This window comes from Phyllobates terribilis, unplaced genomic scaffold, assembly GCF_046119375.1.
Source record: "Phyllobates terribilis strain yellow unplaced genomic scaffold, ASM4611937v1 Scaffold_1__5_contigs__length_1240528914, whole genome shotgun sequence".
Lineage (NCBI taxonomy): Eukaryota > Metazoa > Chordata > Amphibia > Anura > Dendrobatidae > Phyllobates > Phyllobates terribilis.
The window spans coordinates 86,615,937-86,688,025 of record NW_027362761.1 but is presented as its reverse complement, the minus strand read 5'-3'; positions in this window follow the sequence as shown (position 1 = coordinate 86,688,025).

Below are 72,089 nucleotides of genomic sequence, written 5' to 3'. Positions count from 1 at the left end.
GCCTACCAAAAATTTTGAAGCACTCCAAAGCCCCTTGGAAGTGACATGGTGGTCAGAGGGCCTTAACTAATCTGTTTTTTCCATTTATAGCAACTGGATCTCCTGTACACTGTTGGACTAAGCAGTGAATGGAAGGCTTTCCAAAAATTATGAGGAACTGCAATGCCCCTTGAAACAGACGTGGATTACAGCGTACTTAAAACCTTATACGCATTATTGAGGAGTGGGTCTCCCTTAGTGTTCGCCTATGCATTGAAAAGAAAAAGATGACTATAATTAGGAGGAAATGCAATGCCCGTTGGAAGAGTTGTGGAGGTTAGAGGTAATTAAAAACATTTCAGTGACCCTTGGAAGAGCTGTGGAGTTCAGAGTGGTTTAACAAGATGGTTTTAATGCCCCTTGGAAGAGACGTGGAGGTCACAGTAGCTTAACAAGACAGTTCTAATGCCCCTTGGAAGAGACATGGAGGTCGCATTAGCTTAACAAGATGGTTTTAATGCCCCTTGGAAGAGTAGTGGGGGTCGCAGAAGAATAAAAAGACAATATCAATGCCCCGTGGAAGAGACGTGGAGGCCACAGTAGCTTAACAAGACGGTTTTAATGCCCTTTGGAAGAGACGTGGAGGTCACAGTAGCTTAACAAGATGGTTTTAATGCCCCTTGGAAGAGTGGTGGAGGTCGCAGTGGAATAAAAACACAATATCAATGCACCGCGGAAGAGACATGGTGGTCACAGTAGCTTAACAAGATGATTTTAATGCCACATACAAGAGCCATGCAGTACAACATATTAAAAACAATATTTCCATTATTGGGGAGTAGGTCTCCCATAGTCTTTGTCTATGCCTTCCAAGCAAAAGCTGCCAAAAATTAGGACTGAGGAACTTGCAATGCTGACAACACGGACCACGGTCACCCTGCTGGTATAGTGGTGGTGGAGGCTGAGGATAAGGAGAAGAGCAAAAAACAGCCGAAATGAGGAAGCGTATACCCATGTGTGGGTGTGAAGCGGTGCAAGGGAATACACCTCCCGAAACAACACAGTGGATTTGACTTTATGTTACTCTGCTGTCATTTGGTGGTGATTAGAAGTCTGGCCCAATCCAGCCCTTGATCATTTTGATAAGGGTCAGCTTTTCAGCATTGTCAGTTGACAGGCGAGTGCGCTTATCAGTTATAATTCCCCCAGCGGCACTAAAAACACGCTCCAATAACACGCTAGCGGCAGGGCAGGCCAGGACCTCCAAGGCATACAGAGAGAGTTCATTCCAAGTATCTAGTTTGGATACCCAATGATTAAAAGGCACAGAGGAATCACGGAGGACGCTGGTACGGTCGGCAAGGTACTCCCTCACCATCTTTTGAAGCTTTCCACTCCTTGTGAGAGTACCCCGCGTCTCAGGGCCTGTAAGCTGGGCGGGTCTCAGAAAACTGTCCCAGAACGTTGACAGTGTTCCCCTGCCTCTGCTGGATTGGAGTTGCGTCTCTCTTGCCTGTACGCCTTGGTTGGTCAACGAATTGTGACCTCTGTCGCTAGCGTGTTCAGATGGGAATTTTTTTAACAGTTCTGCAGCAAGGGCCTTCTGGTACTGCCCCATTTTTGTAGACCTCTCCACCTCAGGAATAAGAGAGTGAAAGTTCTCCTTGTAGCGGGGGTGTAAAAGTGTCACCAACCAGTAATGACTGTCACCCAACATTTTGACAACGTGAGGATCACAGTTAAGGCAGCGTAACATAAAGTCAGCCATGCGTGCCAGACTGGTAATGGGCAAGACTTCCGTGTCCTCATCAAGATGACGACTGACCATGCTCTCCTCCGCCTCCTCCCTGTCCTCAGGCCACCCACGCTGAACCGAAAATATGACAGTTGTACAGGTACTACCGTCTACAGCGCATGATACCAGCTCCTGTTCTTCCTCCTCCTCCTCCTCCTCCTCCTCTCCCTCATTGTCCCCCAATGCACGTTGGGATGAGATGAGGCTGGGCTGTGTGTAATTGCCCACTACAGCTTCTTGATCCATCTCATCATACTCTAGCTGAAATGCCTCCTCTTTAATTCTCTGCAGAGAGCGTTGCAAAAGACAGAAAAGTGGAATGCTGACGCTAATGACGGCGTCATCGCTACTCACCTTATTGGTGGACTCCTCAAAGTTTGTCAGGATGGTACATATGTCAGACATCCAGGTCCACTCCTGAGTTCTCATGTGTGGAGTTTGATCTGAATATCGACCGCCTTGTTGCAGCTGGTACTCCACAACTGCTCTCTTCTGCTCACAAATCCATTGCAAGATGTGGAGGGTAGAGTTCCATCGTGTGGGGACATCACACACCAGTTGGTGTTCCGGAAGCTGCAAACACTGCTGCAACACAGCAAGGGCGGCGGAAGCTGTAGCCGACTTCCAAAAATGAGCTGACAGGCGGCGTATTTTGACGAGCAGATCTGGCAACTCGGGGTACGATTTAAGAAACCGTTGAACCACGAGGTTAAGCACTTGAGCCAGGCATGGTACGCGTGTGATCTCGCCTCGCCTCAGAGCCGCCACCAGGTTACGACCATTGTCACACACGACCATGCCTGGATGTAGGTTCAGTGATCTCAGCCACAGATCTGCCTGCTCTTTCACAGCTGTCCACAACTCACGAGCAGTGTGAGGTTTATCACCTAAGCTTATGAGTTTCAGCACAGCCTGTTGCCGCTTGGCTGAGGCAGTACTGCAGTGCTTCCAGCTTGTAACTGATGTGGTGATATCTGAGATGGAGGCTGAACATGAGGAGGAGGAGGAGGATGATGCGCAGGAGCTGTACACTGTGGGGGCAACTCTAACTGACATAGGGCCCGCAATCCTCGGTGTGGGGATGATGTGTTCCGTCCCAAGGTCCGACTGGGTCCCGGCTTCCACTATGTTTACCCAGTGTGCCGTCAGCGAGATGTAACGTCCCTTGCCACAAGCACTTGTCCACGTGTCCGTTGTAGGGTGGACTCTCCCAGTAGCTGCATTGTTGAGGGCACGGCAGATGTTTTGGGACACGTGCTTGTGTAGTGCGGGGATGGCACACCGAGCAAAATAGTGTCATCTGGGGACCGAGTACCGAGGGACGGCCACAGCCATAAGGTTGCGGAAGGATTCCGTTTCCAACAGCCTAAAAGGCAGCATTTCCAACGCAAGCAGTCATGAAATGTGTGAATTTAGGACTGTGGCCTGTAGGGCGTTGGCTGCGAATTTGCACTTTCATTCAAAGGTCTGGAATATGGACAATTGAACGCTGCGGTGGGACGTGGACGTGGACCTTGATGCTGTTTCTTGAGAAACTGCCATAACAAGTGAATAGTGAGAGGAGGGGGCATCTTTGCATGCAGTACGGACAGGGGATTGCCTTGCACGCACAACATGGGGTTCTCTTTCACGCACAACAGTGGAAGAAGCAGTGGTGACACCCGCTGACACTGGTCGTGGACCCTGGGGTACGCCCCACAAAGTCGTGTGCTTTGCTGAAATGTGCCTGATCATGCTGGCGGTGGTCAGGCTGGTAGTTTTGTCACCCCTGCTGATGCTGGCCTGGCAGGTGGTGCAAATGGACTTTTTGGAGTTATCATGAGAGTCTTTAAAAAAATTCCAGACTCTGGAAGACCTACCGGTTGTATTGGCAACATCCCTCGTGTTGGTGTTACGGGGAACTGTTGCCCGCATTCTGTCTGCGGCCACCACACTGCTTCTTCCTGCCTGTTGGGGTACTCTGCCTCCCTCCCCCTTTGTGCTGCTGGCCTCGCTCTGCGTGTCCCCCTGCCACGTTGGGTCAGTTACTAGATCATCCACCACCTCCTCCTCTTCCACTTCCGCACCACGGTCCTCCTTCTCACTTCATGGCAATTGTGTCTTGTCATCGTCCATCTCTTGTGACAAATTGCCAGCGTCGCTTTCCTGTGGCCGTGGCTGTTCAAATATTTGGCCATCGCTACATGGGATCTCCTCTTCCACGACTTCAAGCGGAGCAGGCGAGGGGCGCAAATATGGAAATGGACCAGTGAACAGCTCTTCAGAGTGTCCAACTGTGGGATCAATTGCTGTCTGACGACACTCGTCATTGTGAGAGGAAGGAGCATCAGGGTGAGGAGGAGTATGCAGTCGAGACTCACGGCTGCTAACACTTGACCGTGTGGAAGACTGACCGGAGGTGGTGATGCCCAGGTGACTGGAAGTATTATCTGCTATCCAATTAATAACCTGTTCACACTGATCAGCTCGCAATAGTGGTCTTGTTGTTTTGTGCTTCCCTAGTAATTCGGTCAAGAACTGGGAGCGAGAAGATGTGGCTGTTGGTTGTGGCACATTTTCACCTTGGCCACGGCCCCGTCCTTTGCACGCACCATCACCAAAACGTCCAGTTCCACGTCCCTTGCCACGCACCTTGCCCATTTTAAATGAAGTAAAATAGCTTACACTCGCACTATCACTGGCAAAAGGGTAAAAAAAAGGAGATTAGAACCGTGTAAGAGGAAAACCACAGTTCTATTTCTCTGGCCTACTCCAGACTCTTTTAAACAGATATATAATTGTCTGAACAGTCGGCGAGACACTGAAAATGTTTTTTATTATGGAAAAAAGACAAAAAAAGTGGATAATACAGAGATTTAAACCATGGAACTGCAAAACCACAGTTATAATTTCCTGGTGTATACCAGACTTGTTAAAATAGATATATTTGTGTCTAAACAGTCAGCGACACACTAAAACTGTTTTTTTTTATGGAAAAAAGGCAAGCAGGTTGATAAAACCCAGATTTGAACCGTGGAATAGGAAAAACACAGTTCTAGTTCTCATGCCTACACCACACTCTTTTAAACACATATATTGGTGTCTGAACAGTCAGCGAGACACTGAAAATGTTTTTTTTTTATGGAAAAAACACAAAAAAATTGATAATACAGAGATTTGAACTGTGGAACTGCAAAACCACAGTTATAATTTCCTGGTGTATACCAGACTTGTTAAAATAGATATATTTGTGTCTGAACAGTCAGCGACACAGTCAAACTGTTTTATTTCATGGCAAAAAGACAAGCAGGTTGATAACACCCAGATTTCAACCGTGGAAGAGGAAAAACATAGTTCTATTTCTCTGGCCTACACCAGACTCTATTAAACACATATATTGGTGTCTGAACAGTCAGCGAGACACTGAAAATGTTTTTTTTTTATGGAAAAAAGACAAAAAAATGGATAATACAGAGATTTGTACCGTGGAACTGCAAAACCACAGTTATAATTTCCCAGTGTATACCAGACTTGTTAAAATAGATATATTTGTGTCTAAACAGTCAGCGACACACTCAAACTGTTTTTTTTTTTGGAAAAAAGGCAAACTGGTTGAAAAAACCCAGATTTCAACCGTGGAATAGGAAAAACACAGTTCTAGTTCTCATGCCTACACCAGAATCTTTTAAACAGATATATTTGTGTCTGAACACTCACAAAGTGAGGGGGGGATACCAAAAGGTTAATAAGACAGGTATTTGTACAGTCTGACTGAGGAAAAAATAAAAAACAGGATTTAGTTGAAAAAAAAAAGGATTTTTCCTGGCCCCTGAGACCTGGGGATAAGTCTAGCAATTTGACCAGCAGGAGCACACAGGACTGTATTGCAGTGTTTGTTGGTAGAACCACAGCGTCTCCTATGCAGCCTGCCTGCCTGCCTGATATCTGGAATGGATATTAGTCATGAAAACGACTGTTTGTTTGATTTGGCAGGCTTTAGAGACCCTACACTTACTATTTTGCAGTATAAATCTCTCCCTAGCTTTGCAGCACTGACCCTACACTGTCTGATCTGGAGCGACTGTGTCCAAGATGGCAGCGCCCGGTTTTAAATACTCAAGGTGATTCTGTGCGGCCAGCCAATCACTGTAATGCCCACAAACAACATAGCTGCGCCATTACAGTGACTGGCTGGCAATCCCTGTATGTTCATTGGCTCTGTAAAGAGGGCCAAACATGCAGGGCGGAGACCCGAGCTCCCACCCAAGTAACCCGAAAATGCTCAATGCTCGCCGAACATCCCGAGTAGTGAGATGCTCGGGCGAGTACCGAGCAGTGTTGAGCATGCTCGCTCAACACTACTGGACTCCATTAAAAAATTTCTTCAGTGTGTCAGCAAATTTTTTGACACTGGTTTGCTGTTCAAAACAGGTGCCTATAGGCCAGGTATTTAAAACTGTGTTTTCTCTGTCAAACGGATCACATATACGTTTTCAGAAAATTTTGCCATTTCTGGCCTCCATTAAAAAAAAATTTCATTGTGTCAGTGAAGCAATTGACACCAGATTGCTGTTCAAAATAGTTACCTACAGGCCAGGTATTTAAAACACTGTTTTCTCCGTCGCACGGATCACATATAAATTTGTTCCAAACTCAGTCATTTGTAGTGAGCGTGGAAGATACTCTCCTCCATTTAAAATGGGCAAGGCACATGGCAAGGGACGGGGAACTGGATGTGATGGTAATGGTGCATGCAGAGGCCGAGGACAAGGCTGTGGGCAAGCCGAAATTGTGCCACAACAAACACCCACATCTTCTCGCCTGACCTTCCTGTCCCAATTTCTAGAGGACCGCAGCACACCACTATTGAACCCAGAGCAGTGTCAAAAGGTTGTTGGTTGGATTTCGGATAATGCTTCCAGTCACTTAGCCACCACCACCACCCTGTCCGCCACATGGTCAAGTCTCAGAAGCCGTGAGTCTGGACCGCATATTCCTCACCCTGATCCTCCTTCCTCCCACCATGCCGAGTACCCAGAGACAACTGATCCCACACTTGGACACTCTGAAGAGCTGTTCTTGTTTCCATTAATAGATTCGGGCCTCTCGCCTGGTCCACTTGAAGCGGGTCAAGAGGAGATTGTGTGTAGCGATGCCCAAATATTTGAGCAGCCATGGTCACATGAAGGCGACGGTTGGGAAAGTGTCACAGGAGGTGGACAATGATGAGACATAATTGCCAGAAAGTCAGGAGGAGGACCAGGGTGCGTAAGTGGAAGACGAGGTGGTGGATGATCTAGTAACTGACCCAACCTGGCAGGAGGACATGCAGAGCGAGGACAGCAGCACACTGTCATGGGTGGGTCGCCACGAAGATCGTCGCGACTACACAGCCTGACTTCTCGCAGTTGAGTTTTTGGTGCTTTGTGTTTTTTGGTTGTGAGGGAGTTAATTCTCTCTCTCTGTGCTTGACGAGGCTCAGCCTCGCCCAGCTGTAGCTAATGATGCAGTATTGGGATTCCTTCAAATACCTGCTGGTCTGATAGGGAAGTTGTCAGTGAAAGCATTTCTTGCAGACCTTCAGAGTGGATCGTTGTTTGGTGGAGTTCGGAGCGAGTAGTATGCGGTGTGGTTTGTTCCCTTCCTCCCTTTATCATTTATCTCCTAACCTGTTGTTGTTCCCTCTGTATTTGTGGTGCTAGTTTTTGTATGCAAGGTGGTTTTTGGTTTTCCCCTTGTACTGTCTCGTTTGTCTAGGACTGTGTTTTGGGCATTTTCTATCCTGTTCCCCATTGTTGTGATCGGGGTTCTTCTCAGGACTAGATTACTTAGGTTCAGGGATATTCAGGAGTTTAGGGTTACGCTGGCGGCCTGGACCTCTGTACCATTAACAGTACCTCCAGGTTGAGGGATTAGTCAGGGCCCCCGTCTAGGGTCAGCTCAGGCCCCTGATCCCCCTGTACGCTGAGACAGCGTGACATTTTCACCAACCGACAAAAAAATAGAAAAAAAAAAATTTTTTTTTTCCAACCACCATGGATCCAGTAGCCAGTCTAGTTCGGCAGTTGCAGAGTTTGTCCATGGAGTTGGCGGACGTTAATTCCAAGGTTTTGTGTCCTCTGGAGCAAGACAGACCAGAACCTAAAGTTGCTCTCCCTGACAGGTTCACTGGGGGGCGGGACAAGTTTTTTGTTTTCCGGGAGGCTTGCAAGTTGTACTTTCAGCTGCGGCCTCGGTCATCGGGGAGTGAGGAGCAAAGGATGGGAATTGTCATCTCGCTCCTACAAGGGGACCCACAATCTTGGGCTTTCTCTCTTCCCCCAGGCTCCCCGGCTCTCCAGTCAGTGGATAGGTTTTTCGCTGCTCTGGGACTCGTATATGATGACCCAGATCGGATCTCCCTTGCTGAATCTAAGTTACATAGTATCCACCAGGGAGATCGTCCGGCGGAGGAATTCTGTTCGGAGTTCCGTAGGTGGGCCACGGACACACAGTGGAATGACCCGGCTCTTAGGAGCCAGTTTTGTCAAGGGTTATCTGACAAATTAAAGGATGTGTTGGCACAGTATGACCCTCCCGCCTCACTGGAAGCCACTATGGCCCTTGCTATTCGCACCGACAGACGACTTCGGGAGAGGTGCGGGATAACTCCGCCCCCTGGGATGACTCCACCTCCTACAAGGTCCCCTCATATGGAGGTTCCCCTGGTCAGTCCAGAGGAGCCTATGCAGTTAGGAGGGACCGGCGGTGCACCACAAGACTGGAAGGTGCTTCTTCTGCGGGAGAAAGGGACATTTTATTGGGGGGTGTCCATCCCGTCCTTTGCAGAGTAAAGAGTCGTCGGAAAACTATTGATCCCAGGTTGTGTGGTGGACGGCAATCTGGGAGTAGGTATTTCATCCCTAGGTTCGTCTCAGTTTCTCGTACCGGCGGAGGTGGTGGTGGGTACGAGAACTGAGAGGATATCTGTTCTTCTAGATAGTGGGGCCGGGGCTAATCTGGTGGACGCTCGGTTTGCCCGGGTTCAAGGTATGCTATTGAATATGTTGGCTAAACCCATCCCCATATTTTCGATCGACGCCAGGCCTCTCGGTCAGGGAAGTTTTTTGCAAGTGGTGCATAACGTAAATCTTCAAGTGGGGGCGATACATAAAGAACTGTTGTCTTGTTACGTGTTGGAGGGTCTTCCCACTCCTATTGTGTTGGGCCTTCCTTGGATAACTAAGCATAATCCGGTTATTAATTGGCAATCCAGGGAGATAAGCCAATGGAGTGAATTCTGTAATAAAAACTGCATGAATACGGTCAAAAGTGCTGTCACTCCTAGGGTCTTACCTCCATTTCTGGCGGACTTTGAGGATGTATTCTCAGAGAAAGGGTGTCAGGAACTACCTCCTCATCGCGTGTATGACTGTTCTGTAACATTGCTCCCTGGGGCCAAGTTACCTAAATCTAGGTTGTATAACCTATCTGGTCCAGAGAGGCAGGCCATGAAGGATTATATTTCTGAGAGCCTGGCTAAGGGGCATATTAGACCTTCATCTTCCCCGGTGGCCGCGGGGTTCTTCTTTGTGAAGAAGAAAGATGGAGGCCTACGCCCTTGCCTGGATTTCCGTGAACTTAATCGGATTACGGTCCGAGATCCGTATCCACTCCCACTTATCCCCGATCTCTTTAATCAGATCGTGGGTGCCAAATGGTTCTCTAAGTTGGATCTCAGGGGGGCGTACAATCTGTTTAGGATAAAGGAGGGGGATGAGTGGAAGACGGCGTTTAACACTCCCGAGGGGCATTATGAGAACCTTGTCATGCCATTCGGTCTGACTAATGCCCCGGCGGTGTTCCAACACTTTGTTAATGACATTTTTCGCCGCCTGGTTGGTCAGTTTGTGGTCATATATCTGGATGACATCTTAATTTACTCGCCTGATCTTCTGTCTCATCAGGAGCATGTTAGGCAGGTGTTACAGATCTTGTGGGATAATAAACTGTACGCCAAATGGGAGAAGTATGTGTTCGCCGTACAGGAACTCCAGTTTTTAGGTTTCCTGGTGTCAGCGTCCGGTTTTCGTATGGACCCAGGGAAAGTGCGGGCAGTTCTTGAGTGGGATCTGCCAGAGAATCTTAAGGCACTACAATGTTTCCTGGGGTTTGCTAATTATTACCGGAAATTCATTCGTAATTTCTCATCCATGGTTAAACCTCTCACAGACATGACAAAAAAGGGGACGGATTTTTCTAGGTGGTCTGACAAGGCTTGTCAAGCATTCTCCTCCTTGAAAAAATGTTTTGCCTCAGCACCCATACTCATTCAACCTGATGCGTCACAGCCGTTCATTGTAGAGGTAGACGCTTCTGAGGTAGGGGTGGGAGCAGTTTTGTCACAAGGTTCGTCCCCTGGTAAGTGGCGTCCGTGCGCGTTTTTCTCCAAAAAATTGTCGTCCGCTGAGAGGAATTACGATGTCGGCAATAGGGAACTCTTGGCTATTAAGTTAGCTTTTGAGGAGTGGCGCCATTTTTTGGAGGGGGCAGTCCATCCGGTCACCGTCATCACTGATCACAAGAACCTGCTTTATCTGGAGTCCGCAAAACGTCTGAATTCCAGACAAGCCAGGTGGTCGTTGTTTTTTACCAGGTTTAATTTTGTCGTTACATATCGTCCTGGGTCAAAAAATGTGAAGGTGGATGCCTTATCTCGTAGTTTCCCTGGGACCGGGAATACGGATGATCCGGTTCCTATCCTTCAAGAGGGGGTGGTGGTGTCGGCAGTATGCTCTGAGCTTGAGGAGGAGGTATTGGAGGCTCAAGGGGACGCCCCTGTTGGACCTCCAGGGAGACTGTTTGTTCCAGATCAGCTACGACAAAAGGTGATCGAGGCACACCATAACTCAGCTTTGGCAGGACACCCAGGGAGTAAAGCAACTGTGGATCTCCTCTCGCGTCGGTTTTGGTGGCCTAACTTACATAAGGAGGTGGTAACTTTTGTTGCGTCCTGTGAGGTTTGTGCGCGCTCTAAGACCCCACATACCCTTCCGTCTGGGGCCCTCTTACCTTTGAAGATCCCGGAGCATCCTTGGACTCATCTGTCTATGGACTTTATTACGGACCTCCCGCCGTCCTTGGGTAAAACGGTCATACTCGTTGTAGTAGACAGGTTCAGCAAGATGGCACATTTTATCGCTCTTCCTGCTCTTCCTAATGCTAAAACTCTTGCGCAGGTGTTCATTGGAGAGATTGTGAGGCTTCACGGGGTACCCTCCGATGTGGTGTTGGATCGGGGGTCTCAGTTTGTGTCCAAATTCTGCAAGGCTTTTTGTACTCGGCGGGGGATGCATTTTTCGTACTCATCGGCTTTTCATCCTCAGACCAATGGTCAGATGGAACGTCTGAACCAGAGTTTGGAGACATATCTCCGGTGTTTTGTGTCAGAGAACCAGGAGGACTGGGCTTCTTTCTTACCTCTGGCGGAGTTTGCTCTTAATAATAGGCGGAGCGAATCCACTGGTAAGTCCCCGTTTTTTGGGGCATATGGTTTTCACCCCCAGTTTTGTACTTTCAGTAGAGGGGGCTCTTCGGGGTTTCCTGAGGAGGAACGATTTTCGTCATCACTCGCTTCAGTATGGAGAGGGGTACTGAATAATCTGAGTACTATGGGGAACCGATACAAACGTATGGCTGATAGGAGGAGAGTGTCTGGTCCGGACCTAAGTGTGAACGATCGGGTATGGTTGTCTACCAAGAATATAAAACTCAAGGTTCCCTCCTGGAAACTGGGTCCCAGGTTCATCGGGCCGTACAGGATCAGTTCTATAATTTATCCGGTGGCATTCCGTCTTGACCTCCCCCCTACGTTTAAAATTCATAACGTGTTCCACAGATCTTTGCTTAAGAGGTATGTGGCGCCAATGATACCGTCACCTTTACCTCCTCCTCCAGTGGTGGTCAATGGAAATTTGGAGTTTCAGGTATCGAAAGTCATCGATTTACGTTTTAGTCGCCGGTCCCTTCAGTACCTGGTTCATTGGAAAGGGTATGGTCCTGAGGAAAGAATGTGGGTTCCTGCGTCGGATATTAACGCAGACCGGTTAATTCGGGCCTTCCACACGACTCACCCGGATAAACCTGGCCCTGAGGGTCCGGAGGCCCCTCGTAGAAGGGGGGGTACTGTCATGGGTGTGTCGCAACGAAGATCGTCGCGACTACACAGCCTGACTTCTCGCAGTTGAGTTTTTGGTGCTTTGTGTTTTTTGGTTGTGAGGGAGTTAATTCTCTCTCTCTGTGCTTGACGAGGCTCAGCCTCGCCCAGCTGCAGTTAATGCTGCAGTATTGGGATTCCTTCAAATACCTGCTGGTCTGATAGGGAAGTTGTCGGTGAAAGCATTTCTTGCAGACCTTCAGAGTGGATCGTTGTTTGGTGGAGTTCGGAGCGAGGAGTATGCGGTGTGGTTTGTTCCCTTCCTCCCTTTATCATTTATCTCCTAACCTGTTGTTGTTCCCTCTGTAATTGTGGTGTTAGTTTTTGTATGCAAGGTGGTTTTTGGTTTTCCCCTTGTACTGTCTCGTTTGTCTAGGACTGTGTTTTCGGCATTTTCTATCCTGTTCCCCATTGTTGTGATCGGGGTCCTTCTCAGGACTAGATTACTTAGGTTCAGGGATATTCAGGAGTTTAGGGTTACGCTGGCGGCCTGGACCTCTGTACCATTAACAGTACCTCCAGGTTGAGGGATTAGTTAGGGCCCCCGTCTAGGGTCAGCTCAGGCCCCTGACCCCCCTGTACGCTGAGACAGCGTGACACACACAGGGAGAGGTAGGCAGAGCACCCCAACAGGCCGGAAGAAGCAGTTTGGTGGCCGCAGGCAGAATGCAGGCAACCGTTCCCCGTAACACGAACATAAAGGAAGTTGCCAGTGCAACTCTTAGGTCTTCCCGAGTCTGGTTGTTTTTTTACCCCGAAAAGGCCATTTGCAACACCTGCAAGGCCAGCATCAGCAGGGGTGGCAAAACGACCAGCCTGTCCACCACCAGCATGATCAGGCACATGGCATCAAAGTACACAACTTTGTGGGCCGAACCCCAGGGTCCAGGAACAGTGTCTGCGGGTTGCACCATTGCTTCTTCCTCTTTTGTGTATGCAAACCAATCCCCTGTCCATGGTGCATGCGAAGATGCTTCCTGCCCTGCACCTGTCGTTGCACACTCTCAAGTAGCAGCATCAGGAAGCTCGTTTATCTCCTTGTCCCAGTGCAGCGTTCAGTTGTCCATACCCCAGGCCTTGGAATGCAAGTGCAAATATGCAGCCAATGCCCCACAGGCCACACTACTAAATTCTCACATTACACGACTGCTTGCGCTTGAAATGTTGCCTTTTAGGCTCGTGGAGACGGAAGCATTCCACAACCTGATGGCGGCGGCCGTCCCTCGGTACTCGGTCCCCAGCCTCCACTATTTCTCCCGGTGTGCCGTCCCCGCATTACACATGCACATATCCCAAAACATTAGCCATGCTCTCAACAACGCAGTTACCGGTAAATTTCACCTAACCACGGACACTTGGAAAAGTGTTTGTGGGCTGGGATGGTACATCTCGCTGACGGCACACTGGGTTAACATAGTGGAAGCCGGGACCCAGTCGGACATTGGGACGAAACACGCTATCCCGACACCAAGGATTGCAGGCCCTCGGTCAATCAGAGTTGCCCCCACAGTCTACAACTCCTGCACCTCATCCTCCTCAGCCTCCCCCTCCTCTTCAGCCTCCATATCCGAAATGACCACATCATTCGCAAGCTGGAAGCACTGCAGCACTGCCTCGTTCAAGCGGCAACAGGATGTACTGAAGCTAATATGCTTATGTGAATAACCACACAGTGCTGAAGAATTGTGGACAGCTCTGAAAGAGCAGGCAGATCTGTGGCTCACACAGCTGAACCTACAGCCAGGCATGGTCGTGTGACAGTGGCCAGAACCTGTTTGTGGCTCTGAGGCGAGGCAAGCTCACACACGTACCATGCCTGGCCCATGTGCTAAACCTCGTGGTTCAGTGGTTTCTCAAATCCTACTCGGAGCTGCCGGATCTGCTTGTTAAAGTACGCCGCCTGTGTGCCCATTTTAGAAAGTCAGCTACAGCTTCCGCCGCCCTTGCCGTGTTTCAGCAGCGTTTGCAGCTTCCGGCTCACAGACTGGTGTGTGATGTCCCCACGCGTTGGAACTCTATACTGCAGATGTTGGGAAGGATTTGTGAGCAGAAGAGGGCAGTTGTTGAGTACCAGCATCAACAAGGCCATCGGTATTCAGTTCAGACTCCACACATAAGACCTCAGGAGTGGACATGGATGTCAGACATAGGTACCATCCTCCAAAACTTTGAGGACTCCACCAAGATGGTGAGCGGCGATGACGACATAATTCGTGTCACCATTCCTCTTCTCTGTGTTCTGAAATGCTCTCTGCTCACAATCAAAGAGGATGCAATGCAGGCGGAGCACGATGAGATGGAGCAAGGAACTATAAAAGGTGATTACACACAGCCCAGCCTCATCTCATCCCAACGTGGATTGAGTGACAATGAGGAAAAGGAGGAGGATGGACAGGAGCTAGTTTCATGCACTATAGATGGTACTACATGCACAGCTGTCATACCGTCTGTTCAGCGTGGATGGCCAGAGGACAGAGAGGAGGAGGAGGAGAGCATGGTCAGTCATCCTCTTGGTGAGGACACAGAAGTCTTGCCTGTTAGTAGTCTGGCACGCATGGCTGAGTTTATGTTACGCTGCCTTTCCCGTGACCCTCGCGTTCTCAAAATTTTGGGTGACAGTCATTACTGGTTGGTGACACTTCTAGACCCACGCTACAAGGAGAACTTTATATCTCTTATTCCTGAGGTGGACAGATCTACAAAAATGGGGCTGTACCAGAAGGCACTTGTTGCGGAACTATTAAAAAAATTCCCATCTGAAAACGCTGGCGGCAGAGGGCACACTACGTTGGACAACCAAGGAGTACAGGTGAGATAGAGACAACTTCAATCCAGCAGAGGCAGTGGAACACTGTCAAAGTTCTGGGAGAGTTTTTTGAGACTCTCCCATCGGACAGGCCCTGAGGCGCGGGGTACTCTCACAAGGAGTGAAAAGTTTGGGAAGATGCTGAGGGAGTACTTTGCCGACCGTACCAACGTCCTCCGTGATTCCGCTGTGCCTTATAATTATTGGGTATCCAAGCTGGATACGTGGAATGAACTGGCTCTCTATACCTTGGAGGTCCTGGCCTGCCCTGCCGCCAGCGTTTTATCAGGCTGACTCTTATAAAAATGAACAAAGGCTGGATTGGGCCAGACTTCTCAACAACACCGAGTGATAGCAGAGTTATATAAACTCCAATCCAGTGTCTTTTCATGGGAGGTGTATTCCCATGCACCTTTTCACACCCACACATGGGTTTACGCTTCCTGATTAGTGTTGAGCCACCCCCGTAGTGTTCGAGTTCGGTTCGGTTCGTCGAACACCCGTGTGTTCGCCGAACTGTTCGTCGAACTGTTCGTCGAACACCTTCGAACACCTTTAAAACCAATGGCAGGCAAACAAAAACACATAGAAACACATAGAAAACACCTTCAAAGGTGTCCAAAAGCTGACAAACTGCTCAGAAGACACAACCAACACATGGAAAAGTGACAAGTACATATAGTCATGCGAAAAGAAAAGAGGTGGAGGAGTAAAAGGAGGGGGAGACACAGATATAGGCATGTCATGCCCTTCTAAAATCCAAAAAGTGAGAAGCCGACACGGCCAGTCCGTTCCTGCCTGTGCCACCTCTGTGTCACCGGATTTGTGCCAGAGCCGCGGTGGACCCTGACGGCCAGCCCCCCTATCCCAATACTGGTGCCTGTCCGCCGGTGGGTCGAGGCCCCCCACGGTGGGGGGAGGGTAACATCTGCAGAAGAAAGACCATCTTCCAGCCAAACTAAGATGTCGACTTCTTTTCGTGGACAATGTGATACGATCCCATTCTTACGGACACGCCCATCGCTACAAATTCTAGATGAGGCACAAAAACAGCAGGTGCTTCAACGGATATCAAGTGCTCCTTCAATTGGGCTCTCCATCACCTCAATTTCAACATCACAAATACTCCAGTCCTCAGAGGTGTCACCCCAATCGCACTTGCTTCCTCACAGCTCCCAAGTCTCCAGCTGCCCGTCTGAGTATGGGGTAACACAGATGGCTGAGTCTGCCCAGCTGTTTACTCATACTATAGCCTGGGAAACGGAGGTCTGCTCCAGAGCTTCTGTTAATCCAGATGAGGAAATGATCTGATCCGATGCCCAGAATCTTTATAAGTTGGATCCAGGACCAGATGAAGAAGGTTCTGAGCATAATGTAGACCCTTGTTCCCAAACTGTAACTCCTGTTGGTGGAAACAATGATGAAGACGATGATGAGACTCAAATACCTGATTGGAGCGACAACTTGACTTTTCGGTCAGGGCAGGAAGAGGTTGGCTCTGAGGGCGACGGGTGTGATAACACACAGGGTGATGATGACGAGGTTGGAGATCCCACTTACTGTCAACCCACAGTCAGACAGTCGATGAGGTCAGCAGAGGAGGTGGAGGAGGATGTGACTAGCCCTGGGGATGGGGATGACTCAGTACCCGGGCATTTGCCTGGCCTTGGGGATGTCGCGGTGGTCGGCTCCCTGGCCCGTACCCTGCGGTCTCTCTTTAAAAGGGTGGATAATTGTTAATTTTATAAGAGTTCATGACGCCACCTGTGGTATCTGGTGACAAGCACCAGCGCTGCAGCAGTCCACTGAGGCCGGTGATAAGGCAGCTCGATGGTATAGCTCCCCACAGGTGGAGCTAGGTCTCAGGGCAGCGTATGCAGGGGGAATGCAGGACAGGCGAGACCCAGCTGGGTCAGAGCAAGAACGGGAACGGACACGGTAGTCACTTCAGTACCTTTTACTGGTGGAAATTCAGGCACATCCCGGAGCACTGTAGGGTGAAGGGTGCATATCAGGATCCTCCCCAATGAGCGGGTGTAGGGCTTCCTGTTTCTTGCCTCTGCGTAGTAAGTTTCTGACCTGCCTGGAGCTAGGCCTAACTTTGTCTCTGTCCTGCGCTGGCTGACCTTGTGGTAGGGCCTTCTCTTGGAGTTCACGCTCCCAGTATGCGGGGCCTAAGCGTCTCCTGGCTCTGTTACATATCAGCACCTTAGCGATCCTGGGACTTGTAGTTCTCCAGGGATTCCGGTTATGCCTTACTGGGTCATAGAGATACCGGTAAGCTCGGATCCTGTGTCCGGTAAATGCTTCGGGGTGAGCTGGTTAAGCTCCTCTGCCCCTTATGTACTAACTCGCCACTCGCCTTCGGCCTACTCGGGCCCTCACTAGGCTATACACACTAACGGCAGCTTGCCGCGCTTCACTGATCTTACGGCACCGGCACACCTTAAGCTCTATCTGGGCTCCCTGAATCTAGCAAGCAGGAGCCTCGTGCTCCACTGCTGAACTATTAACTGCGTTCTCTAGATTAGACTGAGCTCCACTGCAGACTGACCTCTCTTAGGCTTCTCTACTGCAGGAACTCTTCAGAGGAACTGAACTGCCTAGCTCCACCTTCCCTATTTATATCCCTAACGGGCTCCCTCTGCTGGTCTGAGGTGGAAGGTGGAGATGTGTGAATGTTTATGGGGGCCTCTTGTGGAGGATTCCATCAATGCACTCTTGTAGGATCTGTGATACCAAGCGCAGCGGGGCATCACAGATGCTATTGACGACGAGGTTAGGTTGCGCCTTCCTGAACAGAGACGGAGTACTGGAAGCATGTCAACAACTGCATCCTCAACCACAACTCTGCCTCTGACCACAAGTCGTAGTGGCTCTTCAGGTCACATGGGCTCTAAGCCTTGCATAGCCTGGGCATTTATTCAGATCGATAATGATGACCCAACTCGTGTTATCTGTAATATTTGTCAGCAAAAGCTAAGTAGAGGCCAAAAAATACATAGTTTGAGTACTTCATGCATGTACCGTCAAATGGATATGAAGCATAAGTTGCAGTGGGAAGCTCACTGTGCTACAATGCGGCCTAGCCGGCTGGGCCAACCACCGTCTGCCCCATCTTGTGCATCCGCAGCCTCTTCATCCTCTGTGACTGGGGGGACAGCAGTCACACATGTTTTTGGACGCAGACCTGCCACCTCTTTACCCGCAACAGCCAGTGTGATTGGCAGGTCGTCAGTTCATTGGGAAGTGGAAACACCTGCTAGTGTTGAGCGCTCTCCGACATCGAGAGCACCACCTTTGTATCAAGGCAACCTAACATGTCCGCCTGCATCTTCCTCACAGACCGGCAGTTGCCGGGGACACCCTACTCAACACTGTCTAAGCACAACAGCCAGCCCTCGGTCCCTCAGATGTGGAAAAGTAAAAGACCATTTCCTCCTAGCCATGAGAAAGCTAAGAGGTTGAATTTCACCATCTGCAAGCTGTTGGCTACAGAAATGCTGCCTTTCCACCTGGAGGACACAGAGGATTTTCAAGACCTTATGTCCGTCACAGTGCCCCAGTACCAGATGCCCAGTCGGCACTACTTCTCAAAGAAAGGTGTGCCTGCGCTCCACTAGCATGTCGCACACAACATCACCGCTTCTTTGAGAAACTCTGTGTGTGACAGGGTGCACTTCACCACAGACACTTGGACGAGAAGGCATGGACAGGGGCGTTACATGTCGCTGACTGGGCACTGGGTAACTATGGTGACAGCAGGACAAGGGGCTGCTGTCCAAGTCTTACCGTCCCCACGAGTTGTGTGTTAATCCTCTTTATCTCGAACTTCCTCCACTGCTTCTGCCTCCTCAACCTCCTCTCGGTCCTCCACCTGCACCCAAAGCCTGTCTGGTCATGCCACCTGCTTTCTAACTGCGCAGAAGGAATCCTGCACACCTCCTTACTATGCTGGCAGCAGGGCTCAACGCATCAGTGTTTACTTTGAAATGTCTGGGAAATGTGAGTCACACAGCTGAGGAGTTTTGGTCAGCTCTGGAGACCCAGTTTCATGAAAGGTTGTCTCCACTGGACCTGCAACCAGGGAAGGCCATGTGCGACAATGCTGCAAACCTGGGTGCGGCACTTCGCCGGGGCAATGTCACACACGTGCCTTGTATGGCTCACGTGTTGAACCTGGTTGTCCAGCAATTTTTAGCCCACTATCCCGGACTAGATGGCCTTCTGCAGAGTGCACGGTCGCTGTGTGCTCACTTCTGCCATTCGCATCCCGCAGTTCAACGACTTACATCTCTACAGAAGTCGTTGGGCCTGCCAGTTCACCGGCTGAAATGCGATGTGCCGACACGGTGGAATTCAACTCTGCACATGTTGCAGCGACTGTGGCAGCACCGACAAGCCCTGGTGCAATACGTTCTGACGTATAGCCTGGGCCAACGAGATCCAGAGGTGGGGCAAATCACGCTGGAGGAGTGGTCTCAGATCAGGGACCTATGCACCCTTCTGCACAGTCTTGAAATGGCGACGAAGATGTTTAGTGCTGACGATGCCATTATCAGCATGACTATTACGGTGATTTACATGCTGGAGCACATGTTAAACAGAATTCGGAGTCAGGTGGTGGGACAAGAGGAGGTGGAGGAAGTAGAGGAGGAGTCGTATGCGGAAGGGATAACATCTCCAAGGTCCAGACGGTTGGCAGCACCAAGGCGGCAGGCATGGGTGGGTGGGGGAGAGGGATTAACCAGGGCGCATGGTAGCAGCCAAACTGTTGAGGAAGGTGCAGGAGCCGAGGAAGAAGTGGAGGACGAACTGGCAATGGGAATGGAAGACTCATCAGATGAGGGAGACCTTGATCACATTTCTGTTGTGCGAGGTTGGAGGGAGAGGGCAGAGGAACGAAGCATGATTCTTACCTCGCTACCAACACAACAAGGACTTGGTCCTTCTGGATGCGCAAGACAAATGAGTGCCTTCTTGCTGCACTACCTGCAACATGACCCCCGGATTGTCAGAATTCGAAATAATCCAGACTACTGGGTTGCCACACTCTTAGATCCCCGGTACAAAAGTATATTTGCCGAAATAATTCCTGCCATAAAAAGGTATTGACGAATGCAGGAGTATCTGTTGCAGAATCTTACATGTGCTTTTCCACAAAACACCAGTGGTGCACGTAGTGAATCTCACAGTTCTAACTTGCCAACGGTGGGACTGTCGAGTTTTCATCACTCAAACAGTAACAGTAACACAGTATCTGCTGGTAACAGCAATTTTGTGGAATCGTTTCACCACTTTTTTAGACCATCCTTTGCAAGGCCACAGGAGACAAGAAGTCTGACACATAGTCAATGCCTAGAGAAGATGGTACAGGAAAATCTCCAAGTGAACATCGAAGCCATGACTGTGTCACTGGACCCTTGCTCATTTTGGTATTCCAATCTTGAAAAATCGCCGGAGCTCGCCACTCACGCCTTGGAGATCTTGTCATGCCATGCAGCCAGCGTTCTCTCTGAACGTGTGTTCAGCGCTGCTGGTGGTGTGCTGACAGATAAGCGCACGCGGCTGTTCACTGAGAATGTGGATTCGCAAGGACATTTCTACCCCTGTGTCATCCTTGGGAGACTAAAAGCTTGGGGATTTGGTAAAATCACCTCACCAACCGTTTTAAGCAACAGTGGGGCAATTGATGCCACTTAACCCTAGAACGCATGACCATAAAAATGACCATAAAAATCTACACTTTCACATACCTGGGGCCCTTTAGGCCCGTGTGCAAATAACATGGAATAACTCAAACTCAAATGACAAGCAACTATATACATGAAGAATACCTAGAGTTTCAAAATTCTAACTAAAGCAATCTTGCAGAAAATAGAAAACAATTAACTGGGCGGGCCTGCAAGGCCACAGGTATGCTTTCTAGGGTTAAGTGGTGTCTGTGCCACAATTTTGGGAGTCCCCTTGCTGTGTCTTACGTGACGTTGGCATCGTCAATTCCAGGTGGGTTGGGTCGCACCCCCCCCTTTTAACTGTAAGAAACTACATACACTATGGCTTGGGGTAACACAGATGGTTGAGTCTGAAGAGCTGTTTACTCAGAGGTCTGCTCCAAATCTTCAGTGTCTGCTAGTCAGCGTAGAATTTTTAACTGCATCTAGCCTAGGCAATACTTTGGGCGTAGTAGCCCAGCTGCGAAGCAAGCTGCACCGCCTGTGTATCTAATAAGAATTTTTAAATTAATCTAGCCTAGGCAGACTGTGGGGACCCCCAACCAAACCCAGATGCTCAGCCCCCCTACCGCCCCCCTTTCATGGACAACCCAATAATGTAACTCTTACAACTGGATGGGTGAGGATCGGTCACAGCTTTATTAACTCTTTATACTCATTCCATTAGAAAGGCATTTTATTTCTAAAATAATTCAGCTTGTTGCAGCATGCCCTGGGTCCCCACTCCGGCAAGTTGGCCAACAAGTGTAACTCTCCAACATGTCCTTTCTATTTCCAGGCCACGGAGGACCCAGAGAACCCGTATGCAGGACTCTCACCCCCACCCATCACTCTTAACGCTTGTTCCACTCCGTCCTGGAGTCCTGACAGGAATATGTCCAGTCCAATATCTATTAAGTGAACACCGTCGGGCCGTATGAGGCCTGCTTTATCTCCTTCCAGTTGTCGGTGTCGTATCACTTCACCGCCTCTGTCTCTTCTAAATTTTGCCATCCGAATATTTATTACCCGCCTGTCCATTCGATGGCCGTGATGTCTTGCGCACCTTGTCATACCGCTATCGGCACAATCTCTGACCATACTATAGCTAATTTTGTGAAAAATTCTCTGAAGCGCTTAGTGTCTAGTTTCATTATTGCCATTAGTTATGCGCTCTTGTGATGACCTAGGTTGTTTCCCCCGGCCTGTATAACTAAGATGACCGGACCTCTTGCCTCTCTCCCTACCTTGATTACCTCCATTAGTACCTGTGGCCATAGCAGGCCTCTAATACCTCTCCAGTTGAAATATGTGTTATGAAACTCTAATTTCCTCCCGCCTGGGCGGACTTTCGCCCTTTTTTGTGCCCAATATATATACGAGTGGCCTATCACTCACACTGTTGGCTTAGCGTCACCTGTAAAAGAAACAAACCACGTTAGGATAACAAGTCCGGTCTTATGTATCTCGCCAAACACGTGGATCGCCATCTCCCTATCCTCTGAACTTCCGTTTCTGACAGTCCTGCTCTTGCTGCTTCCGTGGCCGCACCTATGCGGAATGAGTGTGTCCCATAATCTTTGGGGTGGTTCCCTGCCGATGTTATGCATTTATTAAATATAGCTTGGAACAGGTATCTTGATAATGGCGTTCCATCAATGTGTGATACGAAGAAATTACTTTGTGATCTGATGGTTAGATATGTTTTTACTATTGTTACCCGACTCAGTGTACCGTTTGTGGGTTGTAGAAGGACCCAAGTACCCCTGCCCGCTGGAGCCGTTTTCGATTGGTGTATGCGTACACGTATTGCATTATTGGCTATGACTACTTCCTGGTGTAATAAGCGTCCACTGGTGGTAATTTTGGATTGAGGGACTAATTCGCTTATACATAACGCCCCGAAGAAGGCGATCACAAATGCAGTAGACATTAGTGTTGCTTCAAATTGTGAGTGTCATGTTAATGGTGTTAGGGATAAGATGTGAGAAATCAGTTTTAGTGACACGGGACGGGACGTCTACATTCCTGACTTGGCTGACCCCTTTTCCACCCTTTTATGGATTGTCTGATGATGAATCTTTGTCACATCTCCCCAGTTCAGTAGTTGGAAGTGAAATGCTACTCCGGTCAGACACCGCTGCGCTGACGCCCCTGATATGCCCCTCATCATTAGCTGGTGGAGAAATTCTATGGTGACTTGTGATCTGGCTTGTTCACATTGGTCAACCCGTCTGCCTGCTACTAGTCATGTCCACTCTTCCCATGCCTTACCGTATGCTTGCCACATTGACGGGGCAACTGACGCTCTGATTAATGGCATCAACTATTCACCACTAGATCCCATAGGGAGGGTGGGCAACTGTTGCCCGATGGGTGGGCGTTGTGGAAGAGCTCTGTGAAAATCTGCCAATTGAATTGTTATAAAGCGTTAGCAGCAGCTTTATACCCCTCAGCATAGTGGCTAGCGCGGACCCATACATTGTGTTTTAGGCACAGGAATACTAGCCTGCGTAGTAGGCCTAGCACTGGGAGAGACGATGATGCCATCTTATTAATGCAGTGCGCTAGGCTGGTGTTTTGTGTTATGAAGCGTATATTTTTGTTAGCCAGGCGCGCGCCCCATATTTCTATTGCTACCACTATTGGGAAAAATTATTTTCAGGGCTAGATGCAGCTAAAAATTATCATTAATTTCAAAGCTGGTGGAGCTTGGTATAGATGGCCTAATACAATGAGTCCCACACACTGCTAGAAGCCCAATATTTTTTCAGAGGTAGATGCAGATAAAAATTATTTTTAATTTGCAACCTGATGGAGGTCAGTATAGATGGACTAATAGAGAAAGTCCCACACACTGCTAGAAGGCCAAATATTTTTTCAGAGCTAGATGCAGATAAAAATTATATTCAATTTGCAACCTGATGGAGGTCAGTATAGATGGACTAATAGAGAAAGTCCCACACACTGCTAGAAGGCCAAATATTTTTTCAGAGCTAGATGCAGATAAAAATTATATTCAATTTGCAACCTGATGGAGGTCAGTATAGATGGACTAATAGAACAAGTCCCACACACAGCTAGAAGCCCAAATATTTTTTCAGAGGTAGATGCAGATAAAAATTATATTCAATTTGCAACCTGATGGAGGTCAGTATAGATGGACTAATAGAACAAGTCCCACACACAGCTAGAAGCCCAAATATTTTTTCAGAGGTACTGTAGATGCAGATAAAAATTATTTTTAATTTGCAACCTGATGGAGGTCAGTATAGATGGACTAATACAACAAGTCCCACACACAGCTAGAAGCCCAATATTTTTTCAGAGGTAGATGCAGAAAAAAATATATTCAGTTTGCAACCTGATGGAGGTCTGTATAGATGGATTAATAGAACAAGTCCCACACACAGCTAGAAGCCCAATATTTTTTCAGAGGTAGATGCAGAAAAAATATATTCAGTTTGCAACCTGATGGAGGTCAGTATAGATGGACTAATACAACAAGTCCCACACACAGCTAGAAGCCCAATATTTTTTCAGAGCTAGATGCAGAAAAAAATTATATTCAATTTGCAACCTGATGGAGGTCAGTATAGATGGACTAATAGAATGATGCTATGCCCAAAAGATTTTACTTCTCTAGGTGCAGTAAAAAAATTGGTATTCTATACACAGGTGGTATATCTTGCAACACAGATAGGCTACTCCACTGACTAACACACTCTGCAATAGGCCAAAAAGGATTAGCTTTGCTAGATTCAGCCAAATGCTGTGAAAAAAACTTGCACAGCACTGGCACAGACCTGCCTGGCAAAAACTGATAGGAACTGATGTAACCTAGTCCTGAAAAGGACTCCAATTACAATTAGTCTTTACTCCCACAACCTATCTATTTAAGAGCACAGACCTGCCTGATAAAAGTCATAGGAAATGCTGTAACCTAGTCCTTAAAAGGACTGCAATCACAACTATTCCCTACTCCCAAGCTATCTGTAGATTTGTGCGAAAATTGGCTTGAAATTAACAAGGTATAGCGCACACAGCAACAGCGGTGCCGTCTAACACGCAGCTGCAGCAGTGAGAAAATGGTGGCGACGGGGAAAATGGCTTGGTCTTATAGGGCAAGGACATGTGACATACACTGCCAATGACACATGCCCTTGCTTGTGTGAAAAAAAGCACTTCGCTCCGTGTGTGCGCTGCTGATAGGCTGACAGATTGCACCTCCCCACTGTAAATGCGGGAAAGAGAAAAAAAAAATGGAGATCTTCATTGTTCCTGCAGAGATCCATCCCCTGCCCCTCCCCCCACCCCGCTGTACACTCAAACTGCGTATTAACATTAATTTTCATCATTACTGAGAAAAAATCCAGTTATGATTTTGGTGCACGAACAGTTATCGAACATAACCTCGAACAGCCGAATTTTTCTCAAATTGTTCGTGTTCGCCGAACGGCTCGAACACCGCCCAAAACAGCTCGAATTTGAGATTGGCGAACAGTTCGAGTAGAACAACGCTCATCTCTATTCCTGATTTAGGCTATTTGCCCTTGTCCTTCTCCTTCTCCTCATCCTCCACCACCATATCACCAGGGTGACCGTGGCCCATGAGGCAACACCAACCTAAATTTTTTTAAAGGGTGTTTATGATGCCGGTAAAAAAATTTTTTTATACAGTATGTTCATGTATACCCCCCAGGGGTAAATGTTTGTCAGCCCTTAGTGCATGGGCATTACAAGTATAGGAGGCACGCTCCTTTCTAATGGGAACATTTTTTTAAGAGGCCCTCCTCCACATCTCTTCCAAGGGGCATTAAAGTGCCTCCCAATTTTTGGCAGCCCTTGCATTCACTGCATAGGTCAACACTATGGGAGACTCTCTCCTTTCTAATTGGAATTTGTCATTACTGTGGCCTTGCTCTGTGTGTCTTTAAATTCTTAGTGGGGTTTTTCCAAAAATTGGTCAGCCGTTGGACTCACTGCATACCCTATAACTGTATAGCAGACCCTCTCCTTTCTAATGGGAACATGTTGCACCTTGCTACTGTGGCCCTGCTCCATGTGTCTTTAAATTCTTAGTGGTGTTTTTACTAAAATTGGTCAGCCATTGGACTCACTGCATACGCTATAACTGTATAGCAGACCCTCTCCATTCTAATGGGAACATGTTGTACCTTGTTACTGTGGCCCTGCTCTATGTGTCTTTAAATTCTTAGTGGGGTTTTTCCTAAAATTCGTCAGCCTTTGGACTCACTTCATACCCTATTACTGTATAGCAGACCCTCTTTTTTCTAATGGGAACATGTCGTACTTGTTACTGTGGCCCTGCTCCCTGTGTCTTTAAATTCTTAGTGGGGTTTTTCCTAAAATTGTCAGTCATTGGACTCAATGCATACCCTATAACTGTAAAGCAGACCCTCTCCTTTCTATTTGGAACATGTCGTACCTTGTTACTGTGGCCCTGCTCTATGTGTCTTTAAATTCTTAGTGGGGTTTTTCCCTAATTTTGTCAGCCCTTGCAGTCACAGCATAGGCATTACCACTATAGGAGACTCACTCCATTTTTTTTGCTGAGACCCTCCTCTATGTCTCTTCAAAGCGGTATTGGGTTGCGTCCAAATTTTTGGCACTCCTTGCAGTCACTGGATACGCATTAACAGTATAGGAGACCTACTTTTTAATAAAGGGAACAACAAAGCATAGCCGGCTGATGGCACTCTAACAATAGCTAGGGCCGACTGCTGGCCTTTTAAGAATAGTAAGGGCCGTCTGATGTCCCTGTAAAAATAGGCTTTATGACTTTCAGAGTCCCTCCATCATAAATTAAAAAGGATGTGTCTGATGATGTGTCACACACCACATTGCCAGATAAGATTGTAAAATGTTAAAATGACATTTCCCGGTGAATGCATTTGTCTTAAAAAATAACGTAAAAAAATCAAAACATTAGGATCTTTCTTTAGTATAAAAAACAGCGTCACCAATTTAACCTCAATGTAATCACATTGTTCCCCTCATGCAGCTCCTCCTCCATCTCTGAAATGATCACATCAGTCACAAGCTGAAGATAACATGCTTATTGCTTAATTGACAAACCGCCCAGCGCTGCAGAGTTGTTGAAAGATGTAACACAGCTGCCTGATCTGTGGCTCTCTCCGCTGAACATACAGTCAGGCATGGTCGTGTGTGACAATGGGTGGTACCTGGTGACGTAGAAATGACATCTGGGGTAGATACGGTTTCCCTCTATGCCAGTCCTTTCACCGAGCTAAAGAATATGGCTGTGGTGAAATACAACTCCCACTGAGAAGCTGTTTCAGATTGAAAAACATGGTGCCCACCAGAGGATTTGATTCTGATGGCTAACCTTTCTCACCCGCTCAAGAGCCCCATAGCAGCTGCAAAGTTGGCGTTATCATGAACTTTCCTGAGGTAGAAGCCAAGGCACACCAGAGGATTCTCTGGTGGGACCGTCCAACCCTGCCGAGAAGCAGTCCTGGCTAAGAAAAGTGTGTGGGAAGGTTCCCGGACACTCTATGGCTGCTTTTTTACAGAGGAGGAAGCACACGCAAACACGGGAAGAACATACAAAGTCCTTGCAGATGTTGTCCTTACTGGGATTTGAACCCAGGATCCCAGCGCTGAACGGCTTCAGTGCTAACCACTGATCCAATGTGCTGCCATTCATCCTCTAATATCTAACAGGCTGGAGAAACTTGCACCTACTGCCACTCTATCTTCAGCTCCTTTGTGAGAAAATGTATATGGGAAGCAACTCAGTCGGCCAAATAAAATTCCTGAGAATTAAATTGGGGATGGCTTCGCTACTGGTACTTGGGGCAGTGCTAATACCATGGCGTCGCACCATAGTTTGCTGAAAATATTCCAGGCTGGTAGGAGGCAAGCAAATTCCCACAGAAAAGTACCAGCAGTAATGTTCAGGGACCCGCACTTGTAGAAGACGGAGACAACACCGGGAGAAATAGTGACGGCTGGGGAGCTAGTATGGACATGAGGCATGAGGCATGTGGTTGTGAAAAGCTTCCACCTCCACGAGCCTAAAAGGCCACATTTCAAGTGAAAGCAGCTTTACAGGACTTTCTGTGAAAAATGACACGCAGGGTAGATAGGGTTTCCCTCTATGCCAGTCCTTTCACCGAGCTAAATACAACTGTTAGCAAAAAAAGTTGTTGACAGGCACCGTACCGTCCCTGGCCACATTCACCTGTCCACGTGTTTGTGGTTAGGCGGTCCTTCCCAGTAAGTGCACTGGAGAGGGCACGGGTAACGTTGTGGGACCCATGCTTGTGAAAGGCGGAGGCGATACCGGGAAATATAGTGGCGGCTGGGGAACGAGTATGGACACCCGGCCGCCGCCGGCATGAGGTTGTGAAAAGCTTCCGCCTCCACGAGATTAAAAGGCCATATTTCAAGTGCAAAGAGCTGCCCAGAAATCTGGCAGTTTAGTGTTGCGGCCTGTGGGTGGGTAGGTGGCTGGCTGCATACTTGCACTTGCATTCCAAGTAACAGAAAACTAAGAAGATGGTGGCCTTCCTCTATCATCATCATGGCCTCACCTCAGCACTATGAACTCTCCTGAAGGATAAGCCAGGGCCCGCCGGAGGAGTCTCTGGTTCTCTGGTGAGCCCATCCAACCCTGCCGAAAAGCAGCCCTGGCTAAGAAAAGTGTGGGGGAAGGTTCCTTGACACTCTATGGCTGCTTTTTTAATGTGGATCGGCCATGATTGTGCACGTTATTTCTCAAAACACATTACAGATCAGGCCGTTGTCCAACTCTGTATTCAAGAAATTAAATGCGCATAGAAAGATGCATGTGTGTGTCAAAGCACCACCGACAAGTGCGAGTTGATGTTGGACGGGCTGCCATTGCTACTGCTACAAGCTCAATTACAGGACTTCCTGTGAGAAATGACATGCAGGGTACATACGGTTTCCCTCTGTGCCAGTCCTTTCACTGAGCTAAATACAACTCTTAGCAAAAAGAGTTGTGAAGTGGCTCTGTACCATCCCTGGCCACATTCACCTGTCCACATGTTTGTGGTTAGGCGGTCCTTCCCAGTAAGTGCACTGGGGAGGGCACGGGTAATGTTGTGGGACCTGTGCTTGTGGAAGGTGGAGGCGATACCGAGAAATATAGTGGCGGCTGGGGACCGAGTACGGACACCCGGCTGCCGCCGGCATGAGGATGTGAAAAGCTTCCGCCTTCACGAGCTTAAAAGGACATATTTCAAGTGCAAAAAGCTGCCCAGAAATCTTGCAGTTTAGTGTTGCGGCCTGTTTGGCTGGCGGCATACTTGCACTTGCATTTCAAGTAACAGAAAACTAAGCAGATGGTGGCCTCTATCATCATCATGGCCTCACCTCAACATTATGAACTCTCCTGAAGTAGAAGCCAGGGCCAGCTGGAGGAGTCTCCGGTTCTCTGGTGGGCCCGTCAAACCCTGCCAAAAAGCAGCCCTGGCTAAGAAAAGTGTGGGGGAAGGTTCGCGGACACTCTATGGCTGCTTTTTTAATGTGGATCAGCCATGCTTATGCATGTTATTTCTCAAAACGCATTACAGATCAGGCCATTGTCCAACTCTGTATTCAAGAAATTAAATGCGCAAAGAAAGATGTGTGTGTGTCAAAGCACCACCGACAAGTGCGAGTTGATGTTAGACGGGCAGCCATTGCTTCTGCAACAAGCTCAATTACAGGACTTCCTGGAAGAAATGACACACAGGGTACTTACGGTTTCCCTCTATGCCAGTCCTTTCACCGAGTTAAATATAAATTTTACCAAAAAAGTTGTGTACTGGCTCCGTACCGTAACTGGCCACATTCACCTGTCTACGTGTTTGTTGTTAGGTGGTCCTTCCCAGTAAGTGCACTGGGGAGGGCACGGTAATGTTGTGGGACCCGTGCTTGTGGAAGGCGGAGGCGATACCGGGATATATAGTGGCGGATGGGGACTGAGTATGGACACCCGGCCGCCGCCGGCATGAGGTTGTGAAAAGCTTCCGCCTCCACGAGCTTAAAAGGCCATATTTCAAGTGCAAAAAGCTGCCCAGAAATCTTGAAATTTAGTGTTGCGGCCTGTGGGTGGGTGGCTGGCTGGCTGCATACTTGCACTTGCATTCCAAGTAACAGAAAACTAAGCAGATGGTGGTCTCTATCATTATCATGGCCTCACCTCAACATTATGAACTCTCCTGAAGGACAAGCCAGGGCCCGACGGAGGAGTCTCCGGTTCTCTGGTGGGTCCGTCCAACCTTGCCGAAAAGCAGCCCTGGCTAAGAAACGTGTGGGGGAAGGTTCGCAGACTCTCTATGGCTGATTTTTTTATGTGGATCGGCCATGCTTATGCATTTTATTTCTCAAAACGCATTACAGATCAGGCCATTGTCCAACTCTGTATTCAAGAAATTAAATGCGCAAAGAAAGATGTGTGTGTGTGTGTCAAAGCACCACCGACAAGTGCGAGTTGATGTTGGACAGGCTGCCATTGCTTCTGCAACAAGCTCATTTACAGGACTTCCTGGGAGAAATGACACGCAGTGTAAATACAGTTTCCCTTTATGACAGTCCTTTCATCGAGCTAAATACAACTCTTACCAAAAAAAGTTGTGGACTGGCTCCATACCATCCCTGGCCACATTCACCTGTCTACATGTTTGTGGTTAGGCGGTCCTTCCCAGTAAGTGCACTGGGTAGGGCACGGGTAATGTTGTGGGACCCGTGCTTGTGGAAGGCGGAGGCGTTACTGGGAAATATAGTGGCGGCTGGGGACCGAGTATGGACACCCGGCCGCCGCCGGCATGAGGTTGTGAAAAGCTTCCGCCTTCACGAGCTTAAAAGGCCATATTTCAAGTGCATAGAGCTGCCCAGAAATATTGCAGTGTTGCGGCCTGTGGGTGGCAGGCTGCATACTTGCACTTGCATTCCAAGTAACAGAAAACTAAGCAGATCATCATCATGGCCTCACCTCAACACTATGAACTCTCCTAGTATAGTACTCTCAGTATAGTATTGCAGCCTTTTGGGTGGGTGGGTGGCTGCCTGCATGCTTGCGCTTGCATTCCAAGGAATGGGGCAGGGACAACTGAACGCTGCAGTGGGACAAAGATGTGGATGGTGATTGTTGCAAGTCTGCAACCACAGGTGCATGGCAGGAGGCATCTTCGCATGTGCCAAGGATCACTTATGATGGGCACACTTTTAGGCAGTGACCTGGGAGTCAGAGATGCTTCCAAAGTTCTACCCCATGCTGTTCCCACGTCTTTTCAGCACTGTTTGCATGTTTCTGATGATATGTCACACACCACATGACTATATAAGGTTGTAAAATGTTAAAATGACATTTCCTGGTGAATACATTTGTCATGGTTGAAAGCAATTGAAAAGTGCAAAAACGCATCAAAAACGCTACGTGTGAACATAGCTCAAGTAGTGGAGGAGTATTTTTGTTTTTGGTTATTTATTTTGCCTTATATACAAATCATTACCCTGAAAAGGATGTTCCTTAACATATTTCCCAGGAAAATCCATTTTGGTTTCGTTTTTGTATGTTTTATTGTGAGTCCGTAAAAGTGGCATAATACTCTGACCACGTTGTTGACAGCAATTATCTGGGAGTCAGAGATGCTTCCAAGGGTCTTCTCCATGCTGTTCACATGTCATTTGAGAACTGTTTCCATCGATTTGGGCAATTTTTAGGCCCTCTGCAGACCGCTGGTGGGAGCCGCCTGAAAAATGCTCGAGTTTCCCATAGACTTACTTTGGGCTCGTTGCTCGGGTCGAGCACCCAAGTATTCCAATTTGCTCGACCCGAGCAATGAGTGCCCGAGCATTTTAGTTCTCGCTCATCACTATTTCTCACTACTGGTTAAGAATCAATACCTTCTTCATGTTCATAACAGTTCTATTGTTTTGTCTCCAGAACAAAAGGGGATCATTTTTGGATGACCAAATAAAAAGCTGGTGTATTTGCCTAATCATTTTGTTATTGGCAAACCTATTGCAATTCCCAAAAAAGGGATATTTTTTTTTTAACTTTTTGTTGAGAGGCTATTGTTTCTTCACATTGAAAACTGAACAGTACACCTGTTTTGTCTCCCAAATTAATGGGATAATTTTACATGGCTGATGAATAAGCTATCACTTCGTCATTTAGTAAAGTACAAAGCACTTTATTCTCCCTAAACATTGATTATTGCCTCCAACCAAGTGAAAATGCCACAGTTTTTTCCATTTGCACTGCCTATATACGGTACAAACAAAAGCAATGCATGCATCTGCCCTAATTGTTAGACCATTTATACAATTTTAGTAGCGTAAAAACTTTTATATTGCAGCTTGTTAAGTGATAAATATACTGCTGGTTACCTCTGGGTAACATCCATTTTCCCAAAGCCAAAATGGGTAAAGTCATTTATACATGAAAAAGGCTGTGTTTGCATTACAGAGCTTGAAACATGGTTCATGGACTTCAAGGGACTTCACCGTGTTCTACAACTATTTTCCAGGCCATTAGAGGCATTTTAATTATGCGATTTGTGCAAATTTATTTCCCCCCAAAATTTAGCAACTTCTGCAAATTCAAATTTCAAAAGATCTCATCTTCAGAGCTGACACTTTCTTGATCATAGCCTATCTCTTTGTTAAGCGGATATATTACTTAAAGCTAAATTTTGGATGTTGACTATGCAGGGAGCATGAGCTACTTTACCAGAATACAAGGCAGCAAGAATGTTGCGGTCATGTCACATACTTAACCCCATCCATCCTCCCATCAATACAGTGCAGTTGTCCTGTCCCCTTTGCAGAAAAGCATCCCCAAAGTATGATGTTTCTCCCCGCAAACTTCATGGTGGAATAGTGTTCTTGGGGTTGTACTCATCCTTCTCCCTCCTCCAAACACGGTGAGTGGATTGGATACAAAAAAGTTCTATTTTGGTCTCATTTGACCACATGACCTTCTCCCATGCTTCCTCTGGATCATCCAGATGGTCATTGGTGAACTTCAAACGAGCCTGGACTTGTGCTGGCGTAAGCAGGGGGACCTTGCGTGCCCTGAAGGATTTTAATCCATGATGGCCTAGTGTGTTACTAAGGTAAATATTCAGGTCATTTACCAGGTCCTCCCATGTAGTTCTGGGCTGATTCCGGACTTTTCTCAGAAACATCCTTACCCCATGAGGCGAGATCTTGCAAGAAGCCCCAGACCAAGGAAGATTGACAGTCTTCTTTTGTTTCTTCCATTTTCTAATAATTGTACCAACAGTTGCCTATTGTCCTGTAGCCCATCCTAGCCTTGTGTAATTCTTTAGTTTTTTGTGTTCAGCGTGATGGGGAGCAGGGGGTGCCAAGCATACCAAGATGGAGGGGTGCCAAGAATACCAGGAAGAGGGATGAGGGGGGCCATACATACCAGAAAGAGGGGTGCCTGGAATACCAGGATGGAGGGGTGCCAAGCATACCAGGAAGAGGGATGAGGGGGACCATACATACCAGGATGAGGGGTGTCAAGCATACCCAGAAGATGGATGAGGGGGGCCATACATACCAGGAAGAAGGATAAGGGTGCAATACACACCCGGAAGAGGAATGAGGGGTGCCATACATACCAGAGTGAGGGGTGCCATACATACCAGGAAGAGGGATGAAGGGTGCCATAAATACCAGGAAGAGGGATGATGGGGGCCATACATACCAGGATGAGGGATGAAGTATGCCATACATACCAGGATGAGGGATGAAGGGTGCCATACATACCAGGTTGGATATGAGGGGGGCCATACATACGAGGATGGGGATGGGGATGTGAGGGGTGCCATGCACAGCATGATGGGGATGATGGCCATGTATAAAAGGAAAGAGGGAGCCATATATATCAGGATTAGGGATATGAACAGAATTATGGGACATTCCCCTATAACAGTGTCAGCAGCAGATCACCTCCCCTAAGCAGGGTATCATGACCTCAGTTTTTGCTTAAATTTATTTTCTATTTTCCTCCTCTAAAACCTAGATGCGTCTTATGGTCCGGTGCGTCTTATAGTCCGAAAAATGCGGTATATATACTTGTATGTATATGTATGTAAAATACATATATATTGTAAGGGGGGTTGGTACTCAGACACTTTTAAGGTAGTCACAGGAGTCAATTTCTTTAAAAATGTCCAAGGTGGGTTTATTCGGACTTCATAAACCGCACTCTCCAGGTAAATGAAACATAGACTTGTCCGGCACAAAGCAACAAAACACAGCGTTGTCTGGCACAAAGTAACAAAAGAAAAAAAACAGTCCATACAATACTGTGGGATCGCCCACTACCAGTCAGTGTCCTCTTGCACAGACACCCTGGAGATCTCAACACCTCCAGCTACAGACACTGAATGAGACACTGGGTCTCCATTTTATACTCACACTCTGGGGTGGGGATATGTGAGCAGAAAATCCCACCCAACTCTTATGATTGCTCTTAAAAACCGGCCCTGACACATGCTAGTTACACTCTCAGCACCAAACGTGCTGGAGCATGCTTTCCCGGTTTTACATCACCAAAGCTACCAACCTGGGTGATACATAACTCCTTCCAAGGACCTGTCCGGGAACACTCAAATAAAGGGAGCACTCAAATAACACATCCTAGATCTGAATGAATGAAATATTCTCATTGAATACTTTGTTCTGTACAAAGTTGAATGTGCTGACAACAAAATCACGCAAAAATCATCAATGGAAAAGAAATGTATTAACCAATGGAGGCCTGGATTTGGAGTCACCCCCAAAACTAAAGTGGAAAAACACACTACAGGCTGTTTCAACTTTGATGTAATGTCCTTAAAACAAGTCAAAATGAGGCTCAGTATTGTGTGGGGCCTCCATGTGCCTGTATGACCTCCCTACAATGCCTGGGCATGCTGCTGATGAGGTTGCGGATGGTCTCCTGTGGGATCTCCTCCCAGACCTGGACTAAAGCATCTGCCAACTCCTGGACAGTCTGTGGTGCAACGTGACATTCGTGGATGGAGCAAGACATGATGTCCCAGATTCGCTCAATCGGATTCAGGTCTGGGAAACGGGCGGGCTAGTCCATAGCTTCAATGCCTTAATCTTGCATCAACTGCTGACACACTCCAGCCACATGGGGTCTGGCATTGTCCTGCATTAGGAGGAACCCAGGGCCAACTGCACCAGCATATGGTCTCACAAGGGGTCTGAGGATCTCATCTCGGTACCTACTGGCAGTCAGGCTACCTCTGGCGAGCACATGGAGGGCTGTGCAGCCCTCCAAAGAAATGCCACCCCCCACCATTACTGACCCACTGCCAAACCGGATGAAGGATGTTGCTGGCAGCAGATCACTCTTCACGGCGTCTCCAGACTCTGTCACGTCTGTCACATGTGCTCAGTGTAAACCTGCTTTCATCTGTGAAGAGCACAGGGCGCCAGTGGCAACTTTGCCAATCCTGGTGTTCTGTGGCAAATGCCAAGCGTCCTGCATGGTGTTGGGCTGTGAGCACAACCCCCATCTGAGAACGTCGGGCCCTCACACCACCCTCATGAAGTCGGTTTCTAACCGTTTGTGCAGATGCATGCACATTTGGGGCCTGCTGGAGGTCATTTTGCAGGGCTCTGGCAGTGATACTCCTGTTCCTCCTTGCATAAAGGCAGAGGTAGTGGTCCTGCTGCTGGGTTGTTGCCCTCATACGGCCCCCTTCACGTCTCCTGGTGTACTGGCCTGTCTCCTGCTAGCGGCTCCAGCCTCTGGACACTACACTGACAAACACAGCAAACCTTCTTGCCACAGCTCTCACTGATGTGCCATCCTGGATGAGCTGCACTACCTGAGCAACTTATGTGGGTTGTAGAGTCAGTCACATGCTACCACGAGTGTGAAAGCACAACCAACATTCAAAAGTGACCAAAACATCAGCCAGAAAGCATTGGTACTGAGATGTGGTCTGTGGTCCACACCTGCGGAACCACTCCTTTATTGAGTGTGTCTTGATAATTGCCAATAATTTCCATCTATCGTCTATTCTATTTGCACAACAGCATGTGAAATTGATTGTCAATCAGTGTTGCTTCCTAAGTGGACAGTTTGATTTCACAGAAGTTTGATTTACTTGGAGTTATATTCTGTTGTTTAAGTACTCCCTTTATTTTTTGAGCAGTGTATATATATATATATACATATATATATATATATATATATATATACAGTACAGACCAAAAGTTTGGACACACCTTCTCATTTTAAGATTTTTCTGTATTTTCATGACTAAAAAAATTTTACATTTACACTGAAGGCATCAAAACTGTGAATTAACACATGTGGATTTATATACTTAACAAAAAAGTGTGAAACAACTGAAAATATGTCTTATATTCTAGGTTCTTCAAAGTAGCCACCTTTTGCTTTGATGACTGCTTTGAACACTCTTGGCATTCTCTTGATGAGCTTCAAGAGGTAGTCACCGGAAATGGTCTTCCAACAAACTTGAAGGAGTTCCCAGAGATGCTTAGCACTTGTTGGCCCTTTTGCCTTCACTCTGCGGTCCAGCTCACCCCAAACCATCTCGATTGGGTTCAGGTCTGGAGAATGTGGAGGCCAGGTCATCTGGCGTAGCACGCCATCACTCTCCTTCTTGGTCAAATAGCCCTTACACAGCCTGGAGGTGTGTTTCGGGTCATTGTCCTGTTGAAAAATAAATGATGGTCCAACTAAACGCAAACCGGATGGAATAGCATGCTGCTGCAAAATGCTGTGGTAGCCATGCTGGTTCAGTATGCCTTCAATTTTGAATAAATCCCCAACAGTGTCACCAGCAAAGCACCCCCACACCATCACACCTCCTCCTCCATGCTTCACGGTGGGAACCAGGCATGTAGAGTCCATCCGTTCACCTATTCTGTGTTGCACAAAGACACGGTGGTTGGAACCAAAGATCTCAAATTTGGACTCATCAGATCAATGCACAGATTTCCACTGGTCTAATGTCCATTCCTTGTATTCTTTAGCCCAAACAAGTCTCTTCTGCTTGTTGCCTGTCCTTAGCAGTGGTTTCCTAGCAGCTATTTTACCATGAAGGCCTGCTGCACAAAGTCTCCTCTTAACAGTTGTTGAAGAGATGTGTCTGCTGCTAGAACTCTGTGTGGCATTGACCTGGTCTCTAATCTGAGCTGCTTTTAACCTGCGATATCTGAGGCTGGTGACTCGGATAAACGTATCCTCAGAAGCAGAGGTGACTCTTGGTCTTCCTTTCCTGGGGCGGTCCTCATGTGAGCCAGTTTCTTTTTAGCACTTGATGGTTTTTGCAACTGCACTTGGGGACACTTTCAAAGTTTTCCCAATTTTTCGGACTGACTGACCTTCATTTCTTAAAGTAATGATGGCCACTCGTTTTTCTTTACTTAGAATTTGTATTATGGCAAGAAAAAAGCAGCTAGCAGTCTATTCAGTAGGACTATCAGCTGTGCATCCACCAGACTTCTGCATAACACAACTGATGGTCCCAACCCCATTTATAAGGCAAGAAATCCCACTTATTAAACCTGACAGGGCACACCTGTGAAGTGAAAACCATTTCCGGTAACTGCCTCTTGAAGCTCATCAAGAGAATGCCAAGAGTGTGTAAAGCAGTCATCAAAGCAAAAGGTGGCTACTTTGAAGAATCTAGAATATAAGACATATTTTCAGTTGTTTCACACTTTTTTGTTAAGTGTATAATTCCACATGTGTTAATTCATAGTTTTGATGCCTTCAGTGTTAATGTACAATTTTCATAGTCATGAAAATACAGAAAAATCTTTAAATGAGAAGGTGTGTCCAAACTTTTGGTCTGTACTGTATCAAAGGCATCAAAACTATGAATTAACACATGTGGTATTATATACTTAACAAAAAAGTGTGAAACAACTGAAAATATGTCTTATATTCTAGGTTCTTCAAAGTAGCCACCTTTTGCTTTGATGACTGCTTTGCACACTCTTAGCATTCTCTCTAATTTGTGTAATTAACAGCACCTGTAACTTACCTGTGGCACCTAACAGGTGGTGGCAATAACTAAATCACACTTGCAGCCAGTTAACATGGATTAAAGTTGACTCAACCTCTGTCCTGTGTCCTTGTGTGTACCACATTGAGCATGGAGAAAAGAAAGAAGACCAAAGAACTGTCTGAGGACTTGAGAATCCAAATTGTGAGGAAGCATGAGCAATCTCAAGGCTACAAGTCAATCTGCAAAGACCTGAATGTTCCTGTGTCTTCCGTGCGCAGTGTCATCAAGAAGTTTAAAGCCCATGGCACTGTGGCTTACCTCCCTAGATGTGGACGGAAAAGAAAAATTGACGAGAGATTTCAACGCAAGATTGTGCGGATGGTGGATAAAGAACCTCGACTAACATCCAAACAAGTTCAAGCTGCCCTGCAGTCCAACGGTACAACAGTGTCAACCCGTACTATCCGTCGGCTTCAGAATGAAAAGGGACTGTATGGTAGGATACCCAGGAAGACCCCACTTCTTACCCCGAGACATAAAAAAGCCAGGCTGGAGTTTGCCAAAACTTACCTGAGAAAGCCTAAAACGTTTTGGAAGAATGTTCTCTGGTCAGATGAGACAAAAGTAGAGCTTTTTGGGAAAAAGCATCAACATAGAGTGTACAGGAAAAAAAAAGAGGCATTCAAAGAAAAGAACACAGTTCCTACAGTCAAACATGGCGTAGGTTCCCTGATGTTTTGGGGTTGCTTTGCTGCCTCTGGCACTGGATTGCTTGACCATGTGCATGGCATTTTGAAGTCTGAAGACTACCAACAAATTTTGCAGCATAATGTAAGGCCTAGTGTGAGAAAGCTGGGTCTCCCTCAGAGGTCATGGGTCTTCCAGCAGGACAGTGACCCAAAGCACACTTCCAAAAGCACTATAAAATGATTTGAGAGAAAGAACTGGAGACTTCTAAGGTGGCCAGCAATGAGTCCAGACCTGAATCCCATAGAACACCTGTTGAGAGATCTCAAAATGGCAGTTTGGAGAAGGCACCCTTCAAATATCAGGGATCTGGAGCAGTTTGTCAAAGAAGAATGGTCTACAATTCCAGCAGAGCATTGTAAGAAACTCATTGATGGTTACGGGAAGCGGTTGTTCGCAGTTATTTTGGCTAAAGGTTGTGCAACCAAGTATTAGGCTGAGGGTGCCAATACTTTTGTCCGGCCCATTTTTGGAGTTTTGTGTGAAATTGAGTATTATCTGACAGAATTGCAGGGGTGCCAATACTTTTGGCCACAACTGTATATATATATATATATATATATATATATATATATATATATATATATATATATATATATACATCCTATATATATATATATATATATATATATATATATATATATATATATATATATATATATATATATATATATATATAAATGTTCATAGTGATTTGATAATTTCTCTTGTTCTGCCCCCTTACTGTGCCTCCAATATTTATTGTGTTAGTGTTTCTCTCTATTTTTCATATATTTTAATTCTGTATTGCCAGTAATTTTTCTTATTTCTAACTTAATTTATTTGTCAAGATTGTTTATACAATTACATTGTTATCACATTAAGGGGAAATTTCCTTAATGGTTGATAGAGCTATTTATAATAAGAGAACATTTTTTTTATTCCTAACTGTGTAATTATTATTTAATGTGTCACAATGTTGCTTAAATCTCATTTAAATAACTCATTTTTTCTTCCCTATTCGGTATGGCTATATTATTGGAAAGTTAATTCTATGTCTTGTGATACGATCTAAGCTGGCTTCTATGCATATTCATATGTGATTTCCTATTTTTTTCCTTGATTTGTTTATTGATTGGCTGGCATACAGCTCATTTTTTATTTATTGTTGTGGTTCTCATGGTGCTAATATTTAGGTCATCTGAATACTTTGAAAGTCTCTGCCATGTTGTACAGATCTATAATTGGGTATGTATGTTATCCCTCCTTGTTTCTTTAATATATACTGAGTAGAGATCATCAAATCAAGCCACAGCACCATTTCACATATTGCTGAAGATTGCATCAGCCAGAGAACAGGCTCACATGACATCAGGTGTGGCCTTAAAGGCTTCTCCATAATGACCTGCAGCTAACATGGTCAAGTGCAGCCAATAAGAGGGCACAATTACAGTCACAATAAAAGATATGGGAGGGAAAGCAGCGTAATTTTATGACTTCACAGCCTAGTGACAGGAGGTCATGGCGCACAGCTCATCATTACCCATAGAAAGGCCTAAATCAGAAAATAATACACAGATTCAAACAATAGATAGGTGCTGTAACCTCGGAGTTATTTACTCATTTTTTTGAATATTGAAAAAGGATATATTTTACATTTTAAAGACCTGTTTTATGCCCTATACAAAACAGGTTAATGTTATAAATGCATGTTTTATTATTCAAATTAGGCCTCTGTACACCCCACAAATATAATGTGGTCAAAGCCATGTACCTTCTGGCATTTATTATTACATCATCCTTTTTGGGCAATGAGATTTAGTCTACTTTACCAAAAATTTGAAAATAAATTAAAACACCATACTAATACATTAAACTTTGTTGAAATTGTCAAATTGGAGACACATACACGCTACACATGGGTAGGCTGGTGTTGCCTGATCCTTTCTGGCCATCATGTTTGCCCTATCATTTCCTGTTGATTTCATATTTTTCCAGGCTGCGATAAGCATTGTAAAATAGTTTTTAATTATATTAGGCTTCAACATTTATGGTAAATAAAATATATGAGCTCTCTCTTTGACGTGGTAGTGTCAGAGAAAATAAAAACATACCACAGCCAAAAATGTGAGAGCATTTCTGACAAAAGTCATCTTGGCAGCATAAGCACAAAATGCAGGTCACACTTGCTCTCCTTTACCCCAGGCAAGCATAGTAGTGGGGAGGATGTGGAGGGCGTAATGGAATATATGGTACATCATCTCAGTAACAGTAATATGTTACCTCTCACAGTGACACTGTCAGTTTGAATCAGTGTTTTGTACAGTCCACCTCCTCCGCTGCCAAAGCATATATTTGGTTGAATCAAAGACACCTCTAACTATTCACCACCTTAGTTCTGTAGTCCGCAGCACCCATGGGACTAAGGAAGATTTTTCACAGTAACAACTTCTTCCTGTTGATTGATTGGATTATATGGAGAGTAAGCTTTTGTAATTAGATGACATGGGGCAAGAGAATATGGAAGACAGAATTCAAATGCCTGTCTTGTTGCCTCTGGAAGCTCTGGTGGTAGGAGCACTGGCAATGATATTTACATATTGAGTCAGGGCAACTCTAGAGCTAAAGGTCAGGCAAGGAGGCTAGGTGTTCACGACATTTCAATCAGTGAAACAACATTGAGCTAAGTCATGGATAATGCTGCTGATGATTGGGAATCTGATTGAGGTGATGTCATCAGAGAGGTAGGATGGTGGAGTCGGCATTAAAGGACAGAACTGATGTCTGTCCAGGAGATCCTCTGGGGGAATATTTGCTTATTCTGCTGTAAGAAGAGAAGTAGGTGATGTCATAATTGATGTTGATATAGGAGACTCAACAGTGCCTAAAAGCTCTGGTGGTGATTGTGCTGTTGTAAAGTCCTATTTGCCCTATGTGCCAGCATCTTGGCTGTGAAAATTCTTATTCATATTGCCAGGAGAACAAGCTACAGTATTGTAGTGACTGATTTGGAACAATGCTTCTCCATCACTAGATAAAATAGCATCATCTGCGCACTTGGGGAACGCAAATGTAACAGCAAAGTGATCAAGCTTCAAGCCGTCTTCCTACTCCTCATGATTCTTTTCTCCACAATTAGTGCTTTGTCATTGTCATCATCCCCATTATCATCCTCATCTCCAGTCCGATCCATGGAAATTACATTCCACTGTTGACAGCAGCAGTTATGGACAGGGACTTCACATGCTTTTTATAGACAGTCTCATTGAATCAATGTTTTACATGACAGCAATACACTGAAAGAGGACTAGTTGTTTACTAGTGATGAGGTGATACTTTCTCACCAATCAATGCTTATGCACTTCTCCCAAATCCTCCTCAATAGACAGCTGCCATGCTATTGGACAATGTAACTAGAGATGAGCGGATCAAGCTTGAGTCAAATTTCCTAATATTAACGTTTTCATGTGAATTCAAACATTTTGAGATTCGATTCTCAGTTTTCTAAAAAAAAAAATATAGACTTTCCTAGCACCATTTCCCAAACTGCAGAAATATCAAAGAGCAGGCTAATGTCATTTTTAATGGTTGCACGGGGCTCCACATAATGCCCTGAAACTATAATGTCTTATGGATAATCACATTTTGAACAGTGGTAATCAGTGGCTGGGTCATCACAAATCAATAGTTACCAGTGGAGCACAGGTTGTACAGCAGTGTAGTTTTGCATCCCCAGAGTCTCTCTCTTCTGTTCTGTGTAAGCTGTTATGCAGGGTCCTCTCTCTCTCTTTCTCTCTTTTATGGAATGTAAGCACTCTCTCTCATATAAGTTGTAGAGATGAGCAAAATTCCAATGTAACTGAATTCTGAATTGTACAAAAATCGACAAATGTTCAGCCCTGACCACCATTTTTCTGTGCAGTAAAAAGGCATCAAAATGTTAAAGAAGTGCATACTAAGGCTTTGTTGAAATTAATACCTGTACAGAGCAAAGCACAAAGGGAAAATTTGTAATTTAGCAAATAATTTTTTGGGGGTATTCTGCTAATGCAATTTCCTTGAATAAAATGCCCAATGTTTGTATAAATTATTATTTTTTTGATTGTGTTCCCCAGTAGAAACCCTCTATAGGATTGGGCCCCTCCCCAGGACTGGGAGTATAACAGGTTCTGGTAGTGTATCTTTACTTATACTCACTGCATTCACTATGAAACAAACATAAGGTAGCTTAGGAGAGAGATGTGTCCCATTCAAGGCTATTTGATATATTTTCAAGAGGCATCCTACTCTGCACAGCGATGTTCTAAAATGTCTTTGCAGAGTAGCGCAACTAGACCCTACTCACCTTACAACTCACCTCTTTGGCCCCTTCACCCCTCATCATCACTTGTCTGGTCTACGTCACACCTTTAGACTGCCGTCACTTTTGTCAGGGAGTGGATGTGCACTTCAGCCTTTCTTATGTGGCAGAGGAAGACCACTAGGATTGCAGCGTTAGAGCAGTATGACTGAGTTACCAGCTGATTTATGAAATTGAAAAGTTATGCATGTGTTGAGCATCTCTATGAGCTCCCTGAAAATGGATAATTTTTGGATGGCTTGATAAAAACGCTTTGTAATTCTTTACTCATTTTGAGAATAGCAAACCTCATATGGGTCTCAAAGAAGGGATATTTTTTTCACTACTAGTTGAAAAGCTGGTTAACCATGGATACTATCTATTTTTCTTTATACAGATCGATTGAGGTGACTTAGACATTAGTAAGGCTGTTATTGCATTAAAGAGCGCAAAATAGGTTTAATACAGTCCTAGGAGAACTCCAAGTATTATTCATGTACAGTATTTTCAAGGCAACTAAAGGCTTTGAATTATTGTGATTTATTAGAATTTAATTCTTTGATAAATTCAATTAAGCCGACAAATTCAATTATCTCTTGTTATTAGTGATTTAATTACAAGTATAAAAGCATTAAAGGGATGGTCCACAACTAACATTTAAAATGTCTATCTATATAATATAATAAACTATTTTTCTGATATACTGAATTAAGAAGTCTCTACCGTTCCCTCTCCAATTTGTCCTTTCCTTCTTTTTTTTTTTACCAACTTCTGGTTTCATTTGAGAATCATTTGATAGCGTTTCATTTGAGAATCCCTAGTGCATGCTGTGATACTGAAACGAGATGTCATGAGGAGTAGAGGCTGCAGTCACTGCCACAACCTTGGTACCACCCCGAAACAAAGCGTCAACAGTGAATTTTTTGGGGATGCCTGGATGTTGGGCTAGTCCCAGTTCTACTGAGAATGCATCGGTTGTCAATTCTAACAAATGCTTGGTACGGGTTCTCTTGTCACTGTGCGATTTCCTTTTTAATTCCCAGGAGCAGTGTGCTCCCTCTCCGGCTCTGGCGAGAAGTGACTAGCGAGCCAGAGAGAATGCGGTCAGTGCGCATTGTAAGGAGAGAACACAGAGAGCAGAGACAAAAGAGAACATCCCCTCCCCCAAAAGTGATATCTATTTCAAGGGAGGGACTGGTCTCTGCCTTTCCTGCTTGCCAGTTTCCTTCTGTACAATGTGCATTGACAGTGCTTTCTCTTGCCAGCGCCGCACTTCTTGGTGTCATATTTTATCCTTACTGATTATGCCGAACTGTGCTGGAGCAGAAATAAAGCTCAATATTTGCCAATCACAACTCCAGCAGCAGTGTGAGTACATGGAGAGCTATTTCTAATCTCTACCAACTCCTCCATGTAAAAAAAATGTGAAAATTGCAAGAATATGTAAAAAATATCAAGGCTAAATGCACCGTAGAAATGATGTACTACTCTACTCTCGATGAGAAAGAAAGAACATTTATATGTTTCATTTCATATTTAGGGTTTGTGACTGAGAAGATCTAATCAATCTTATTTTAAATTAAATATTTCAATATTATTTAACAAAAATATTAATACTTCAACCTTCAGTATGGTTTCTTAGATTTTACAAAGTGAAATTGAATGGACAAAACATTTGCAGTTGATTATTGAATATCTGTTTTATGGCTGCTCCCTGTGAAATATAAAAAAAATATTATAGTACACCTCTGTCAATATTATCATCAGATTGAATTTTATCATAAAGATATATTTATTTTACATTCTAGCAGCCAGCATCTTGCTATTAATAACATAACTCTGTAAAAATGATCATAAAACTGTCTTGCTAATGGGCACAGAAAAGCATCAAGGCTGTTTGTTATAAACCTTGCTAATGTACTCAATAAATAATGTCGTTTCCCCTTAGGAAAAGGGCTTCAACATTTCACTGCATTAGAATTCTGCACTTCAACAAGCTATCTGTAGCATGCTTTGGTTGCCATTGTAAGATGGAGTGCTTTATGAATAATACCTTCAGGTGTTTCTGTAAGATTGTCTTTGAATCTCGATGGTTATATATGCACCACTTCAATAAAGTGATTGTGCAGAAGAGAAGTCTTAAGTGAAAAAAGATTGCATCTCTGAGCCAGTCACTGATTTTAGTAGTTTTATTTTATGTATTGCAAAGGGATGTGAACTGTATGCATAGTGCTGTTAACAAGTGATTTTTGTTGTTCAAAGATTACACATGAGACTGAAGGTCAAAATGTTGTTCTTGAATCAGTTTCAACCAAGAAAAGTTTTGAGCTTATCTGGAAAAAGGAAATTATTTTGTAGACTTTTATGATAAAAGAGTAAACACAATTTCTATTCACTTTTTGACCATTCAAAGAAATCTTCAATCTTTTTTTATGTGAAAATCTCATTTCTAGAGCTGACCTACAGCGATCAACATAAAAGAGTTGTAAAATGTGGGCAAAGTTCATAAAATAAAATTGCTTTAAGAATTCTGATTGCCTGATTGCTAGGGTCTTACCAGTGGGACCATTAAGATCACAAAATTATGGATCCTGAAAGCAGAGCACAGGTGATTCCATTACCCCTTTAAACATTTGGGTAAACATATACCGTATTTTCCAGCGTATAAGATGACTTTTTAACCCCTGAAAATCTTCTCAAAAGTCAGGAGTCTTCTTATACGCCGGGTGTCATCTTATAGGGCGTATACCATTATAGTCCGAATGTTGGGGGGAGGGGGCATATATATATGATGCGTGGGGTGTGGGGGGAGCGGTAGCCACGGTGGAGCGGGGCACAGGAGGTAGCAGCCGCCTGCTGCAGCCTACAGTGTCCCCGCTACTAAAGAAAATGAATATTCAGTGCTCCCCAAGCCCATGCTCCTTAATAGAGGCACACAGTGTAGCAGCAGCGAGGCTCCTGCTGCTGCCGGAATCACCTGTGCCAGCTGTTAAAGGGCATGAATATTCAACCTCTCTCCTCGCCCATGGGCGTGGGGAAGGGTGAATATTCATGCCCTTTAATAGTGGGCACACGCGATCGCCAAGCAGCAGCTCACATGGCGAGATCAGTTCGGGCAGACAGGACACAGCGCTGGAGGATAGAAGAAAGGTGATTAGTAGTGTTTATTTTTTTTTATGTGCAGCATGATGGGGATTAGGGAGACCATGCATACCAAAATAAGAATGAGGGTGCATACATAACAGGATAAAGGTGAGGGGGCCATACATACCAGGATAAGACTGAGGGGGGCATACATAACAGGATAAATATAAGGGGCCCATATATACCAGGATAAGGATGAGGGGCCATACATACCAGGATAAGGATGAGGGGTGCTTTGCGTACCCGGACAGGGATTAGGGGTGCCATGCATACCAGGAAAGGGATGAGGGGTGCCATGCATACCAGGACAGGGATGAGGGGTGCCATGCATACCAGGACAGGGATGAAGGGTGCCATGCATACCAGGATGGAGTGGTTCCATGCATACCAGGATGAAGGGATGCCAGGCATACCAGGATGGGAATGGGGGCAGCGTATAAAAGGAAGGGGGGGATATATATGTCAGAATTGGGGGACATTACCCCTATACCAGTGTAAGCAGAAGACACCCTCCCCCTTAAAAGTGCATCGTGAACACATTTTTTGCTTAAATTTTTTTATATCTTCCTCCTCTAAAACCTTTGTGCGCCTTATAGTCCGATGCGTCTTATAGTCCAAAAAATACGGTATTTATGGTAATCTATAGGCCCTCCCTGTCTCCAAGACTATCAGAGCGGTAGCACATCCCTCTGGCCCGCCCGGTATCCTATTACTTGTACCTCCTTCTCTGCCTCTCTGATCTCGCTCCTGAGGACTGCAGTGACGAGGCGAGGGGGCGCCTCACAGGGAAAGTGTAAGTGAAGCAAGCTGCAGGCGTCCGGGACAGCCGAGGTATGGAAAAAAAGAGAAAGAGAGGTGCTGTGCCCATAAAAACACGCCTCTTTCACTCGTCTGGCTTGCCCTTGTATTAGCTCCTTCTCTGCCTCTCAGATCTCGCTCCTGAGGACTGCAGTGAAGCGGCGCAGGCGCGCATGTGCAAGATCTGAGAGGCAGCTTGCTTTACTTACAGCTTCTCGGTGAGGCGCCCCCTCAACTCATCACTGCTGTCCTCAGGAGCGAGATCAGAGAGGCAGAGAAGGAGGTACCAGTAAAAGGATACAAAGGCGGGCAAGAGGGATGTGATACAGCTCTGATATACAACAACCAGCCAATCGCCGGTAAGGTCCATCACTTTAAAATTATAATATTGAAATCAAATCTGATTTTTTTTTTAATTTTTACCATATGTGCGTTACAAGAGGGGTAGTCTTATATGGCGAGTATATCCCAAACTCTATATTTTAACTGGAAAAGTTGGGGGTTGTCTTATACACCCAGTCGTCTTATACTCCGGAAATATGGTAAGTCCAAATAACCTTATGTACAGTGGGGAAAAAAAGTATTTAGTCAGCCACCAATTGTGCAAATTCTCCCACTTAAAAAGATGAGAGAGGCCTGTAATTGACATCATAGGTAGACCTCAACTATTGGAGACAAAATGAGAAAACAAATCCTGAAAATCACATTGTCTGATTTGGAAAGAATTTTTTTTAAAATTTTAGTGGAAAATAAGTATTTGGTCAATTACAAAAGTTTATCTCAATACTTTGTTATATATCCTTTGTTGGCAATAACAGAGGTCAAACATTTTCTGTAAGTCTTCACAAGTTTGGCATACACTGTTGCTGGTATGTTGGCCCATTCTTCCATGCAGATCTCCTCTAGAGCAGTGATGTTTTGGGGCTGTCACTTGGCAACACGGACTTTTAACTCCCTCCAAAGGTTTTCAATAGGGTTTAGATCTGGAGACTGGCTAGGCCACTCCAGGACCATGAAATGCTTCTTACGAAACCACTCCTTCATTGCCCTGGCGGTGTGCTTGGGATCCTTGTCATGCTGAAAGATCTAGCCATGTTTCATCTTCAATGCCCTTGCTGATGGAAGGAGGTTTGCACTCAAAATTTCACAATACATGGCCCCATTCATTCTTTCATGTACACGGATCAGTCGTCCTAGTGCCTTGACAGAGAAACAGCCCCAAAGCATGATGTTGCCACCCTCAAGCTTTACAGTAGGTATGGTGTTCTTTGGATGCTACTCAGCATTCTTTCTCCTCCAAACACAACGAGTTGTGTTTCTACCAAACAGTTCTACTTTGGTTTCATCTGACCATATGACCTCAATCATAAGTAGTCACATGGTCACATAGTCAAATTTTTGCTATGTTAACAGAGCTGTATGTGCCTTTTGGAGGGCTTATTGGTTCCTAGCTACCATATACTCAATGTTGGAGAACTTGACCTATGACCTTGTTTGCGTGCAGGAGATATTTGCAGCGCATCCGGTCAAGACATCACCGCCTGCAAAGCGATTTCCTATCACAGACTGTGGTGGTAAGCATGGGTTCAGCCATGCCCAAAGTGGCAACAGGCTAAGAGCAGTGGCTTCCGCTTCCGCCCACTTTTGGTGTGGCTGAACCCGTGCATTCCACCACAGCCAGGCGGTGATATCATGACTAGATGGGCTGCAAACTTTGCAAATGTAATAAATTAAAAAAAATGTTTTGTTCTGTTTTCTATTTTGGACACATAAAAACTGAATTTAAATGGTAGTATGAATAAACTAGTCAGATTATTATTTAGGATGGGACATTAAGAACACAATTGTTATTTGAGCTAAGGCTGGTGCTATTGTGCACCGAGACTTTTTAATGAAACTTTATTATTAAATTGGTTAATATAGACAAAAATAATATTGCCAAATAGATAGCAGATAATTACGTAAATATAAGGAGAGAAAGCAGAAAACAGATTAATACTTATGGGGACATATAGCTGAGCCACAAAAGAAGCAAATAAAACATCGAAGCTGGGTCTAGAAAATCCAGTCATGCAGGTCTTCAATTATTTAACAATAAATAGTATAAGATTCCATTATTGTCATATTATACACAAATTCCAGCGTTCAAATATCAGCTGTACACAATATGAGCATCAATTGTTTGTTAAACAAGACATAAAGGACTTGTTGAACATCCACTAGCAGCAGCACCAACACTGTACAACCAAATGCAGGTGATAATTAGCTTCCTTTCAATACAGCAAGTGTCCTGGTTGGGAAGAAGCAGAGGACATTATGGAAAATATCACTCAAATCAGTCACAGTATGATGATGTTACCTCTGACAGTGACACAGTCAGAGTCAGTATTCTACAAAGTACTCTTTCTGATGACTAAGAGGGATAGTTAGTCTTAAATAGTTTGGTAGTGATCTGTGTTAATACATGTGCTATTGGTTACTACCTGTTGCCAAAGCCATCCACTTCTTTAATGAGATCATTTTGGCATTATTAAGGCTTTGTTTGTGTTAAAGAGCTTAAAAGGGGTTTGATAAAGTACTAGGAGACCAGACTTTACATGTGTCTTTTTATTGCAATGTGCAATCTTACAGTATTGTGATGCGGCAAATTAAATTAGTTCTTTTTAAAGATTCAATGAAACTTGCAAATTTGAATTTCCAAAGATTCGATCATCTCTAGTTCAGACACTTATGGACTTTTAGTGACAATTTTAAAGCAGTTTTTACTAACTTAACTACAGAGCATTGACATGGATAGATATATGCTCACTGGTCTACAAAACCAGAGCTATGTATATGCTTTCACATTGACCAAGAACCAAACAGGGCCAAGTGTGTGTTTATTTTTCTACACCCACTTACTGTATTCTTCACATTATTTGGATACCTTTGATCCAATATAACCAGGATGACTGCACTTACTATAATTAAATGACATTGCCTTTATGACATCTTTATTCCCTGGCTCAGGTTGTACACTTGCTTGACAAGTCCTTCATGACATGCTACATTAACATTGTTAATCTATCCTTCCATCATAACATTAATAGTAGAATAACTATATAATAGGGCACCATATGGACCATTTTATTGGCCCATGGAGTGCATATGTTTTTTCAATATTTCTTTTACATCTGTTCAGCAGTAAACATGAGTTTAGCGACATCTCAAAAATATTCCATGTCAATGAAGTGTGAATGTGAAATGACAAATGTATCATTTTGAAACCTAAATAAATCATATTGTGATCTTGCTGAGCTATTGATGGCTAATAAAAAAACAGTATAAAAAACTCTTTTACTTGAAACCTTGAAAATATGTTGTATATAGTATGAAAAAAAATGTCAAGCTCAGGGAATTGAGGTTAAAACAACAAGCTTCTTCCTGAGCTGGACAAATATTTGTTTTGTATCATCTGAGACCTTGCATTTTATTTATTCCTGTTCCTATTATTGGAAACAAATTGATTTCTTATCAGAAAAAATACCGCTGAGATAAAGAACACAATGACTCTGCAAAGAAGTCAACATATTCAATTCTTTCTAATAATTAAATTTTTAGAGTCTTCCGATGTAAAGATTATCATTGTTCTAATAACAATGTATTCTAAGAGTTGAATTTCTTTCATAGCCTGAAACATGCCTTTTTTAAATCAAAAATTGACTCTATTGCGACGCAAAAATAAAACAAAACAACAAATGAATCTTTTTGTAACAGTTAGCAATTGAGAGTAAATCCATATCGGACATAAATTGACCTGAGAAAAATCTGTGTCAAAGACACATCAAATCCACATAGTTACATATGGATTTGTCACGATATTCTTTTTTCGGTGGATTTCACATTATGTATTTCCAAAGATGAAATCTGCATTAACAATTTAAAGCCTAAACTGACATGTTCAGATTTGAACATTCATGATACTGGTCAGTTTCCATGCAGGATCTACACAGACATTCACTTTATTGGTACTGGAATATACTACTTATATTCCAATAGGAAATTCTGTATTGAAAATCTACACTGTATCTGACACATGTCATCGTATCTTAAAGATTCCGACACTATTCCCTTGAAACCAAAAAAAGTAAGAGAAAATGAGAGTATGTTTAAACAGAGTTTTACTATTATTTCATTTTTTAGCATAGTGTGAATTTCATATCATTGTTGTAAAAACAATTTCTTATTGAAGTGGATTCTTCAGGATGCTGTGGGAGGTAGCCTTTGAACGTTTTCTCTGCTCCTTACTGGTTGCGTACAAGGCATTTAACTGAGTGCATTGGGGATATTAGTTTGAAGGCCTTATCAAATTGGAGTTTAATGATGAGATTCAATCTATTATGGCTCTACACAGCCATCACTTGGTACATGTATACTCTGTGGGTACACTATCGAAAGTTCTCAATATAGAACACACTATCCACTATCTCCCATCATAACAACTATTGTTATGGAACCCCTTGCACATAACATATGAAACTGCCTGCACATAAAAGATTTTACTATTGAGCCCATTAAAAACACCACATAGACCCACTCATTAACGATGTCGCATTATCCATATCTTCATATGACTTTTCACTTCATCATGTAGCGAGCATTATTATTGAATTTATCAGGGTAAACTGTTGTAAAATTACTGCCTCTTAACCGGTTCCCGACCGCCCACTGTACATAAATGTCGGCGCTGCCTGGGCTCTGTGCAGCGCCGACGTTTAAAAACGGTGGGTGGTCCCGCAGCGCTCAGGACCGCCAGGGTCCTGCTAGCGCTGCGGTACCAGTTCAGAGTGATAGCTCTGACATGTGGCATCATGGGGACCTGATTGGATCAGGTCCCCATAATGTTAACCTTTTCCTATCTTCTAGATGCCGCGATCCATAGCGATCGCGGCATTTAAAAGATAGTGACAGCCGGTGGTCGGCGATCGGGACCCCCTACATACCTGCCAGCGGCGGGGATCCCGGTGCTGTGACCTCTGACATCATCGAGACCTGATTGGCTCAGGTCTCGATGATGTCAGCGTCACACCAGCCAATCAGAGAGATCACCAGGGAAGTTTGTTTTAGCAACAAACTTTCCCGGGCGATCTGCCTGATAAATACACTGTTTCTCCTCCGATCTCAGTGAGAGAGCAGAGGAGAAACACTGTGACAAGAGCTGTCAGCCTTGCCACAGTAAAAGTGAAAAAAATAAAATAAAAAAGAAAGTAAGAGTTAGGGTTAGTCAGTCCTGTCAGATCAGTCAGTCAGTCCTGTCAGATCAGTCAGTCAGTCCAGTCAGTCAGTCCTGTCAGATCAGTCAGTCAGTCAGTCCTGTCAGATCTGTCAGTCAGTCAGTCCTGTCAGATCTGTCAGTCAGTCAGTCCTGTCAGATCAGTCAGTCAGTCCTGTCAGATCTGTCAGTCAGCCAGTCCTGTCAGATCTGTCAGTCCAGTCAGTCAGTCAGTCCTGTCAGATCAGTCAGTCCAGTCAGTCAGTCAGTCCTGTCAGATCAGTCCAGTCAGTCAGTCCTGTCAGATCTGTCAGTCAGTCAGTCCTGTCAGATCAGTCAGTCCTGTCAGTCAGTCAGTCCTGTCAGATCAGTCCAGTCAGTCCTGTCAGATCAGTCAGTCCTGTCAGGTCAGTCAGTCCTGTCAGTCCAGTCCGGTCAGTCCAGTCCGGTCAGTCCAGTTCGGTTCCGTCCTTTCAGTCCGGTCCGTTTAGTCCGGTCCGTTCAGTCCGGTCAAAAAATATAAAAATAAAATGGCCCGTCAGACTTATACCGCAGAAGAGGTGTATGCCCTGCTATGTTCTGACACTGATGACAGTGCAATCTCAGATGGAGATGTGGATTTTGAGGGCTTTAGTAGCGGCGACACTGAGAGCTCAGAAATGAGCAGTGATTCTGTTCCATCCTCAAGCCCAAGGACCAGTACAGCAATAGGGGCAAATAGCACTACTGGAGAAACGTCTCCAAATCAGGGAACACTGCCCAGTACAAGCGCTGTCCCTGCTACTAGTGAATTGGCGCACGCCAGTGTACAAGGAGCGGTGCCACATGATCTAGCATTTCCCAGATGGGAGGCTTCGGATTCGGCTGCTCCATTCAGCCCTGATTTCAACGCCATTCCTGGTATAAATGTGGAGGTGGAAGATTTTGGACCAATTCATTTTTTAATTTTTTTTTTTACAGACAGCTTGCTAGAGCATATTGTCGTGCAAACAAATTTATATGCATCCCAATTCATAAGCCAGGATCCCCGATCTTACTATGCTAGGGCAAATTTATGGACACCAACTAATGTCCCGGAAATTAAAAAATTTTTAGGACTTACATTTGCCATGGGGCTTGTTAAAAAACCGAGCATTCGATCCTACTGGTCCAACCACCCTGTTCAAGCCACCCCTATGTTTTCAGTCGTTCTGCCTAGGACCCGTTATGAAATGCTCATGCGGTTTTGGCATTTTAACGACAATAGCCAATGCCTGCCCAGAAATGCCCCAGAACATGACAGGTTATATAAAATTAGACCCATCATTGAAAATTTGTCAGAAAAATTCTTAAGCCTCTACACCCCAACACAAAATATTTCTATAGATGAGTCCCTTGTAAAATTCAAAGGAAGACTGCACCTCAAGCAATTTATCCCATCTAAAAGGGCAAGGTTTGGAATAAAGATCTATAAAATGTGCGAAAGTTCAACCGGATACACATCCGCTTTCCGCATATATGAGGGGAAAGATAGCCAGCTAAACCCACCAGGATGCCCTACTTATCTGGGGACATCTGGAAAAATTGTTTGGGAGCTGATAAGTCCATTTTTTCAAAAAGGCTACAATCTATATGTGGACAATTATTACACCAGCATACCCCTATTTAAAAGTCTGGTTGAATACAACATCGGGGCTTGTGGGACCATCCATAAAAACCGTCAGGGGTTTCCACAACCATTGGTCAACCAAAAGTTGCAAAAGGGGCAGTCAGGGGCTGTACGCAACGGAGAGCTGCTTGCCCTGAAATATAGGGATAAGCGGGATATTTTTGTCCTCAGCTCGATCCACACAGATGCCACAAGGGCCACTGTAGAACTAGGATCCACCACTCCGAAGCAAAAACCTGTGTCAGTCATTGACTACAACAAACACATGGGGGGTGTGGACCTTGCAGACCAGGTTCTACAGCCATACCAGGTATCAAGAAAGTCCTATACCTGGTATAAAAAGTTGGTTATTTATTTGTTTCAGGTGGCCACATACAATTCTTTTGTGTTGTACAAAAAAGCAGGAAATTCAGATCCTTTTCTTGATTATCAAGAAAAGGTAATTGAAAATCTTGTCTTTCAAAGTGTTAGCCCCGCTCATCCATTAGAATCTGAGGATGTGAAAAGACTCACTGAGCGACATTTTATTGCACTTATTCCAGCAACGGAAACAAGAAGGAACCCCCAGAAAAGATGTCGTGTATGTACTAAGAGAGGAATGAGGCGTGATACCCGCTACTATTGCCCACAATGCCCATCATTGCCAGCCTTATGCGTCACTGACTGCTTTAAAATCTTCCACACAGAACCACGTTTTTAAACTGTAAAAATGTATCCCAATTTGTCATTCAAACATTTGGTTCATTTAGTGAATGACACATTCGAGTAGAGCTCACTTAATTTCCATGGGGGGGTTCTCCAGAATCTAAACCTTCCATTGCGTGCTTGTTTCTGGAAATCATCCATTAAGTTAAAATGGTCACTAAACCCATAGATGAATTCCCAGAGGGGTGTCATTTCCAAAATGGGGTCACTTCAGGGGGGATTCTTTAGCTCTGGTACTCTGAAAAGAGCCAGAACAGCATAATCCCCCCCTGAAGTGACCCCATTATGGAAATGACACCTCTGTGGGAATTCATCTATGGGTTTAGTGACCATTTACCTACCTATTATCCCACCACTAGATTAATTTATACAGAGGAGTAGATTGAAAAATTCGGTCACTTGTTGTTGGTTTCCTCTGTTTAGGCACCTCAGGGGCTCTCCAAATGCAACATTGCGTCCGCTATCCATTCCAGTCAAATTTCCATTCCAAAAGACAAATGGCGCTCCTTACCTTCTGAGCCATGCCGTGCGCCCAAACAGTGGCTTTGCACCACATATGGGGTATCAGCGTGCTCAGGAGAAATTGCACAACACATTTTGGCATCCATTTTTTCTGGCTGCCCTTGTGAAAAATAAAAAATTGAGGCTAAAGTAGCAGTTTTGTGTTAAAAATGTGTTTTTTTATTTTCACACTTCAACATTATAAAATTCTGTGAAGCCCCTGGGGGTTCAAGGTGCTCACCACACATCTAGATAAGTTCCTTGAGGGGTCTAGTTTCCAAAATGGGGTCACTTGTTGGGGGTTTCCTCTGTTTAGGCACCTCAGGGGCTCTCCAAATGCAACATGGCATCCGCTATCGATTCCAGTCAAATTTCCATTCCAAAAGTCAAATGGCGCTCCTTACCTTCCAAGCCATGCCGTGCGCCCAAACAGTGGCTTTGCACCACATATGGGGTATCAGTGTGCTCAGGAGAAATTGCACAACACATTTTAGGGTCCATTTTTTCTGGCTGCCCTTGTGAAAATTAAAAATTTGAGGCTAAAGTAGCAGTTTTGTGTAAAAATGTGTTTTTTTATTTTCACACTTCAACATTATAAAATTCTGTGAAGCCCCTGGGGGTTCAAGGTGCTCACCACACATCTAGATAAGTTCCTTGAGGGGTCTAGTTTCCAAAATGGGGTCACTTGTTGGGGGTTTCCTCTTTTTAGGCACCTCAGGGGCTCTCCAAATGCAACATGGCATCCGCTATCGATTCCAGTCAAATTTCCATTCCAAAAGTCAAATGGCGCTCCGTACCTTCCAAGCCATGCCGTGCGCCCAAACAGTGGCTTTGCACCACATATGGGGTATCAGCGTGCTCAGGAGAAATTGCACAACACAGTTTGGGGTCCATTTTTTCTGGCTGCCCTTGTGAAAATTAAAAATTTGAGGCTAAAGTAGCAGTTTTGTGTTAAAAATGTGTTTTTTTATTTTCACACTTCAACGTTATAAAATTCTGTGAAGCCCCTGGGGGTTCAAGGTGCTCACCACAGATCTAGATAAGTTCCTTGAGGGGTCTAGTTTCCAAAATGGGGTCACTTGTTGGGGGTTTCCTCTGTTTAGGCACCTCAGGGGCTCTCCAAATGCAACATGGCATCCACAATCGATTCCAGTCAAATTTCCATTCCAAAAGTCAAATGGCGCTCCTTACCTTCCAAGCCATGCCGTGCGCCCAAACAGTGGCTTTGCACCACATATGGGGTATCAGCGTGCTCAGGAGAAATTGCACAACACATTTTGGGGTCCATTTTTTCTGGCTGCTCTTGTGAAAATTTTAAATTTGAGGCTAAAGTAGCAGTTTTGTGTTAAAAATGTGTTTTTTTATTTTCACACTTCAACATTATAAAATTCTGTGAAGCCCCTGGGGGTTCAAGGTGCTCACCACACATCTAGATAAGTTCCTTGAGGGGTCTAGTTTCCAAAATGGGGTCACTTGCTGGGGGTTTCCTCTGTTTAGGCACCTCAGGGGCTCTCCAAATGCAACATGGCGTCCGCTATCGATTACAGTCAAATTTCCATTCCAAAAGTCAAATGGCGCTCCTTACCTTCCAAGCCATGCCGTGCGTCTAAACAGTGGCTTTGCTCCACATATGGGGTATCAGCGTGCTCAGGAGAAATTGCACAACACATTTTAGGGTCCATTTTTTCTGGCTGCCCTTGTGAAAATTAAAAATTTGAGGCTAAAGCAGCAGTTTTGTGAAAAAAAGTTAAATGTTCATTGTTTTCTTCCACATTCCAAAAATTCCTGTGAAGCACCTGAAGGGATAATAAGCTTCTTGAATGTGGTTTTGAGCACCTTGAGGGGTGCAGTTTTTAGAATGGTATCACTTTTGGGTATTTTCTGTCATAAAGGCTCCTCAAATTCACTTCAAATAAGATGTGGTCCCTAAAAAAATGTTTTTGTAAATTTTGTTGTAAAAATGAGAAATCGCTGGTCAACTTTTAACCCTTATAGCTTCCTAACAAAAAAAAATGTTGGTTCCAAAATTGTGCTGATGTGAAGTAGACATGTGGGAAATGTTATTTATTAACTATTTTGTGTGACATATCTCTCTGATTAAAGGGCATGAAAATTCAAAGTTTGAAAATTGCAAAATTTTCAAAATTTTCGCCAAATTTCTGATTTTTTCACAAATAAACGCAAGTGATATCGAAGAAATTTTACCAGTATCATGAAGTACAATATGTCACAAAAAAACAATCTCAGAATCAGGGGGATCCGTTGAAGCGTTCCAGAGTAATTACCTCATAAAGTGACAGTGGTCAGAATTGAAAAAATTGGCCCGGTCACGAAGGCAAAAACAGGTTCTGGCGCGAAGTGGTTAATGCTTAATCCTCAACAAGCGAATACTACTAGATTAAAAGGCCAAATTTTAATCCACCTTCTCATTTACGTGGTTCAATGGAGAAATTGCTTATTTGGGCATATATTTTGTATTTCCATTACTTAACATATGTAATTCTAAATTCAGTGCCCTCATACAAATACTGCAAAAAGATGTCCACAATTTTGTAATCTTCGAATAATATGGATTGTACATATAGTAGAATCAACATCCCCATCGCCATTCTTAGCTTTATAATTACTAGTGTTTAAATATAATTATTGGCTTTCAATGGAAATAACAAATGGCTAGATTATCAGCTAAAGGTGGTTTGGAATGTCTTCATATCCTTCAATCTCTGATCAATCCCTTTAGCCAACTTCTCTGCCATCTGCGTATGGTGAACATTCTAATTTCTTACAACAGCAAAGCTTTCAGCCTCACCCAGCAGAATAAACAGTTCTCCACACTCACCACCTACCGTATTTTTCAGACCATAAGATGCACCCCAAATTTTCCAGAGAAAAATAAGGAAAAAATATTATGCATCAAATGGGGGTTCCTCTTACAGTCCAAATTCAGCTTACTGGTGAGGGGTGGCGGCGGTGGTGGAGCACAGCAGATGTTTGGAGGTGCTATGCTGCGGCGTGATGCTGGGAGTCCCATCCTAGGCTGGAAGAAGGGGCTGCTCAGCGGACCTCGGTGGCAGGAGTTGGGTGATTCTGCGGGTCCTGCACTTAGAGGAGGGGCTGTCTGGAGGTGCAATGCTGAGTGTTTCAGTGTGGTAATAGGGAGTTTTTGATGGTCCTCAGTGGTGAGGGAGCGTCGCCAACATTTTGTGAAAGTCGGGAGCCCCTGCACTTCCATGTTCTCTACGCGGTGGATTCTGGGAAAATGGCCGCCGGAGGCAGTGACTGCGAAGATTGTGATCTCGGCACTGAGATCTCGTCTCCCGAGATCTCAGTGTCGAGATCTCAACCTGCACAGGTGCTGCCTCTGGCGGCCATTTTCCCACAGTCTTTAACTAGTTAAAAGCCGCTGTCAATATCTGACAGCGGCATTTAACTCATGCAAACCTGATGCACGTCTTAGCTCCGCCCATTGGCGCCCATGTCACATGACCACGAGTCGCCGATGGGTTGGCATGACAACTCGGGGTCTGCAGGAGACCCCAGTGTTTGTCATTGCTGAACTACTATGAGCGCCACCTGGTGGTCCGCGCTCATAGCAGATGAGCATTTTTTTTACACACAGCAAGGCTACATCCTGTTATGTATAACACAAGTGATAAGAAGATTGCATTTTCTAGTCTCCCATGGAGACTATTGAAAGAAGTAAAAAGTAAAAAAAATGAAAAAAAGTTTTCAAAAATATTAAAAAAATTAGAAAAATCTAAAAATTCAAATCACCCCCCTTTTGCCCCATTCAAAATAAAAGAATAAAGAATATAGAAAAATATACATATTTCATATCACTGTGTTCAGAATCGCCAGATCTATCAAAATATAAAAAGAATTAATCCTATTGGTAAATGGCGTAATGGGGAAAAAATCAAAACGCCATAATTATGGATTTTGGTCACCGCAACATTGCAATAAAATGCAATAACGGGAGATCAAAACATCACATCTACCTCAAAATGGTATGAATAAAAACATCAGCTTGGCATGCAAAAGATAAGCCCTCACTTGGACCCAGATCCTCAAAAATAAAGACGCTACGGGTCTCGGAAAATAGCGCCGTTTTTTCTTCTTTTTTGTTTTGAAAAACTTTGGATTTTTTTCCACCACTTAAATATATTGGGTGTAGAATTATTAGGCAAGTTGCATTTTAGAGGATTATTTTTAATTATTGGTCAACAACTATGTTCTCAATCAACCCAAAAGACTCATAAATATCCAAGCTTAATATTTTTGGAAGTTGGAGTGGGTTTTTTTTAGATTTGGCTATCTTAGGAGGATATCTGTTTGTGCAGGTAACTATTACTGTGCAGAATTATTACGCAACTTAATAAAAACCAGATATAATCCCATCTCACTTGTTTATTTAAACCAATATCAGTGCAAAAAAATTAGAAATAAACATGACATGCAAAAACAAAAAACAAAAAAATTAGTGATCAATATAGCCACCGTTCTTTATAATGACACTCAACAGCCTTCCATCCATAGATTCTATCAGTTGCTTGATCTGTTTTCGATCAACATTGTGTGCAGCAGCCACCACAGCCTCCCAGACACTGTTCCGAGAGGTGTACTGTTTTCCCTCCCTGAAGATCTCACATTTTATGATGGACCACAGGTTCTCTATGGGGTTCAGATCAGGTGAACAAGGGGGCCATGTCATTATTTTTTCTTCTTTTAGACCTTTACTGGCCAGACACGATGTGGAGTAGTTGGATGCATGTGATGGAGCATTGTCCTGTATGAAAATCATGTTTTTGGTGAACGATACCGACTTCTTCCTGTACCACTGCTTGAAGAAGTTGTCTTCCAGAAACTGGCAGTAGGTCTGGGAGTTGAGCTTCACCCCATCCTCAACCAGAAAAGGTCCCACAATTTAATCTTTGATGATACCAGCCCATACCAGTACCCCACCTCCACCTTGCTGGCGTCTGAGTCAGAGTGGAGCTCTCTGCCCTTTACTGATCCAGCCTCTGGCCCATCAAGAGTCACTCTCATTTCATCAGTCCATAAAACCTTTGAAAAATCAGTCTTAAGATATTTCTTGGCCCATTGTTGACGTTTTATCTTATGTTTCTTGTTCAAAGGTGGTCGTATTTCAGCCTTCCTTACCTTGGCCATGTCCCTTAGTATCGCACACCTTGTGCTTTTTAAAACTCCAGTAATGTTGCAGCTCTGAAATATGGTAAAACTGGTGGCGAATGGCATCTTGGCAGCTTCACGCTTGATTTTTCTCAATTCAAGGGCAGTTATTTTGCGCCTTTTTTGGCCAACACGCTTCTTGCGACCCTGTTGGCTATTTGCCATGAAACGCATGATTTTTCGGTGATCACGCTTCAAAAGTTTGGAAATTTCAAGACTGCTGCATCCCTCTGCAAGACATCTCACAATTTTGGACTTTTCACAGCCCGTCAAATCTCTCTTCTGACCCATTTTGCCAAAGGAAAGGAAGTTGCCTAATAATTAAGCGCACCTTATATAGGGTGTTAATGTCATTAGACAACACCCCTCCTCATTACAGAGATGCACATCACCAAATTTACTTAATTGGTAGTTGGCTCTCAAGCCTATGCAGCTTGGAGTAGGACAACATGTATAAAAAGTATCATGTGATCAAAATACTCATTTGCCTAATAATTCTGCTCACAGTGTAAAATAAAAACCTATTTATGTTTGGTATCTACAAACTTGTAATGACCTGGAGAATCATAATAGCAGGTCAGTTTTAGCATTTAGCGAACATGGTAAAAAAAACAATTGTGGAAATACATTGTTTTTTTCAATTTCACCGCACTTGGAATTTTTTTCCCGCTTTCTAGTACACAATATGCTAATAGCAATGGTGTCATTCAAAAGTACAACTCGTCTCGCAAAAAAACAAGCCCTCACATGCCCATGTTGATGGAAAAATAAAAAATTATGGCTCTGGGAAGAAGGGGAGCAAAAAACAGAAACGCAAAAACTGAAAATCCCAGGGTCATTAAGGTGTTAAAAAAAATTGTATATATTTATGTATGTATGCTGCAGAAATTGTAAGCCTTTGGGGGCATGATCCTCTCCCTCTCATTAACAGTCTGCTGATGTAAGTCCATTTACTCTACATGTATGCTGTAAATGTATTATATGTATTTAAGCCCTTTTCACGTGTACTTTACCATGGAATTAATGGTATTTTAAAAATAAATAATTATATTGTATATATTTATATAAATTGATATTACCAATCATACTGCTATATAAGGGACAAATATTACGCCACACCATGGCCACATATTATTAGCATATACCGTAGTGACTGAATAATACCACTATACTGTTACTAAACCAAACTAGAAAACTAAAGCCATTATTATTATTATTAATACTGCAATACATGTGACAAATAATACAGACAGTCTATGACCACATATTACAATCATACAGGTAATGAGTGAAAACTACTAAACTAAGTCCAATACTAAACCCATACAGAAACAATATAGTGGTAGAGATTAGTACAAGTTATAGATCAAGATTCTAAAGGTAAATTTAGTGACTCACAGGTCACATCTTTTCTGATTGTAGTAAATAATTTTCCTTTTTCTATCTAGCCCATGCCAGCATGAAGAATTCAATGTCTCATCTCTGCAGAATTTAACACACAGGCATCTTTGGTTGATTGCTTTTCTCCATAGGGTTATAACTATTCATAATGTAGTAGAAAGTAATAATTCCTCAAATGCCTTTCACAGTACTAGTACCACCCTTTCGTCTCCTCCACAGTAATATTGTATATTTTGTGCCATTACACAGTAATAATTCCTTTTTGTGTTGCTATATAATTAAAAGCTATTGAACCCGTTCTACACCCGGGTGGCAAGCATTTTTATTGGTATATGGTCTTCCATGCTGGTATGTGCTGCCACCATTCTGGTATTTGTGCTGCCCCCATCCATGAATTTGTGCTGCCCCTATCCTGGTATTTGTGCTGCTCCTATCTTGGTATTTGTGCTGCCCCCATCCTGGTATTTGTGCTCCCCAATCCTGTTCCCCCATCCTGTTATGTGCTGCCCCTATTCTATCCTGGTATGCATAGCACCCCTCACCCCCAAACCTGTATGCATGGCACCCCGCATCCCTATTCTGGTATGCATGGAACCCCTCATCCCTATTATGGTATGCATGGCAACCCTCAACCCTATCCTGGTATGCATGGCACCCCTCATCACCATCCTGGTATGCTTGGCACCCTTCACCCCCAATTCTGGTATGCATAGAACCCTTCACCCCTAATCCTGGTATGCATGGCACCCCTTACCCCCATTCCTGGTATGCATGGCTCCCCTCACTCCCAATCCTGATATGCATGGCATCCTTCACTCCCAATCCTGGTATGCATGGCACTCCTCACCCCCAATCCTGGTACGCATTGCACCCCTCATCCCCAATCCTGGTATGCATGGTACACTTCACCCCAATCCTGGCATGCATGGCGCTCCTCATCCCTCATCCTGGTATGTATAGCTCCCTCATACCCAATCCTGGTATGCATGGCCCCCTCAGCCTTATCCTGGTATGCATGGCCCCCTCACCCCAATCCTGGTATGCATGGCACTCCTTATCCCTATCCTAGTATGCATGGTACCCCATCCCTCATCCCTATCCTCGTATGTATGGTACCCCTCATCCCTATCCTGGTATACATGGTACCCCTCATCCCGATTATGGTATGCATGGCCCCTCATCCGAATCCTGGTATGCATGCCCTACCCCACATCCCTATCCTGGTATCCATGGTACCCCTCATCCCTATCCTGGTTTGCATGGCACCCCTAATCCCCTATCCTGGTACGCAAGTGTGACACCCCAGGGGTCTGGTTGTCACAGTGATAGAGATATTACGTCTGAGAGCAGGTGGGAGGTCCTTTGGTCAGGGATCCTGTGCATGCCACACCTCCTGCCCAGTCTTGGGAGGGGAAGGACTTCCCCTATATAAACCTGGGGCTGAGGCAGAGTAGAGAGTTCTGAGAGGAGAAGACAGGGAGCAGAGCTGCTCTATGGGCTCTGCTCCACAGGCAGGCCCTGTCCAGGGGCCTGAGCCTGGAGACAAGGAGAGTGGAGACAAGAAGCAGCATAGGAAACAGCAGAGTCACAAGGAGTCAGGGGCTGGCAGCTAAAGAGCTCGCCCTGACTAAGAAGATTCTTTACCGGACCCGGAGTCCGAGGCTGTGGGGACTAACTTCTTCCCAGCAGCAGAATCCGTCAGGCAGGGGATTTCAGGTCCCCTGGCCCAGAAGCCCGAAGGCCCGGTCACACGCGTGGGACCAGCACCGCCATCGTGGAGCGGAAGCCATTAGAAGGCCCCGAGTCACCGGCCATACGGGTGAGCACCACACGGTACACTCAGGGACGTGGGCTACTTACATCAGCTTCTAGCAAGGTAGCCAGAAGAGTACAGTCAGCTTGGGAGGCCTACAACTACGCCTGGCCAGGGGAGATCCCATCTGCTCAAGGACTGACCAGGCCCCGTTCGCTAGCAAGTACTCCGGGAGGGTCTATCGTTGTTACCAGTAAAGACCCTGAACGCTACCATACCGTCTCTGAGTGGTTCCTGCTACCCCCATCATCCACGTCGGCTGCCCTGAGGCCATACCCCTCCCGTTGGGGGTTATACTATCACGCTGCACCATCCTTCCACCGGCCTCAGCGGTCTGCCCTGCAGCAGCAGCCCCCTGGCTGCATTCAACGGGTGGCGTAGTCATCAACCATTTTCTACCGCTAACAGACTGCCATCCAGTTTGACTCCCTGGGCACGGACCGGGTCACCGCCACGAGACTACAACCCTAAACAGATCCGGCTCCGGGTAAGCTCCCGCGTGCGCAACGCAGCGCGACACAGGCCCAGGGGCGCGTCAACTTTGGCGTAGTCGGCAGGATTTCGTGCCCGCAACCACCGGGTACTGCGTGCCTGAAAAAGAGACTTTTCAAACTTACCAGTGGTGAAGATTCCCGCCATCTGTGAAGATTCCCGCCATCCGTGGAGTTTTCCCGCCATCTTCTGCCTTCTTCCCGCCATCCGAGGAGTTTTCCCGCCATCCGGCGCCATCTTCTGCCTTCTTCCCGCCATCCGAGGAGTTTTCCCGCCATCCGGCGCCATCTTGGAGACGCCGCGCGGGAAGAAGAGGGGCGTGGACTCCGAAAGCGCGCGAGAACTGAAGCCCCGCCTCACGTCCGGACGTTGCGTAAGGTCCTGGAAGGAGCCCAGCAGACGCCGACGTCACAGGAGCGCGACGCCAGGTCCTCTACCCCGACGATTGACTGCGGAGCCACGGCCTACGGAAGAGGATCTCCGGAAGGTAGGCCACGGTCCACTAGGGGGGAGGAGGACACCAGGAACGGACAGCAAGATGGCGGACCGGCAGCAGACTAAGCTGCCCAGTATCGGCAGTGCCCCAGTCGTCGCCGGCCCCGACCAGCGCCGGGAGAAGACGCGTGACGCAGGAGCGGTCGCGGGAGCAGGTAAGAGGAGTCTCCCTGTCCCGGACGCTGCCAGCGTCAGCCTGCTCCCGGGCCCCCTGGTGGAGCCGCCGATTCCGGGCGCTGCAGACACCGACCTGCTCCAGCCCCCGCAACAAGCCCTGCGGCCAAGCCCTCCAGCCCTGGGCACTACCACCACCAGCCCGCGCCCAGGCCCAAAGTTGCACCCTCTGACCCCGGGCGTCATCAACGGCGACCCTCTCCACGCCTGGTCGCAAGGCCTGAACTCCCCAGGTGCAAAAGGACTGTACGCCCTCCACGTTAACCAAGGAGGAGCTGCAGTACTACCAATACGAGGAAAGCCAAGAGGACCCGGACGGGTCTGAAGCCTACACACAAGAAGGAGCAGGAGGATGCCGTTACTGAAGTACGGTAAAGTGGAACTGTACATAGTTACCCGTAGGGGTACTTGTGTTGCTAATTCAAATATGGTCCCCGTTGGGACAAGTGTGAACTGTTCCCGTGTGTCCCATCTCCCCACAGGCTGAGGACTGTGAGCAGCCAATCCTTATCCCCACTGGCCGAGGACTGAGAGCGGCCATATCTTGTAAATATTATGTGTTTCCAGTTATTTATAGGAGTCCTTGGTGGATTTACCGGGAATCCTTTGTACAGTTAGTGGAGCGTAACCCAGGATGGACTAAAAGACTGTTAAGGACTCGGGGTAGGACAGACCCCTACCTGGTTACGTCTCCCTGTTTTGGTGAAATGGACACCTTGCTCTTCAAAGACTGCACCCGGTTGCGGACATCCGTGACCATCTTATTGTGTTTCCTTATTGTATTTTATTGTTCTTTGATATACCTTGTTATATTTTTCTAAAAAGTGTTTAGTCCCGGAGTACTAAATTTCACTAGGGGGGAGTGTGACACCCCAGGGGTCTGGTTGTCACAGTGATAGAGATATTACGTCTGAGAGCAGGTGGGAGGTCCTTTGGTCAGGGATCCTGTGCATGCCACACCTCCTGCCCAGTCTTGGGAGGGGAAGGACTTCCCCTATATAAACCTGGGGCTGAGGCAGAGTAGAGAGTTCTGAGAGGAGAAGACAGGGAGCAGAGCTGCTCTATGGGCTCTGCTCCACAGGCAGGCCCTGTCCAGGGGCCTGAGCCTGGAGACAAGGAGAGTGGAGACAAGAAGCAGCATAGGAAACAGCAGAGTCACAAGGAGTCAGGGGCTGGCAGCTAAAGAGCTCGCCCTGACTAAGAAGATTCTTTACCGGACCCGGAGTCCGAGGCTGTGGGGACTAACTTCTACCCAGCAGCAGAATCCGTCAGGCAGGGGATTTCAGGTCCCCTGGCCCAGAAGCCCGAAGGCCCGGTCACACGCGTGGGACCAGCACCGCCATCGTGGAGCGGAAGCCATTAGAAGGCCCCGAGTCACCGGCCATACGGGTGAGCACCACACGGTACACTCAGGGACGTGGGCTACTTACATCAGCTTCTAGCAAGGTAGCCAGAAGAGTACAGTCAGCTTGGGAGGCCTACAACTACGCCTGGCCAGGGGAGATCCCATCTGCTCAAGGACTGACCAGGCCCCGTTCGCTAGCAAGTACTCCGGGAGGGTCTATCGTTGTTACCAGTAAAGACCCTGAACGCTACCATACCGTCTCTGAGTGGTTCCTGCTACCCCCATCATCCACGTCGGCTGCCCTGAGGCCATACCCCTCCCGTTGGGGGTTATACTATCACGCTGCACCATCCTTCCACCGGCCTCAGCGGTCTGCCCTGCAGCAGCAGCCCCCTGGCTGCATTCAACGGGTGGCGTAGTCATCAACCATTTTCTACCGCTAACAGACTGCCGTCCAGTTTGACTCCCTGGGCACGGACCGGGTCACCGCCACGAGACTACAACCCTAAACAGATCCGGCTCCGGGTAAGCTCCCGCGTGCGCAACGCAGCGCGACACAGGCCCAGGGGCGCGTCACATGGCACCCCTCATCCCAATGCAGGTATGCATGGCACCCCATCCCTCATCCTGGTATGCATGGCACCCCTCATCCTCAATCCTGGTATGCATGGCACCCCTCATCCCCAATCCTGGTATGCATGGCACCCCTCATCCCCAATCCTGGAATGCATGGCACCCCTCATCCACCAAATCCTGATATGCTTGGCACTCCTCATCCCCAATCCTGGTATGCATGGAACCCCTCATCGCCAGTCCTGGTATGCATGGCACCCCTTATTCCCAATCCTGGTTTGCATAGCACCCCTTATTCCAAATCTGGTATACATGGCACCCCTCATCCCAATCCTGGCATACATGGCACCCCATCTCTCATCCGGGTATACATGGCTTCCTCATCCCCCAATCCTGGTATGCATGGCACTCCTCATTTCCCAATCCTGGTATGCATGGCACTCCTCACCCCCAATCCTGGTATGCATCGTCCCCTCACCCCCCCAATCCTGGTATGCATGGTCCCCTCATCCCCCAATCCTGGTATGCATGGTACCCCCTCATCACTATCCTGGTATGCATGGTACCCACTCATACAAATCCTGGCATGTATGGTACCCCCTTACCCTCCAATCCTGGTATGCATGGTAACCCCCATCCCAATGCTGGTATGTATGGCACCCCTCATCCCCCAATCCTGGTATGTATGGTACCCAATCCCACAATCCTGGTATACAAGGCACCCACTCCCTCATCCTGGTATGCTTGGCTTTTTCATCCCCAATCTTGGTATGCATGGCACTCCTCATTTCACAATCCTGGTATGCATGGCACTCCTCATCCCCAATCCTGGTATGCATGGTCCCCTAACCCCCCCCAATCCTGGTATGCATGGTCTCCTCACCCCCCAATCCTGGTATGCATCATACCCCCTCATCCCTATCATGGTATGTATGGTGCCCCCTTACCCCCCAATCCTGGTATTTATGGTACCCCCCATCCCCAATCCTGGTATGCATGGTACCCCCCATCCCAATGCTGGTATGTATGGCACCCCTCATCCCCCAATACTGGAATGTATTGTACCCAATCCCCCAATCCTGGTATACATGGCACCCACTCCCTCATCCTGGTATGCATGGCTTTCTCATCCCCAATCCTGGCATGCATGGCACTCCTCATTTCCAAATCCTGGTATACATGGCACTCCTCACCCCCAATCCTGGTATGCATGGTCCCCTCACCCCCCCAATCCTGGTATGCATGGTCCCCTCACCCCCAATCCTGCTATGCATCATACTCCCTCATCCCTATCCTGGTATGTATGGTACCCCCTTACCCCTCAATCCTGGTATGTATGGTACCCCCATCCCCAATCCTGGTATGCATGGCACCCCTCACCCCCAATCCTGGTATTCATGGTCCCCTCACTCCCCAATCCTTGTATGCATGGTCCCCTCACCCCAATCCTGGTATGCATGGTCCCCTCACTACCAAATCCAAGTATGCATGGTACCCCCTCATCCCTATCCTGGTATGTATGGCACCCCTCAACCCCAATCCTGGTATGCATGGGCCCCTCACCCCCCAATCCTGGTATGTATGGCACCCAACACCCCCCAATCCTGGTATGCATGGTCCCCTCACCCCCCAATTCTGGTATGTATGGCACCCCTCACCTCCCAATCCTGGTATGTATGGCACCCCTCATCCCTATCATGCTGCACACATACAAAAAAATAAACACTTAAGCTGTGTGCCCACTATGCGTTTTTTAAGCGTTTCAGCAGCGGTAATTCTGCTGCAGAAATGCTTAAAAAACACTTGGTAGAAGGTCTGCCATGTTCCCCAATGATAATCCATATGCTGTGCATATGCTGCGAAAATTTCCGCTGCGGATTATCATTGTGGAAAAATCCGCAGCACTACCATTAATTTTGCGTAAAAGCAGCATTTTTGCCGCCATTGACTTGCATTGGACCTCATGACATTCGCATCACTACATCTGCAGAGGCGGATACCATGCGTTTCAGTGTGCAGATGGTACCCGGGTAAGGAGAAGAGGAGACTCTCCTCCGGACCTGGGTACCATAGTACCTGTAAAAAAAAAAAATAAATAAAAAATATACATTATACTTACCTTCTGATGGCCCCCGGTGTCCTTAGTGATGCGTCCTGGCTTGCCGGCAACTTGCGATGATCTAAAAAGGACCTGCCATGACGTCATTTAGTCATGTGGTGGGTCACGCGACTGCTGACGTCGACAGTCGCTTGACCCGTCACATGACTAAATGACGTCATGGCAGGTCCTTTTAGTCCACCGCGAGCTGCCGGCAAGCCAAGACACATCGGATAAGGACACCGGGAGCCATCAGAAGGTAAGTATAATATTTATTTTTTACCATTCTTTATGGTCACACTATATAAATCCTTGCCGGTTGCATGGATTTATATAGTGTGACCAAGTTGTCAAGCACTTTCCAAGTGATGCTAAAATCACTTGGAAAGCGCTTGACAACCCACATGAGGAAATGCATGCAAAAACTCTTCCGCTTGTCCCTGGCAGGAAAAACGCATGTAAAATCCGCATGCGTTTTTTTCTGCCAGGGAGATGCAGAAATGCTCAGAAAAAATCCGTGGGCACATAGCCTTATACTCACCTTTCTTCCCTGTGCTCCAGTGCTGAGTCCCTTTCTGCCAGAGGCCGGGGGAGGAGTGCGGCGACGGAGTACGCTCATGCCCATACCGCGCTGTCAGGCACTGTTTTGCTGAAGACACACTGCAAATGTGTCTTCAGTAAAATGGCACCGGATAGCGCTATGCACATGCGCCGATTCTGATGCCTCACTCCTGCCCCGGGCTCTGGCGAGAAGAGAGGCGCCGCGGCAACGCTCCTTCCGATTAGGTAAGTATGTGAGTATGGCGCCGGAGATCACGGTATGCGTTCAGTGTCTACACATACCGCGATCTCCAGTGCCTTACACATTCCTCTTACCTGTAATGGTTCCATGCGTTCTCCTGTCTGGAACCAGACTGCGCAGGCATGTCACGCTTGCGCAGTTTATAAAGGCTTTAGACCGAGGGACGCATCACCAGTTATATTATAGATAGCCTTGTCCTTTGTGTATTGATTTTTTTAATAGTGCCCTCGTTTTTCCTCCATAATCTAATAATTTCACTTTTATGTAGTGTAGTGTGTGTGTATTAATATACTCACCTACTGCCACTTTCTCTGGGATCCAGCGCCATTTTGCTCCTCTTCTTAGTGACGTCACCGCAATTCAGACTAGCTGGCTCACACTTTACCAGAAGTCTGTTTACAATGTAAATCTATAGAGTCTCGTTCTGACTGGTGATGCGCGAATGTGCTCATATTAGGGATTATCCAAGCATGGTCAGGAGCTCACCGGGTATCTTTGGCGTGCTCGAAAAATAGGTTTGAATCTCAATAGCTGCAACACATGCAGGGATTGCCTAATAAACTAATGCTGTTCCAGGCTAGCTAATCAAAAGATGAGACAAGGATGATGTCAGGTAAGATATAGTACCCCTTCTCCCACTGCAGCGATTGCAGACCACTATGATGGCGAATGGATTGAAACGTGCTAATCAATTCGCACAAACTCTACTGTGGTAAGTTGGGCAAAACTTTATATTATGAATCATAAAGCAAGCAGCTCTAAAGGGGTGAGTTATAGAACTCATCTTTAGTGATTTTTTTTTTAGCATTTAACAATAGTTAAATAATAATAATCCATAGACTGCTATCCCTGAAAATAGTTTTTTTTTTAGCATTTAGTTCTTTTTAAATATCTTTTACTTGTAAACCTAAGCGACATCTCAAAGGTTTCAATACAACTTGTAACTTGTAAAAATTTTGAATAGATATTTAATAAAAGACTTTTCAGGACATTTTAGTGGTTTTGATGTATTATATTATTTATTATCAATGTTTGTAGCCAGTGTGAAAATCGGAATTTGTTACAAATGCATTCACTTTGATGGAACATAAAGCTTTAAAAATATTTTCTTGATTAATGTATTTAGTTTACACTAAGAAAAATTAAGGGACAGGATAAATGGATATTTTTTCTTTTTTAAAATCGTTCTAAAGTGAGACTTAATTACTGTTCTACTGTAACTGTACTTGTGTAAAAAGATAATATATACATTTGTTGCATGCACGTTTTGTGCTGATCGGTAAACATACTACAGAGCATTGACTACATCTACAAGAATGAAAAATCGCTTTAGAAAATGTCTTTTCAATATAAGATCCATAAAGCAATGTGAGGCTTTCAATGTAAGATCTTCAAGACTACAGGAAAGAAAAATCAATAAAGAAAGTGTCTTTCCAATCTAAAATCTATAAGGCTACAGATGTAAGGGTTCTTTTGTAAGATCTTGCAAACTAGGGGAAAGAAAATTTCTATGAAAAAGTCTGTTCCCAAAGTAAAGTCAAAAATACTACAAATTTGTCTTCATGGGATGTAACTTTAATTAATTTGTTACATTTATTTAAACTAACAATATTAACAGAGTTTCTTAGTTGGATCAATAACCAAAGACAAATAATATGGTGAGCTTAAAAGATTATTAATATATTATTATGTGTGACTTTTGTTTTTACTTAGGCTTTATTGGGATAACAAACACACACAATTCCTAAAGTTAAATTCATTTGGGTAGCAAGACAGAATATCAATAAAACTTGTTAATTTTGTGTACCATATTCAGAAAGAACCATGGCAATATATGTAAATATAGAACAATAAATTATCTGAATAAACTCATACATTAGACATTGACCTTTAATGTGCAAATTTGGAGATGAACAGATACATACAAAAATTAAGTTAAAGGTAAGATCTGACAGAAAAAGGTGACAGTAGAGAAAAGGAACATGAATATGGATATACCCAAAACTAGACAATTAAAATGTACACTCTGAGAAATCGAATAAAAGCAGGCATTTAAAAAAACAATTAAAATCAGAGCAATTGAATGACAGCAGGCAATTAAACAGATTATCTGGGATTTGAAGACTCATAGCTGCTTTTTTCAAAAACAGGGCTACAGGCGTCTTTACACTGTGCCTGGTACTGCACCTCATCTCAGCTTCACTACTGAGAATGAGGATGATCTGCAAAGCCACATAAAATTTGTGTACATGACCGGTGCTACTTGGAAAGAAAATGCCATTCTTTTCAAATTCTCCCCAAAAAATGGCCGTGTTTTTTTTAAAAAAAAGACATTGTGTCCAGTCACCCTAAAACATCCTTAATACCTTATGATTTGATAAGTTATAGGTGATAACGTTTTTTTTTTATTTCAAGTTCATATATAACAAAAATAAATATTTGTGCATACACACTCCTCAACACTGAAATTGCAACTCCAAGAAGGAAAAGTCATAGAATTATGAAAATCTCACCATCAATTAATGATATGCAAATGATGAAGAAATGGAAATAAAATTTTTAAATATTTTGATTTATTCCGTATTAAGTATGATTGCCACGCACAGAAATACACGCTTCCATGCCTTAGAATGCTATCAATTAGGTTACTAATGGTTGTCTGAGGAATATTTTGCCATGATAAATATTTACATGGGGTATTGAAGTCCTGTCTATCATAAATTCACATTAGTGCACACTACTAGAATTGACTGCATGAAAAGGAATGATATAATGTAAAAAAAAACATCAATGAGAGTGCACTTGGAAAATGTTTACACTATCAATTACTATTAGGTGAAATCCAGGCGATTATGCTAATGTGGCGCCCCTGAGGGTTCGACCGCCACAGGGATGCTGCACTTCTCTAATGGAGTGTGGTGTTCCTCCTCTGAGGTAAGGCCAGTGTGATAGTCGTGACCCAACCTTTTGCATCCAACACCACACTTCTCCACCAGAGGGGGCTAGAATGCACTAGGTGTTGCTCCCCTGGTTACAGGGAGACTGGGGAACACAAAGTGGTAGGAACCAGTTAGTGGGTGAGGGTGGAGGACTTACAAGTTAGTTACACTTCAG